This window comes from Neltuma alba, unplaced genomic scaffold (genome assembly GCF_004799145.2).
Source record: "Neltuma alba isolate B1F8T4 unplaced genomic scaffold, ASM479914v2 tig00013509_pilon, whole genome shotgun sequence".
Taxonomy (NCBI): domain Eukaryota; kingdom Viridiplantae; phylum Streptophyta; class Magnoliopsida; order Fabales; family Fabaceae; genus Neltuma; species Neltuma alba.
In genome coordinates, this window is record NW_021637732.1 from 163,819 (window position 1) to 233,631 (window position 69,813).

Here is a 69,813-nt window from a genome sequence, read left to right on the forward strand (position 1 = left end):
CAGCGACAGATAAATTGGATTGTCTTAGTCAGTTTGTGCAGCTGAAGGGTTTGTCGGTGTATGATGAATGGCTTCAAGAGGTCCATAAAGGAAAGATTGGTGATGGAACTGGGTCTAAGGACAGTGATAAGTCTGTTGAAGAATTTCTTTTGGTATTACTTCGGGCACTTGATAAGCTTCCTGTGAATCTTCAAGCCCTACAGACATGTAACATTGGTAAATCTGTGAATCATTTGCGAACTCATAAAAACTCAGAAATCCAGAAGAAAGCTAGGGGATTGGTTGACACATGGAAGAAACGTGTTGAAGCTGAGATGAATATTAATGATGCAAAAGCTGGTTCTAGTCAAACTGTCCCCTGGTCTACAAGAACACGCCTCTCTGAAGTTGGCCAGGGTGGGAATAAAAATTCAGGTGGATCATCTGATGTTGCAGTGAAGAGCTCGGTCACGCAGCTTTCTGCATCCAGAACTTCCTCCGTGAAGATTACCCAGGGAGAGAATGCTGCCAGATCTGCATCTCCTGGGTCTATGAAATCAGTGCCCTCACCAACCTCAGCAACTACAAACTCAAAAGATGGTCAGCCCCGTACTGCTGTTCTCAGTGGAGTTTCTGATCTCCCTATATCAAATGCAAGAGATGAGAAAAGTAGTAGTTCTAGTCAATCTCATAATAACAGTCAATCTTGTTCCAGTGACCATGCTAAAACTGGGGGTTTTTCAGGAAAGGAGGATGCTAGGAGCTCTACTGCTATGAGTGTGAACAAAATATCAGGCAGTTCTTCTCGGCATCGAAAGTCTGTTAATGGAATATCAGGTACAACTTCATCTGGAGGGCACAGGGAGTCTGGTCGAAATTCCTCTGCACACAAAAATTCATCTTCTGAAAAATTGTCACAATCTGGATTAACGGAAAAGGCACATGACGGGGCTTCTGTTGAGGGAAGTGCTCCCAAGCTGATTGTTAAGATTCCAAACCGAGGTCGAAGTCCTGCAGAAAGTGCTAGTGGAGGCTCTTTTGATGATCCTTCAATTATGAACAGTCGAGCTTCATCTCCTGTTTTTTCAGAGAAGAATGATCAATATGATCATAGTTCAAAGGAAAAGATTGATTATTATCGAGCTAGTACTGGTGCAGATATTAATACTGAATCCTGGCAGAGTAATGATTTTAAAGACGTACTAACAGCATCTGATGAAGGCAATGGATCGCCTGCTGCTGTTACTGATGAAGAGCGTTGCAGGACTGTTGGTGATTCTAAGAAGATGGTGGAAGCATCAAAAGCTGCTTCATCATCATCTGGGAATGAAAATAAGGCAGTAAATATTCAGGATGCTTCTTTCAGCTCCATAAATGCTTTGATAGATAGTTGTGTAAAGTATTCTGAAACTAATGCTTCTTTGTCTGCTGTTGATGATGTTGGAATGAAGCTTCTTGCCAGTGTAGCCGCTGGAGAGATTTCCAAATCTGAATTGACAACCCCTGCTGGATCACCAGAAATAAACACCAATGCTGTTGAACAGTCATGTCCAGGTAATGCGATGGAGTGTGAAGGAAAGCTGGTTCAAAGTGAATGTCATGCAAATTGTGGCAATGATGAACATAAGAAGCAGGATACTGTATCTGGTGATTCATGTGGTAATAATGATAATGATTTGGGTCTTTCGGCATCTGAAGTGAAGGTTCCTGAGGAACAAAACAGGCACATTACTTCATCTACTGTGGATTTGCAGCAAGTTACAGAAGCCTGTCCAGAAAGCAAAGAAAAATCAAGTGAAATTCCAGTTGCTGCTTCTGAAAGCACTGTGCTAGAAGCCAGAGTTAGTGAATGTAGCAAACAGCTCAAGGAAAACAAAAATGTTGGGAATGTCAAGGCAGGTGGAAATGTTGATGTTAAAGTTAATGAGGTTGCAAGAGAAGTTGAGATGGACACTAATGACAACTCGACACCCCATCCCTTTGTGGAGGTTGATGTGAAGGGTGATAATTGTACAATTGAGGAATTAAGCAGTGGACAGACAGCTCAAAAGGTTCCTGTGGTTATGCATGATTCAGTGAAAGGAACAGATGAGAATGTGCTACATCCTTCTGATGATAGTGCTGGTAAGGCTGTAGAAGACCACAGTGAAAGAGAATGCAGAAAGACTGTTGATGTGGCTGCTCGAAGTCATGCAGGTCAGTCTGAAATTCGAAGAAATGAGTGTGAAAATGATGTTGTGATAATGCCTGAGAACAGAAGTATAGCTGGTTTAGCTTCAGGCGACACTGGTCTTGCTTCTGAGCATGTGGAGGAGAATTCGGAAACAAAAGAGGCTCATGACCAGCATGCTGGACAGAGTCTGCAGAGAGCTTCACGGAGCTTGCCTTCACAAGAAATGGAGCAGCATCCAGGCTCTAAAGAATCTAAATTGACCGCCATTGAAACAGAGGAAGCTGAAGAGTGCACCTCTGCCACTGCAGATGCCTCTTCCGTGTCTGCTGCTGGCATGTCTGATGTGGTAGATGCAAAAGTTGAGTTTGATTTAAATGAAGGCTTCAGTGCAGATGATGGAAAATCTGGAGAGTTCAATAGCATTCCAGTGCCTGGGTGTGCACCTGCTGTACGAGTGATCAGTCCAGTGCCATTTCCTGCTTCAACCATGTCTAGTGGTATTACTGCTTCAATCACTGTGGCTGCTGCTGCAAAGGGGCCCTTTGTGCCCCCTGAAGACTTGTTGAAAAGTAAAGGGGAGCTTGGTTGGAAGGGATCAGCAGCCACCAGTGCATTCCGACCTGCTGAGCCCAGAAAAATTGCAGAAATGCCTCTTGGTACACCATCGGCAGCTCCTATATCTGATGCCACAGCTGGAAAGCAGAGCCGACAGCTATTAGATATTGACTTAAATGTGCCTGATGAAAGGATGCTTGATGATACAGTTTCTCAAGCGAGTTGTCGTCAGCCAACAGATGGTGTTTCCTCTGCCCGCTGTCCTGGAGGTCTTGGTCTTGACCTAAACCAAGCAGATGAAGCTTCTGATGTGGGTAATTGCTCCACAGGCAATGGCCATAAAATGGATGTACAATTTCTGCAGGTGAAACCATCATCCCATGCTCATCCAAATCATCCAAATAGAGAGGCGAGCGCCCTTAGGGACTTTGATTTGAATGATGGACCTGCAGCTGATGAAGTCATCTCAGAACCGACTTTGTTCACTCACCAAGCCAGAAGCAGTGTACCATCACAGCCCCCTGCATCTGGACCTAGAACAAGTACTACTGAACTGGGAAGTTTCTCATCATGGTTTCCTTCTGCTGGGAACACCTATTCAGCTGTCACAATATCTTCAATTATGCCTGATAGAGGGGATCAGCCCTTTTCAATTGTTGCACCTAATGGGCCGCAAAGAATGCTGGGCCCTGCTACTGGTGGTAGCCCGTTTGGACCTGATGTTTATAGGGCACCAGTGCTGTCATCTTCTGCGATGCCATATCCATCTGCGCCATATCAGTATCCTGTCTTCCCTTTTAATTCTGGCTTTCCTCTTCCATCGTCATCATTTTCAGGTGGATCAACTACTTATGTAGATTCAGCATCTGGTGGAAGGCTTTTCTTTCCTACAGTAAATTCACAGTTAATTGGACCTGCCAGTACAGTTTCATCTCATTACCCCACCAGGCCTTATGTCTTTAGCCTTCCTGATGGTAGTGGTGCTGCTGATGGTAAAAAATGGAGAGGGCAGGGTTTAGACCTTAATGCGGGGCCTGGAGGTCCTGATGTGGAGGGCAGAGATGAGAGCTCAACTCTTTTGCCAAGGCAACTTCCTGTTGCCAGTTCACAGGCCCTAGCTGAGGAGCAGGTGAGGATGTTCCAGCTGGCTGGTGGTGTTCTCAAGAGAAAGGAACCAGATGGTGGATGGGATAGCTACAAGCAATCCTCTTGGCAATAGCAATCTCTAATCATACAGTCTGATGATAAAAATGCTTGTAAGTTTTCAGTTCTGTATATTCAACTGCTGTAACCTGTAGGAACTTGAGAGGAAGAGGATATATGAAAGTATATCCGGTTGCTGTGCTGATGTAATTCAGTGGAGGAAGAGATTTTTTCATAAAGCAAAAAAATATTTAAATGATATAGGAATAAGTGTTATTGCAGTTTCTTCATGGTTTTCTTTTTCTTGTTAATTGAGAAAACCTGCTTTTTTTGGCAGCATTTTCTGTGGTTACCTTTTTACATTCTCCCTGATAGATCTTTTACCACTTTTTTCTCGTTAGGTTGTCTTGGGCTCTGCATGCTGCCTAAATTTAATATTTTGTATGCTTATGTCTTGTCTTCAGCGATTTGAGGATGGACAATGGTTAGCCCCTAGAGGTCATCGTGAATTTGGGAGGCTTGTGTGGTAAGCGAGCACCTGATTATTTTCATAGGCTTCCGCCCTGTCCCTTTACTTTTGCTGAAGGAATGTAGCTGTGAGTATAGTTCGTTGCTCCTTCACTACAGTCTAGGTGGCGGCTGCACTTGAGCTTTTCCTTTGTAGATACCTTGACTGTTGGAAAGCTCTTATTGTGTGCCGCCTAGACCTGTGATAGAGTGCCCATTCTTGTTTGGACTATTTGTGGACCAGAATCCACACCATAAATAGAAGCCCGATTTCACTGCTGAATTTCTGATTTGTTTCAGTTTGCTTTTCTGTTTACTCCTTGTTGCGCGCGCACGCACACCAGCTAATTTTAATATCTGAGGTGTTTCTTATTTATGGTAGAGCTGTTGCAGTAATTTTCCATAGTTTTCAATAGGATGAAATTGCAAGCCAAATAGTACATGTTTTTACTTGGCTTTCGTACAATCGCACATGAATTTGGAGCTGGTCATGACGGATCTCGAGCTTGTGCGAGGAGCTAACTAGCCAGTTGATCTTTTTTGTATTTGGAAGTATGTAGTTGTTTTCAGTAATATTATGTAACCCATCCGCAAGTTATGCCTCTGGAATAAATGTCAGCAACTTAATCCCATGATATATGTTGAATATTTAGCTAGTTGGCTTCTATTGTAGGGGAGCAACTTGCGTTTTTTGATGTCCATATATGATGTATCCAGGATGCGCAGGAAAATAATGGTTGAGATTTACTTATTGACGATATCAATTTTTGATGCCAAAATTCTCAATATCGTTTAATTAGGAGTCTCTTAATTACTGCGTTGAAGTGAGGTGGATATTTAGCACGTCCATGCTCGCAGCTCCGGGAGCGAAGCGTTCGAAGAGATTGATGTTATCGAGTTATTGTTCAACTCTTGACTGGTTGGAATAATCAAGAAATATATAATTTATAACTATAGCCACAAACAGGCTTTTGAATATCCTTGCTCTTGATATTGAAGCACCAATTTTTAACATGTACCCGCCATCATATCTACTGAGGAAATAGCGCCGTGTGCAATCCTTCATCTGTGACGGGTCGCGGATCGAGTCATGTTCGTTTCATGACGGAGACCAGCAACATGGCATGCATCCATTAGTGGACCTGTTCGTTTCACTTATCCATGATGGGCTTCGTGTGCGTGGACCCATCATTTTGGGCTCCTGTCTCCTTTTTGTCCTTTTTTTTGTCGGACTGGGCTACAAATCTTTGGGCCCGCATGTTATTCTCTCCCCTTTGACTCTCCTGATTGTGCATTTTCTTCAAGTCTTGGTCATTGCTGTTGAGGCCATATGTTTATGGAAAAATTTCAATAAAGGCCTTAGTAGTTAGTTAATATAAGTTAACTTTCAAATTATTTCAAAATTTTAGTCAATCCTCTTGGATTAAAATGAAATTAAAGCTTTAAAGGTAAAAATATAATAATACTGGAAGTTAGATCTTTGACCTCCCATGGTTGGTCACTGAAGCTTCGGTGGCTAGAGGAATTTTCTCCTTTTTGAAAAATAAGGTGGCCAGGGGGTTTGAACTCATGACTCCTTGACACCCCAAATTAATCATATGATGCAAAAAAAACTATATATAACAAAACAAATGCAAATATTTAAATGTAAATGAACAAGTAAAATTTAACAATTTATAACAAAAATTTGACGATTTATAGAAAACATAGGGATATTCATAACCCCAAAGATAAGCGTTTAGATATAAATGAGCAAATGAAATTCAAAGATTCACAACTCAAATTCATCTATTTACAAAAAATATAAGGGAATTTCCAACTCCAAATATAAAGAGTTTAGGTGTGAATGAACAAGTGAATTTAACGATTTATAACAAAAATTCAGTGATTTATAACCCAAATTCAGTAATTTATAAGAAACATAAAAATTACAAAATATATAAGAGAATTTACAACCTTAAATACAAATATTCATGTTTCTTGTAAATCGCAAAATTTTGGTTGTAAATTGCTGAATTTTTGTTATAAATTGTTGAATTTTGCTTGTTCATTTGCACCTAAATTCTTGCGTTTCGGGTTGTAGATTTCCTCATTTTTTTTGTAAATCGTCGAATTTTTATTGTAAATCTTCAAATTTCACTTACTCATTCACTCCTAAACACTTGCACTTGAGATTGTGAATTTCTTTATGTTTCTTGCAAATTACCAAATTTTTATTTAAATTGTTGAATTACACTTGTAAATTTTTTAATTTCACTTGTTTATTTACGTTTCGACACTTGCATTTGTTTTGTTAAGTATATTTTTGTTGTATTATATAACTAAATGAATTGGTTGGCTTGATGGTTAAATTTTTTTAGTGTGCTAATGGGTTTTGGGTTCAAACTCCCTTTGACTACCTTATTTATTATTATTTTTTTTAAAAAAATGCTCCAGCTATCAAAGTTCTGGTGACTAACCACTGGAATTCCGGTAACAATTAAAATTTATTTTTAAAAAAATAAAAAGGAAGGGTATTATTATATTTTTATCTTTAAATTTTAATTTCATTTTGTTTTAAAGGGGTTAACTGAAATTTTAAAGTATTTTAGGATATTTAATTAGCTATGGGGGGTTTAGTGAAATTCTCCCTATGTTTATTTTTTGGTTTCTAGAAAACCTTTTAGGGCTATGCTAAGAGTAGTCATATTTTGGGAACATTGTTTTGGGTTCAAAGTTTTGTTTTCTATTGGTAATCATACAAAAATTTCACCAAGAGTTAAATTTAACATAAGAGGTAATTTCTCACAACGTGATGGAAATAAGATTTAAATTTCTGTTTGAAAAGATGTTTAACAATACCTTAAATAACATTGTCTTCAATAAGAGGATAACTACACATAGTAAAAAAAAATCATACAAAAATTTAATTACTTTAGCTTTTACTCTCAATAAGTTTTAATTTGATCTGTTAACTTATAAATGTATAAATGTCACTCAAATATTTTTTTTTAAAGACTACCAATATGTATAATTACCAATTAGCCAAAACTATTTAGTCAACATTTGAGGGAGGGAAAAACACAACCAAAATCAAGGGATGAAGTCGAAGTGAAAAATGAAAATTAAACTTTAAACCAAATTAAAACAAAACAAAAGAAATACTACCTCAAGTATTTAATATAAGAGTTAATTTGATTTTTATTTTAATTTTAAATATAAAATTCTAATCTTATTTGTCTCTCATATTTAATTAATTAATTATTTTTTTAAGATAATTCTTTTAATAATGAAAACTAATTTAATTGAAACTAAGACTAACTAAATTGAAACCAAACATACGCTTTTCAGCTTTTGTTATTTCTCGGATTTTCTCCCTCGCAGAAATGGATCCGGTCTCCACCTCCTCGGGCTGCGTCCGTCATTAGTCCCTGCGCCAGCAACTGCCGTGGAAGCGTCAGTTTTCCTCTCTTCATCCCCTCTCCCTCCTGTCGTGCCGATTATGTTTGTGGAATTTGTATATATTTGGTATGTATACATCTGGTAATTCGTGTACTTGAAACGCAGTTGGCTTTTCTTGAATTTCTCACCTTAAACATCCACATATGACAGGGGAAAAAGGGACATTACTGTAGTTAATGGATTTATCTTTGTTTCCTGAAAGGGGTTAACTTGGTCTTAATGGCATTCTCCTCGTTCGCCCAGTTTTACTCATTGTCTATTCCCTTGCTCCTTCTTTGTATGTCCAGTGAAATTTTCTTTAATATATAGCCGCTTGCTTTAGACTGTTGTGCTTTATTCCGGAAGGAATGTATTAATAAAAGCTGAACTTTTATCCCGTATTCACTGTACTGCATCACAACCTAAGTATACGTAATTAGAGGTTGAAATTTTTGTTGGATTGGACGTTGCGTTTGGCGTTTGAATATTGGAGGCTTTACAACCTCTTTGAACTTTTAATTATTTTGTCCGTACGCACCAACTCGTGTCCGGACACGAATAATTCTTGTTGATTTTTCCTAATAGTAGTTTTTCAGGTCACATGCGTCAGCCCCTTTTCTTAGTTGTCTGATCCCCCCCCCCCCCCCCCCGGGAACTGTGATCTTTAATGAGATTTCTAGTTCATGTATGAAATAAATATTAAATGTACGCGTGGTTAATGCTTATGTAGTTGCTGGTGTTGGTAGCATTTCTCAGTTTGCCCAAATCCTTCTCATATCCATCACCATTATTTAGTTTGTGAGTTTGGTGCGTGGCTGGGGATTTGCCATCACTATCTTTTTTCCTTGTAGCTTAGTTTTATTTACTGTTCCATTCTGTATCTCTTTTCTTTTCTATAGTACTTAATTTCCTTAATTTCTATGAAGCAACAATTCTGTTGTAAATTCTTGATTTGATTGTCATATTAATCGTTTACCCGAGTGAGAATGTGTTGAGTAAATTGAAATCTCAGTGTCCAGTTTGTTGATTCTACAACTTCAATGTAATCTTTCACTCTTGCTGACTTTACTTCTTGTCTAGTTGGATTTTAGCATACGTGGATAGCAGGTTTGTTGTTTTTGGTATGATTTTACTTAAGAGGAAAATGATTTGGCACGCGGGTGGAGATATTTAGGCCACCAATCCATTAGGAAAGCTATGGACTTCTGAAATAATAATCACTGGCTTTTTTTTTCTTTTTAAATTTCTTATCCCTTTTAATTAAGTTTGAGTCGACAAAGCAGACAGAAATACCACTTTTGTATTGGTTTCATTTGACTTCATCTAATCCTCTCAGCTCAGTTTTCTGCATTACTGTTTGTAGATAAGAACCAAAACATATTCTTTGCAATACCAAGACATGGGGGATAGCAAGCGAAAGAGAGGACGCAAACCCAAAAATCCTGCTACAGAAATCCTAGACTTGCCTACCACTGGCACTGCCCCTAATAACAATGGTAACAATCCTTCTGCTAAGGACGATGTCTTCTCTCTTGGCAGTGTTGACCTAATTGACAACACTACCTCTCCACACTACCGTCGCCGACACAAGAAGTCTACGACTCACTCGGACAAGCTTGATAACGCACCTGCAATTTCTACTGCTAGACGGGTCTCTCGTTCTGTTGACAATGATGGAAATTTTGCTGTTCCTGGTGATCCTGGGGGTTCCATGGCAGTAGCAATGGCCATGGAAACAGATCCAGCATGGGAGAGTGTTTCGGCAAGAGTGTTGCCAGCAATGGATTCTGTTGTTAAGGTGTTTTGTGTGCACACAGAACCTAACTTTTCTCTGCCGTGGCAGAGGAAAAGGCAGTACAGCTCTAGCAGTAGTGGGTTTGTGATCAGTGGGAGGAGGGTGCTCACCAATGCCCATTCAGTGGAGCACTACACCCAAGTCAAGCTCAAGAAAAGAGGCTCTGATACCAAATACTTGGCTACAGTGCTTGCCATTGGGACCGAGTGTGACATCGGTACACACTTCTCTGTTGACATATAAATCTAACTAATTTCTTATATATTAACCAAGATAAATGGAGGAATAAAATTGCAAGACAAAAACAGTGACAATTTCAACTTTTTTATGGAGATTTGGGAGTGAACCATCCTTGAATCCATCATAAAGGAGGCTGCTGATTATAATTCTTATTAGAATCTGAATCAAAGTTTTTGATGTTGCACTTGCAGCCATGCTTACTGTTGAAGATGATGAATTCTGGCATGGAATGTCACCTGTAGAGTTTGGGGATTTGCCCACACTACAAGATTCGGTTATTGTTGTTGGTTATCCTATTGGCGGAGACACTATTTCAGTGACTAGTGGCGTTGTATCTCGCATTGAGATCCTATCATATGTCCATGGTTCTGCTGAACTTCTAGGATTACAGGTTAGGTTGAAATGACTGGCCTCTGTGCTTTGAAGCATGGACAGACATGTACATGTTTACGTGTCATCTATGTGGGGTTTCTAGTTTCTCCTGCTATCTCTTTTTTTGGGGGCTAGCCGCCTTGGACTTATGTATGATGCACATCCTAGCTGAAGTTATTTCATTTTGGCATGTTTGTACATATAACGTGTTAGGGTTGTTTTGGTAATATGTTGTAGATGTGTCAGCCACTCACATAGTTGAGAACAAGCGTGTCTTCTTCATTCACTGGTATCATCAAGTTTGCTTCGTTTGTGTTTTCCTAGTTTTTTTGAAAGTTATTTCTTTTGCAGATAGATGCTGCTATAAACTCAGGTAATTCTGGTGGGCCTGCATTTAGTGATAAAGGAAATTGTGTGGGAATTGCATTTCAGTCCCTCAAACATGAAGATGTAGAAAATATAGGTTATGTTATTCCAACACCAGTTATCATGCATTTCATCCGTGATTATGAGAAGAATGGAGCATATACAGGTACGGTGATTGCTGATTTGATGTGCTAAGATGCAAAATTTTAAATTTGACTTTTACAATCTGTATCTAACCATGGGAAATAAGTACAGAAGTTTTAATCTATTAGTTATTTCTGTCTGCATCTGCTTTCAGGATTCCCTGTCCTTGGAGTTGAGTGGCAGAAAATGGAAAATCCTGATCTGCGAATGGCAATGGGCATGAGATCCGATCAGAAGGGGGTACGTATTAGAAGAATTGATCCAACTGCTCCAGAATTTAATGTCTTGAAACCTTCAGATGTTATTCTTAGCTTTGATGGGGTTGATATTGCCAATGATGGGACAGGTAAAAGGAATCTTGCAGCCTCGTACGTATACTTTGGGGCATGCTTATTTAGACTATATTTCTCTTGATTTATTTTTTTTAAAGCTGTTAGAGAATTCATTTGTTGGATTTATCATTGCTTTTCTAAAGCAACCATTATAGACAAAATGAATGATGAAAGCATGAGCCTTCTGCCTCTTCTCATCACAAAAACAACAATAACTGATTGTCTAAAGTGACGGATTCTCCCCGCCCCTCAAATTTATGAGTGGAAAATACATTAAAAGGCTTTGTATATTGCTTTGAATCAATAAAATATTATGGGCACATCTATTTTTATGATAAAGGACCTAGACAGAGAAGAGCAATGCTTTTGATGTGTGGCCAGCGAAGAGAAAAAGAATCAGGAAAATATTAAGGCCGCACAGAAAAGAAGAGGACAAGACATACTTTATTCTCTCTTCATATTTATGCTCAATTATTTGTAGATGTTAATGCAGTTGTTTTGGCCCATGATATGAGTGCAGTTTAACAATGAAGTCACGGCTTATCTGGGTGCTTTTCCCCTTCTGACCTTTGTGATTTTAGGTTGTAGTGATGGTGGATATCTTTGTTAGTTCATCATCTCTCCTGTGGATGGCATGACAAATGTGGATTATTATGCCTCTGCCATGATCTTCCTTAATCCTTATTTCTTTACTAGATGAGTTGTGGAATTTGACGTTTTTAATTTTTGAAGTACTATTATACAAGATTAAAGTTTATCTATGAGCAATATCTGATGCTTATTTCTGATGATAAGAAGAATTTTGAGCTAGGCATTTGTCCTGACATAACATTTCAACTTCTATCTTAATCTTCCATCGCTTTGTATCCAGTTATTGTGTTTGCAATTCAAGTGTCTGCCACCTAACGCTTTAACTCCTTTGTACATTTTACAGTTCCATTTCGCCATGGAGAGCGCATTGGTTTCAGTTATCTTATATCTCAGAAATACACTGGTGATAAAGCAGTAATCAAAGTATTGCGAAATTCAGAGATCTTCAAATTTAACATTAAACTTGGTGGTCACAAAAGGCTCATTCCAGCACATAGCAAGGGCAGGCCTCCCTCGTATTATATCATCGCAGGATTTGTTTTTACAGCTGTCTCAGTTCCATATCTTCGTTCTGAGGTTTGTGGTTGATTTACCATCCTTTACTGCCATATTGAGTTTATTTCATATCTTGGTTGGCAACCTTAATTTTCTTTCTAGTATGCATGCTATCTTGTGTTCTTAGTTTGTTTTATTATCACTTGTTTCATTTTCACATTTCCTAGACTTTTGAGCTCTTGGAACTTGTGAGCTTTTCCGTCTAGGCTCGTGCAGCTCTGGACCCTCTTTATAAATTTGTTGGTATAACCTGTGTTTACAAAGCTTTTACTTGAATTCTGAGTTTTGAACCTTGAATGAACAGTATGGAAAGGATTATGAATATGAAGCTCCGGTCAAGCTTTTGGATATAAACTGCTGCATTCAATGCCACAGTCACCCGACGAGCAACTTGTTGTGGTCTCTCAGGTACACTATGCCACTATCTATTGCCCTTCGCTGCTGTTTTTCTTTAGTTTTTGACAAAGTTGGACGGTCTGTGTCCGCTCTATGCTAGGTGTTGGTAGCTGATATAAACATCGGGTATGAAGATATTGTTAATACTCAGGTAAGTAATGTTTATTTTCCATTTTCATTTCCTTGCTGCTGGTTACATTATGTTTAGTGATGAATCCACTTGGTCCTTCGTTGTCATTACTTCCATTTACATATGAAGGTACTTGCTTTTAATGGTAAACCCGTTAAAAACCTGAAGAGCTTGGCCAGCATGGTTGAGAACTGCAATGATGAATATCTAAAATTCAATCTAGAGTATGATCAGGTGCCTTCTCTATTCCTTCCTCCACTGACTGCTTGGGCGAAATATTGCATTTCCCCCCTTTTGTCTTTTATGGGGTGGAACGTGGCATTTGTCCTTTTGTTCACTAATAAGCATCGCCTAAATGCAGATAGTGGTCCTTCGGTCAGCTACGGCTAAAGCAGCTACTCTTGATATTCTTGCCACCCACTGCATTCCGTCCGCAATGTCGGATGATCTCAAGGGATGAATTGGAACGCAAGTTGATGGATTGTGCTTGGAGTCCTTTTTTAACGTTTACATCATTTACACCATCTTTTGGAGCTTCAGATATGTAGGCCTGTAGGGTAGACTTGCTAACTTTTGATCTTGAGATAGTGTTTCATTTCATCCAAATGTTAATACGTCTATAGAGAGTAGAAACTGATAGAACTGTTTTTGACGTGGGGTGGAAGATACCAAATCAGGATGCATAACTTACCATTTTGACTGTATTCTTTTACATTTTTCTGTTTGCGAAATTTCGTGGAAGATAAGCAATGCGCAGAGTCCCAGTTTCTTGTATTTGATCTTTCGCTTTTCCCACTGGGAGTGCTCCTGCCCATGATTTTAAACTCTCCTTTCCCATGGCTTCCTTTTTATTTCGTTCATTTCCCCAAAGCTATGCCCCCCCATGAAGAGTAAAATTGAAGTGCATTTTACTAAATCTCGCATTGAGGTTCCAGCAATCATTGATAATCCTTCAATAAGTGTTACGTTTTTCATCCCCCCCCCCCCAAAAAAAAAAATTCACCTCTGAATTTTACTACTATAGCCTTATACTGTGAAAGAATAGCATGGTTATATAACGGACGTTAATTTTGAAAAAGAACAACTAAAACCATGACATAAGATCTGAGATCTTGATCTGCAGAACCCAAGACCTTCAGACCCACGACTTATAACCCAAAACAATGTAGGCCCAAATGCTATGTGCTAACTCTTTAATTCGGAGCCTTGTCGGGATATAACATGTGGGCCTTTATAAATGGTCCTAAGGGATTAGTTGGATTGTGTTAGGTTGATTCGCCAGCCCGAGTACATCCACGTGTCCAGTAATGAAGAGCGTTACGTCGACATGGAAACTTTAAAGGCTCATCTCCGTTCTGTTGGGTCGGCGCGTGCCTAGCCTGCCATTGCAAAATTGCATCACGTTGGCTTCAGATTTTTCCACTCGCACTCTGGTATATTTCTCCTTCAATTCTCAGCTTCGTATGGAGAAGATGGGCGCTGATGATCGCAGTTTGGAAGAATTTTTCGAAGAGAAGAAGCGCGTCAGGAACCCTCTTGTGCCCGTTGGTATTATCTATCCTTTGCCCTCATTTTCTCCGCGCTCGCGTATTTCCTTGTTTAGTTTTTACTTGGACTTGCTGCTTCCCAAGTTAGTCCTTTTTTTTTTTTCGGCCCCCTAATTCTACTGGGTTCATGTCTTTTAAATCGATTTTTCGGTGCCATATTTTATGTATTCTGTTTGATTTCGTTGTTCCGTTGTTCTTTTCTTCTCTTTGGGGAAAAATCCTCTGAATGAATGGGAAAGGTGGAATTGCAAGTACGGAATGTTGAGAAAGATACCAGGGAATTTAGGATTGGATTAAAGGAGAAAAATTTTAGGGCTTGTGAAGCCGGATTCACCCAGGACATCTCATTGATTCACGTATGAACCCAATAATCTACTTATCTAAGTGTGAATCCATCGTTCAGACCTGCATCCCCTCAAAAGTCTGTATTCCTTTCAAGTTTTTCTACGGTCTTGACTATAGCCCTGCCCACAGGCCCACAGCTCTTCGGTTGAATATGAGGCAATCACCATAATTCATAGACTGGTGGCAAACATCTTAGTCTATGCACGTCTAATCGTTACACCTTGGCCTTATTGGCTTCTCTTTCTACACGGAGCAGTAGTAAATATAAGACCAAATTACGATACACTTGGTTTTGATACCCTTTATTGATGTCTGATTTGGGGAGGGCTGTGATCCAGGGAGAATGGTCTTCCTCGATCGAAGACTAGAGAGTTAGAGCAAAGGGAACTGGAGATGCCATTGTTGAAATTAATGTGGCGAAAAACAACATCCCATATGATTTTGATTTCTGAGATCAAATGTGTATAAAGTATCTAAAATCTGAATCTGACATTCATCTGCTTTGCTAACTGCCTGTGTTTCCATCTTGAAGTAATAATCGCACCCTTCTTTTCATGGTTCTGAATCCGATCATATCCTGAGGATGCAAAATCTTGATTCACGTATGAACCCAATAATCTACTTATCTAAGTGTGAATCCATCGTTCAGACCTGCATCCCCTCAAAAGTCTGTATTCCTTTCAAGTTTTTCTACGGTCTTGACTATAGCCCTGCCCACAGGCCCACAGCTCTTCGGTTGAATATGAGGCAATCACCATAATTCATAGACTGGTGGCAAACATCTTAGTCTATGCACGTCTAATCGTTACACCTTGGCCTTATTGGCTTCTCTTTCTACACGGAGGCAGTAAATATAAGACCAAATTACGATACACTTGGTTTTGATACCCTTTATTGATGTCTGATTTGGGGAGGGCTGTGATCCAGGGAGAATGGTCTTCCTCGATCGAAGACTAGAGAGTTAGAGCAAAGGGAACTGGAGATGCCATTGTTGAAATTAATGTGGCACGAAAAACAACATCCCATATGATTTTGATTTCTGAGATCATAAATGTGTATAAAGTATCTAAAATCTGAATCTGACATTCATCTGCTTTGCTAACTGCCTGTGTTTCCATCTTGAAGTAATAATCGCACCCTTCTTTTCATGGTTCTGAATCCGATCATATCCTGAGGATGCAAAATCTTGTGCGTGAAACTTACTTTTGACCATAGATAGAGTCAATCAGTTTACTAGGTTGCTGTCTGCCGACCATTGGACGCTAATAAATTTAGCAAATGGATCATAATTCTAGGTGGAAACGGTCTGCACTCTGTCAATCTCTGAAGATTGAGATGTGATGGGCGTATGGTGTGCTAAACGAATTCTGAATCTGATGGAGGCTTCTCTTTATAATTGATGCCATCTTCCCTCCTGCATACAAACGCGATGGAAACTGTCTTGTGTTGGGTAATTTCAACTTTAGATTGTTGTCTCCAATGAGATGGTTCTTAGTGACTGTTGTTGAATGACTATTTCAGCTCTTAATTTTATTTGTTCTTTCTACTTGGTTTCGTTTTAATTTTTGTGTGACAAAGCTAATTGTTCAGCATACAGATGTTTTAGGTGTATAGTAAAAGTTAAAAGGATGAATCATGAAGCAAACTTAAAAGGATTAAGTTGAAACAATAAAGTATCACTTATTGCTGCTGGTGTATAAATTTTAGGTGCATTTATCACTGCTGGTGTGCTTACGGCTGGCTTAATCAGTTTCAGACAAGGCAATTCTCACTTGGGTCAGAAGTTAATGAGGGCCCGTGTGGTTGTCCAAGGTGCTACAGTGGCGCTTATGGTTGGCACTGCATACTATTATGGAGATAATCCTTGGCAATCGAGTTAAATTGTGAATTTTTCCCCTGCCGTTGACTTTTTTGTCGTGTAATATAAAGTTTGGTCATTGAAGGACCAAAATCCTTGTTCACATCTTTGGAAACTTTATTGAGATTACATTCGCATACGCAGTTGAATTCTTATCAGTGTACTGTGATATATAATTCATTCAATAATACGACTTCCTTGAAATACTGGAGGGAAGCACGATTGTACTGGATCCTACATAGCTAGGAATTATCATTTTCATCGAAGTGAGTGGATTGATGTGAGTTGCTTTTGTAAATTGTAACTTCAAAGGGGAAGTTACTTGTGAGAAGTAGAAGTTTGAAAATTAAAAAGTGCCGCACCCTAATTGCCTGGATGAGATGTGGCCTCAACCCTAATTGGAAATATCCGCCTGAATTTTGGTGGCGGTTATCTGGTAGTAGTTTGGCGTGATTACTGCTATAATGTACTCTTCGTCACTTATTATAAGATCTATAAGATTTAATTTTTTAAGTGGATTTGTTTCTTTTTATAAGATCTTCTTTGAGTTTGTTTGAGTATTGAATGCAGTATTACCTATTTTACTCCTAATTTATATATATTTAATATATTTTCTTTATTATTTATCTTATTATTATTCTCCCATATTTATCCATTTATATATAGGGGTGTATTTGAAAAAAAAAAACTGTATTTATTACATATTAATTATTTTTAACTAATTTTAACTGTTTTTTTTAAATTGCATGATTTACTTAAAAGGATCTTATACTTGTTTTGGTAGCAGTTCAAACCGCTGCTCTGGGCTCTGGCGGCAACAAAGCTGCTACTGATTAATAAATTTTGTGTGATCGATTGTTTCATGTGCATATAATAACAATTAAGAAAATATTAAGGAAAAAGATTGAGGCTCATGTTTCTTAAGATGTTTGCACATTTGAAGTACCCTCCTCAATGAGAAAATTCGCCTAGTAAATTGATCATGGATCACCTAGGAAATGACCATCACTTCCATATTTGAAGTATTTTCAATAATAATTTATAAATATTATAAAAACTTGTAAAGTTAGTTATTCCCGACATATTTATATTGGTTCGTAAAATTTTTCTTCTAATTTCTTTTACGTGAGGATCAGTTTTATAAAATGCAAAAAATCATATAATTAAAGTTGAAGTAGCAGAAACTGAGAAAAAAGAAGAAGTTAACGCAACATCATTTTTGTTTTAAAAAAAAAGATTGGCTAAGAATAGCTTGAAGGAAAAGTTTTCCTTTTGATTATTAACCTTTTTAATGAAAGCTTTTTTAATATATGCAAATAATGGGATATTTTAAAATAACAAATTAGTTTCATATTTAGAGTTAAAATATACTTTTCAGATAGTGTCAACTTTAAAAATATTTAAAGACTGATTAAATCACATGTTCCTTAAGTTTCATGATATTCATATACTTGAAATTTGAAATATTCTTCCATTGCAAACATTAAGTACATCTGAATGATGGCAAATTTTTCTTAACAATTTTGGAAAAAAAATCCTAATCCACTATAAACCAAATATAATCTACCAAAAAGAATTTAGTTCTAAAAAGTACTGACATTTCTCATTATTTTTATATATTTAAATCTTATTTTTGGTTTTTGTGCTTAATTGTGTGTATTTGTGTTCAAGGGTATTTTTGAAATTCGAGTGATTAATTATGTATTTTTATTGAATTTTAATTCTTTTGAAATATGATATTACAAAGCGTTATTTCTATGTGTAGATGGCATTGGATACTTGGACGCAAGTTAATTGAGCAATTTTAAATCAAAGTGGAGTCATTTTTCCAAGATTAATTATGGGAGATCGGAGATTGATCCAATGGTTGATGTTACACAAGAGAAGGATTAAGTTGAATATCAATTTGCTTGTCGTGAGATTTTGAAGAATTTATGGCATATATTTGATAAGCTAGCAATCATAATGTTGTCACAGAAAAGAAATGCAAGATTTATTGAACACATAGAAGTCAAGAAAGCTTATTAAGTACCAACAACAAGAAGTCTTATTCTACTAGATAGGGTCAACTACATGGATCGGACGATCCCATTGTGTTTTATCAACAACTAAGTTTTTGGATATGTTATTGATCATGAGGTCTCATTAAGTACCAAGTAGTAATAATCAAATAATTAAAGCGTTGCCGTCGTGTACGTTGGTTGAATTTTAGGCTTTTGCTATCGAACATGTTGGTCACCTTCTAAGTGACTGCGATTGCTGGAGATATAGGTAATATCCAGTTACGTTTCATATGTCTCATTAATTAGCTCTACATCTTCCTTTTTTCTCACAGGTTGATGAATGGTTTTGAAGTGGAGACGATGATAAATGATAGCCCATCGATATATTTGGGGTGGAGTTTCATGGTCCAAAAGATAGTACTGTCCACATTCCATCTCTCTAACTTGGCTTGAAAATATTTTGAGTTGATAATATATGAATTGGCTCATGGCATCTGTCACAACCTCATGTTTGCAGGCCCTCACGAAGATGGAGTCTGGAAAATTCTTGTTCACGTTCCACCCGAATATCCATTCGAAGCCCACAAAATACTCTTTCTGAACAAGATATTCCACCCAAATATTGATTTCGCCTGAGCACACTATTGGCTGCGAACCTTTATCGTTTTGGACTACGGAATAACAGCTGCAAAATTGTTAATTTTTAAAAAGTTTGACTATGGCTGTCCCTGTTTTGTCTGCAGAACTGGTGCCTATATGCTTGAATGTTCTTTCCGAAGGCAGGAGTGGAATATATGGCAATTGCTAATTTTAGAATCCTTATATAAAAAAATTTCAAGTACTTTTGCCTTTGATGATTTTATGGATTTTCATCATACTCAAGTGTATAACATGCATAGATATAGTCACACAGATTTCCGGAGAACCTGATTTCCTCTACATAAATACATACATTTATATGACCATGCATCTTTTGTTTTTCATCTTTCCAGATCTTGTACATATTTTTGAAATATTTCTTCTACGACTCTTGCTTTATCCAAATCCTAGTGATCCTTAAGATTCTGAAGCGGCATCGTTGTTGTACTATGATAAAGAAGAGTTTGAACAAGAAGTTAAGAGGCGAGGAAACTTTACCTTTCCAACAGCAAAAACGTTATTTAATTCCTCTAACTAACCGAATAGCTTATAGACCTAATTACCGTGTGAAAAAGTAAATGTGAAATATCGTTTCTCTTGAGACAGAATATTGTGCTAACCATGCAAAGAAGGAAGACATTGGAAGCTGGCAGATGTTAAAAGAGGGTGGAAGTGAGGAGGATATCAGTGAAGAAGGAAGCTGATCAAGTCACGAGGAAAGTCCTGGCCATGCTGACCCTTGAAGAAGCAGTTGGTGGTCTTAGCTTTAAACCTTCAACTGTCAGTAGCAGTAGTAATGAAGTTCTGTTTCATGTCTGAATTCATTAGTGCGTGTATATTCTGCTTCACTGGAAAACGGTTGGTTTTGAAGTCACTGTGTGGTATTTTTTTCTCTTTCATCTTTTCTGTGGTAATGTCATTGAAGGACAAGTGCAAAACAAGTTTCAGTTCACAACTTTGGTAACAGGTAGCAAGAAGTAACTTCATATAAATGACTTCTTTCACCTTGTGTATAATTGATTTAGAAGATGGGAATCTCTTGGGAGAAAAGCAATGAAAGCAAAATTTCTAAACGCTACTTACAACTTGAATTCTCTCAAATTAGAATGCTTCTGAAACGAGAAAGGAATTGACATAGAAAGTGAGAATGAAAACTAATTTTCTCTCTTTTCCTTTTTACTCTTTCTATTGTCTGTCTCTTTTTTTAGTTTTACTTATAGCCCTTCATAAATTTGTAATTCGTACAATCCAAATCCGATTCTTTTGACTTCTAGCCAGTTGAGAGCTGAACGTCAAACCAGCATATGCAAAATCGCTACTAAAGCAACTTTTGGACAGACATAGTCATAGGCAACACTTGGATGCCATGCGTGCAAAGAAAAGGATTAAGGGACCCCACCATCCTGTTTTGTCTCCCATTGGAATGTCTCGTGTCACTTTCACTGAACATGTGAAAATGGACTTAAGATAGAGGCTCGTGAATATTTCACATCCTACCCACTATGAATGTCCATCTTTATATTAGGGCCTCAATAACTTCCAAGGGAAAAAAATAAAGGAGAGAGGAACATCTTTAATCTTGGCCTTCAAGAATTGTTCTTTCGCTTCAATCATGGCAGGATTGACGTGAAATGGCGTAATTAGTCAAGCATGATACCGAGTCATGATAACCTGAAATGATTTCCATTGTGAACTGTGTTTTAAAAGACAAGCCACCCTAACAAGTGGACAGGTTTGGACAATGAAATTGTTTGAAAAGGTCAATATCTCGATCATTTGATGCTTTCTGGGTTTTAGAAGTACGCCTAAAACTTTGTTAAGTGTTCAATGCTTAAATGTACGAATTTGAAGGTTTCAATCAGGGATGACATTCCAAGTATAATAATACTTTTTTGAGTTACAATGAACTGTCAATAACTAAAAAGTTTCATATACAAATCAAATAAAAACCTCCGTGTCTTGTCATGATATATGCTCAACAAAATGGTGGAGTATACAGTCCCTGTCTCCAGACTCTGTCGCAGACCCTTTTTGCAGAATGAAAGGAGATCTTGAAGTCCCGTTTGCAGGATCTGATTGCCTATTTATTAATGATTCCTCTTTATTCATTGTTTAGCATTCCTTGACAAGCATTTTCTTTAGCGTGATACATTTGTGGGTCGACACTGTGAAAACATATAAAAGAGAGGACCTTTTCATTGTGTTGTCATTATGTGCTGAACCATGAACAACATAGTGTTGGCGTCTGTGTTTTCTTTAATAAGAACTTACACAAGGAATATCACATGATTCGTTATCTCAAAAAAGTTTTTCTATATATCGCATTTTTATGAAAAAAATAATACTTCACTTAAGTCATGCTCTTGTTAAGTACTGTAGAAAAAGTAAATATTCTTTGCCTCACCACCAAAAAAAAATAAAAAGCTGAAAACTCTTTGTCTGGGGTTTCCTGATTCAAAAGTAGTTAGAAGATTCAAATAACATCCCTTCAATCGATCCCAACTTCTGTGACTTCAGTTCAGTTCTTGGACTCTGTCAAAAGGTAAGATGGGTTCTTCAATCTCTTTTTCTTCAGATATACTTGCTCTTAATTCTTCTCTTTGATGGTGCTTACGTGAGAACATCTCCCACTTGCTCACAATCTCTTTTCCAGTATTCCTCTCTCCAAAGTCAAAGATCTGATTTAAGAATATAGATATCTATGAAAATGCCCAGCGTTCGACACAAGACTCAGCACATAGGTGATAGCTTGAAGTACTCGTCCCCTGAATCGCCTTTCTCTTCATTCCAAGCTCCTTATTACGTTGCTATAAATGAAAAAGAAGAGCCTTCTCCTTCATCAACAGTAAGCAAAATCAGCCCACTTATTCTATTAGTCATAATTGTTCTAGCAGTCATCTTCTTTGTCTATGGAATCGTTCATTTGGTTCTTTGGCTTCTAATGAGAACTCCATCATCCTCCTCGCCTCTATATAATTCCAATAGATTTCCAGAATCCGCGCGCTTCGTCCTTTTCAAAGGCAGCTTCATCATCTCTTTCGCTTACATGATTCAGGATTAGAACAGTCTCTCATAGATGCTCTCCCTGTTTTTTACTACGAGGATGTCTTGGGTTTGAAAGAACCCTTTGACTGTGCTGTGTGTCTCTGTGAATTCTCGGAGCAGGACAAGCTGAGATTGTTGCCAATGTGCAGCCATGCTTTTCACATCAGTTGTCTGGACACGTGGCTTCTCTCAAACTCTACATGCTCTTTGCAGAGCGACGATCTCATCAAGTTGCGCTTTTTCCCTGGAAAATCCGTTATTCAATAATGATAATTCATGGGTTTTGAATAGATTCAAAGGAGATGAAGAGAATGTCAATGGGCGTTCAGATACTGAGAGAGTACTAGGTAATGAAGATCGAATTACCGAAAAAAGGGTTTTTTCTGTGAGGCTTGGAAAGTTCAGAAACATTAATGGCGGAGCAGTAGAGGTTGGAGAAGAAGAGGGTAGCAGTTGTAATATGGATGGAAGGAGATGCTTCTCCATGGGTTCGTATCAGTATGTGGTGAGTGGTTCAAATCTGCAAGTGGTACTTTCTGATGTTTCAGACAATGAAGATGCTGTGGAGGGGAAGATAGGAGAGAGAATGAATGAAGGTGAGAGCTTCTCTGTGTCCAAGATATGGCTTTGGTCCAACAAGAGCAAGTTTCGAAGTTCTTCTGATGATGCTGCTTTGCCTTGGTTACTGTAAGTTGGTTCAGTTCAAAGTGACGGTGAAGTTTTTCATTTACAAGTCCATGACAATAAAATGTTCTTAGTTTCGACATCATAGTATACATGGGGCTATTCATAGTTGGTTTTGCATATAGTTTGTTCTTTTTCATGTTATTTCTGAAATCAGATCCACCCACATGAATTTGGGAAAAATATAACTCCCAAATGATAAGCAGTCGTTTTGGACAAAGTAATGTCAAAATTACAATGCATAGTTCTAAAAACAACAAAAGATTACCCATGAACAATACTATTTCTCGTCAATTTTGTGCAATTTTTTTAAATGGTTCATACATCCCTCTTACTTTTCGAATATTTTTCCTGCATATTTTTTGGACAATTAACAATAGACTAATTAGTATTAGTATTAATACGTACTGCAAATTTATAATACATTATATTATTCATTAATTAAAAATAATACTGCTTATTTTTAAAATTGTATACAATATAAAATAATCCAATCAAATACAAGCCCTATTTTAAGTGGCTTGCCTGACTTTTTATATTAAAAAAAAACTGTATACTATTAAATCACCAACAAGAAGCTAACAACAATATATATTATTAGAGACCGCAGAATCTAACTACCCTCTTTTATTAACTTCCGCCTCATGTATATAAGGAGATGGTTGATCAAAGATATAAAATTTTTCTATATCATATGCGCTAGTCTAGCTAAGTAATCAACATGGGAGTTTTCCTCCCTGCTTATGTAATGAAAATCAACGTGCCAATCCCTACAAATCACCATTCTAGCATCATGAAGATATCTCTATGTTGAGACCGTTAATAGCAGTTAGACAATCAATATAAATCGCTATTTTCCTGAAGCCTCTATGCCAGCGTATGTTGAGACCATTGATAATTCCCAAGACCTCTGCAGTCACCGGTGGGACTGGAACAAGTTTACCACTGAAACCACATATCCATTGAAGTGAGCTGTCTTTGATCACTCCTCCACAGCCACTGTTTCCAGTCCCTCTAACGAACCCATCCACTTCAACTCTCACGATTTCATTGTCCACTTTGTTTTCTCTCATATCGTTGCTTTGATGCCCGTTGTGGAATATTTTCCTCTTCAGGATTTCTTGATCCCAGGATGCACGGTAGAGCATACTATTGGCATTTCTCAGTTCATTTGTTGTCTACCCACTGATTAGAGGAAAGGACTGGATACGGTGGAATCTAAACCAGGAGATTGGGGCACCTCAGACGAAGAGCGTACCGTGGTCGTTGCTGTTTGCTTACCTGACTTTACTAAAGTGGTTTATGCAGAAGTTGCAATTACTTGTATATGATTTCAGTAGTCTCATTCACAACTTGTAAAACTAATTTAACAATTTTTCTCACAATTAAAAAACTACATTGAACACCAAATAACTAAATTGTAATATTATATCCGATCATTAACATAAAATTCATTTAACTAATTTAAAAAAATCAAGCAACATAAATAAATTATTTTAAATATTTATATTTATTGTTTTTCTTTAAACTAATTTACTCGACTTATTCATATATAATCTAATAATACACATAAATATTTTAAATGGATTATATAACATGTTATAATTAAGTTATATTAGCTTTTTAATTTTTTTTAAATTAATCAACTGAGTCTTACATTCACTATCAGAGGTAACACTAAAAATAAGATTACCTCGTATGGTCTTAATAATTAGAGATTTGTAATTATAATTAGTAGCTTGATAAAATTCTTAATTATCAATTTTTCCAAAGAAACAAACTTGTCAGTAACTTTGTTGAAGAGGAGTCTATTAACACCTTTTTTTGGCTTGATACCTTAATGGAACCCTTCTTCAAAACCTTCACTGAGGAATGTCACCGGTTGAATTGTGTTGACTGTGCGTCATGTGGGGTGTATGTGTGCGCCTCGATCGTTAGATTAAAAAACACAAACCTTTTTTTGGAAGAAGAGTTCATTAGAAGTGCCTTGATGCTATATAAATTGACTTGAAGCTTGCTGTCACGTCCAATGGATGCCTGATTAACTATTGGAAGCAAGTCTAACATTCTTTCACAGCAACGCACTTTGCTAATCAACTCGGCTCAATGACTTCAAATTTCAAAGTCAAACTTAAAACCAAACAGGGATCCATGCCACAAAAGAGGAGTTCCCTCTCCATTAAAAAAAAAAACACTATAGACCCATTGAAAGTACAAACGCCGCTTATGAGTGAAAAAATCAGTTTCGGCTCCTTTCCTTCGCAGCTAACCGTTTATTGCCCTTTTTTTCTTGAATGGTCTGTTATGGATGAACCGCATAGGCCCTTGCCCTAAAGAAGAATACCACCGAAAAGAAAAGACTGTGAAGCAAATAAGCAATATATGATCATCGGCTCATCGTCCTCGCCTAACTTGTATTGTTATTTTTTTTTGGGTTAATACAAATTTTAGTCCCTCAAATTTGGACCCAATTTGATATTGGTCCTGAAATTTAAAACGTGTGGTATTGGTCCCTGAAATTATGTTCGTTTCAGACCGTTGGTCCCTGGCATCTTAGCACCGTTAAATTCTACTGACGTGGCGTTAACACCGTTAAACTGATGAGTTGGCATATGACCTGGACATGATATTGGTCCCTCAAATTTGGGGCCATTTTGGTATTGGTCCCTGAAATTTAAAACTGATGGTATTGGTCCCTCAAATTATATCTGTTTCTAGCATTTGGTCCCTGATAGCTTTAGGCCCTCCTCTTTTTATCTGTTCCTGTAGAACCCTCTACTTTGCTGTCAGCGGCTCTGGTGGCTTGCTGGTTGTGCCTGCCTTTTTGTTGGAGTTGCTAGTGAGGTTCTTGTTGCTTTTTCTCAAGCTTCTTACTCTGGTAATGGGCTTCTCTTTTTTCTTGGGAGGTTCATCATCGTCTGTACTAGAAGAAGATGGCTTCAATGGGAGTGGTTTTGTATCTGAAGCCAGCTTCTTCTTCTCATTAACTGTTAAGTCACCTTTTTGCTCAAAGGTAGCAGATGAGGTAGAAGGTTTAGCTGAGAATGCAATGCGTTTCCTCCACAATAATATAGGAGCAGAAGCTCTATGTTTTGACAAAAGTGAATCCCATATTGCATAGATTCTCTTCGACCATAGCCTTCCATTGCTCATACCACATCATCAAGTTTTAGTTGCCAAGTCAAATGCCATATCATAGGTTAACAAAGTTAGAGCCAACTCAGACAAATTGATGGCGTAAAGCTATCAAGAACCAACGACACAGAACAGATATAATTTGAGGGACTAATACCATCTATTTAAATATCACGGACCAATACCAAAATGGTCTCAAATTTGAGGGACTAATACCATGTCCAGGTCATATGCCACATATATGCCAACTCATCGGTTAACAGTGTTAACGCCACGTCAGCAAAATTTAACGGTGCCAAGATGTTAGGGACTAACAGTCTGAAATGGATATAATTTCAGGGACCAATACCTCACGTTTTAAATTTCAGTGACCAATACCAAATTGGGTCCAAATTTGAAGGATCAAATTTGTATTAACCCTTTTTTTTTTTCAATTTCTTTTAACCCGAGACGATCGGCCTCACTGCCCACTCCAGTTTCCGCTCTAGTCTTAACTCACTCAAGTGACTCAACACGTGTTGAATTCTGTTCGGGACTGGGGATTTGTCTGAACTCTGAAATTTCCAGACTTCTTCCGTTTCGTCTGAAAATCTATTCGCTTTTTAGGGCCATATCGGCTCTTCTTTTCCTTGGTTACCACAGACTTCCTCGGCGTCGGATAGTCGTTCGTGTTTGGTCACTGAACGCTTGTATGATTCTATCATAACCGTCGCCCCGTTCTCCATTGTCAATGGGTGTGCAAAACAATCCCACAGTTCGAATCTCCAACATACCCCACTCTGCTGTAGCCAAAGAGCTCTTAGAATTTCTGGAGTCCATAACCGGTCCTGGCTCAGTCTTCGCCTTGGAAATCTTTACGGAGCGCGAGAACTGGAAGTCGCGGGGCTTCGGCCGCGTCCAGTTTGCTACGCTCGACGCTAAAGCGAAGGCTCAATCACTTTCTCTTCAAGACCGCCTTGTCTTCAAGTCCCACTTCCTCAAAATCTCTGAGAGCTCGGAAGACATCGTCTTTAGACCCGCCAATGCAAGAAACCGGGTCGACAATGGGGTTTTGCATGCGGGTTTTATGGTTAAAGAGAACTGTATGAGTGTGTTGGAATCCTGGGAGGGTGTGTGTGAGAGGATGGATCATGCTCGAGAGGGAGAGGGTGAGTTTTGGGTGGTGGCAGGGGAAAGAGTGTTACAAACTGGAAATAATGTTTCAGGATATACTGGAGACAAATGGGTATTCTCTTGAGGAAGGAAAACTGAATGCACTAATCTGAAGGTATACCTTAAGACTGTTGCTGTTGTTTCATGTATGCAGATGAACGTAACTTTGTCCAGCATGTAAATGCTGAGATTTTTTTTCCATTTACTTGGAATTCATCAACATTGTGACATATTCTCACAGAAAGTGTCACTATTGGGAATACAAGGGAGGAGAAAAGATTTAACTAAATTTATGTAGATAAATTAACTAATTCATGGTTGAATTTCCTGAGATCAGAGTAAAAGTTCGTCAAGTCTTTCTTCAATAGCCAGATTATTTCCAGAGGACAAAGATTCTAAGCTTTCAGTTAGTTCGATTTTGGGTTTGTTTTGGGTACGGACAACAGATTTCTCACCCATGAAGTCAGTTGGACACTCTACCTCATTTTGCTGGGTCGTTGAAGAAGAGCCATTAGCTGCAGACATTTTTCGAAGCTTCCCACTCTACAGAGAAAATTTGAATGATATAATTCTGGAAGATGGGGAAGAATTCGGTTCTTCATCAGAAATAGTTCCACTTGTAAAGTGTGGTTCAGATTCAAAGTTGCCATATGAGATTATTTTTCAACTCAATTCTCTTGTTCATACACAGAAAATAAGCTTTGCTTCAGTAGATAATGATTTGATTGATTTGTTCAGCACCTTAAATGAAGAAACTTGTGCTGTGATTCTTCAGAAGTTGCACAACCTAAAGTCCACCTGTTATGAACCCCTAAAATATGTGAAGAGCCAATTACACGTGCTAAGGTGTGTAAAAAGAGAACTGTTCCGCCATCATCACACAAAAGGTTGATGGATAATAACGTCATGAGTTGCCATAGAGCCTTGATTACCCCATCAAAGATATATTGTCTTGGTCCTGAGCTTGAAACCTCTAATTACGTGGTAAAGCATTTTGCATCATATGCGTCAGACTTCATTAGAGTTACTTTTGTTGAAGAGGATTGGAGTAAGCTTCCAACCAATGCAGTCTCCACCAGCATTCAAAAGGGCATCTTTTCAAAGTCTTTTGAAACTGAAATATACAAGAGGATATTGACTATTCTTCAAGATGGGATTGTAATCGGGGCTAAGAGATTTGAGTTTCTGGCCTATTCAGCTAGTCAACTCAGGTCAAGTTCCGTTTGGATGTTTGCTTCTAATGACTCTGTGACGGCAGATTATATTAGAGAATGGATGGGAAGGTTCAAAGTGATACCCAGTGTCTCTAAATGTGCAGCAAGGATGGGTCAGTTGTTCAGTTCTTCCATGCAAACTCTTGAAGTTCCAACACGAGATGTGGAGTTAATTCCAGATATTGAAATCACCTCTGATGATGGTACAAATTATTGTTTCTCTGATGGTATTGGAAAAATTTCTCAATCTTTTGCCAAGCAAGTAGCAGAGAAGTGTAAATTGGACCATGTTCCATCAGCCTTCCAAATTCGCTATGGTGGATACAAGGGTGTCATTGCTGTTGATCAATATTCTTTCAAGAAGTTATCATTGCGCAAAAATATGCTTAAGTTTGAATCCAATAGCACAATGCTTAATGTCACTAAATGGAGTGAATCTATGCCTTGCTTTCTGAATCGAGAGATTATAACCCTGTTGTCCACCTTAGGAGTGGAAGATGAAGTGTTTGAGGCATTGCAACAGGATCAGCTGTCTTTACTAGCAAACATGTTGAATAACAGAGAGGCAGCTTTGAATGTTCTAGAGAGTTTAAGTGGTGCTGATTCGAAAAACATTCTAGTGAAGATGTTGCTTCAAGGTTATGAACCAAACATTGAACCTTACTTATCAATGATGCTTAGGGCTTATTATGAGCACCAGTTATCTGACTTGAAAAGTAGATGCCGAATATTTGTCCCCCAAGGTCGAGTTTTAATTGGCTGCTTGGATGAAACGGGTCTCTTAAATTATGGCCAAGTATACGTCCGCATGACCATGACCAAATCTGAGCTTGAATGTGGAGATGGAAGCTTAAGGAGAGTGGATGAGAGCACATGTGTGATAGTGGGCAAGGTGGTTGTCACAAAAAATCCTTGTCTTCACCCAGGAGACATCAGAGTCCTTGATGCCATCTATGATGTGGAATTAGAGGAGAACGGTTTGCGAGATTGCCTTATCTTCCCGCAAAAAGGGCCTAGGTAAGCATAGAAGGTTTTACATGGACTTGCTAGATGTGATCGTCATCTTCCAAAATGCCATACCATTTCTGCAGTTCTGCTGTCTGTGTTTTTATTCTCTGCTTGGATTTAGATTCATTAGTCATGTTGTTAGGTTGATTACAATCTGATGCTACCAGTTGGTCAATAGTTTTGATGGTTGGTTAGGCTTGGCATACCCTTAATTTCTGCTGTTCTCTATCTAAGTAGATATTGTGTATGTTGTCTAGTGGGAATTGACTAGTGATAGTAGATTTTTTTAGTCCTGACGTATTGCTGCCTCTGAGTAAAAACTTGTCTCTTGATCTACAGGCCACATCCAAATGAATGCTCAGGTGGTGATCTTGATGGTGATTTGTATTTCATAAGCTGGGATAGAGGCCTCATCCCAGGCAGAACAGTGGCTCCAATGGACTGCTCAAGGAGGCCTCGTGTAATGGATCACGAGGTGACACTAAAGGTAATTTTTTGGCACAGTTCAGTTTGGACTTGACTATTACCTTAATATTGATAAATTTGGAATTGTTCCTCATTTGTTCTTACTTGCATTGGCAGGAGATCCAACAATTTTTTGTTGATTACATGATCAATGATACTTTAGGTGCTATCTCTACAGCTCATCTGGTTCATGCAGACCGTGACCCTGAGAAGGCCTTGAGTAGAAAATGTCTGGCGTTGGCAGAGCTTCACTCCATGGCTGTAGACTTTGCGAAGACCGGAAATCCTGCTGAAATGCCAAGAGCCTTGAAACCAAGGGAGTTTCCTGATTTCATGGAGAGGGTAGGGAAACCAATGTATATCTCAAAGGGGGTTCTGGGAAAACTATATCGAACCATAGTTGAGTTGATCCTACAACAAAGATCCAACTCTGATTGGTCGTCTGAGAAACTAGCAGAAGCATATGATCATGAACTTGAGGTGGATGGTTTTGAGGACTTTCTGGAGGTTGCAAAACTTCATAGAGATATGTATGCTGAGAAAATGAGATCTTTAATGAACTTCTATGGTGCTGAGACTGAGGATGAGTTGCTGACTGGTAACTTGCGAAGTCGTGCTTCATACTTGCAGCGTGATAACAGGAGATACGGAGATATGAAGGATAGGATTCTGTTATCGGTGAAGAATTTACAGCATGAAGCTAAACATTGGTTTGAAAGTAGTTGCCAACCACATGAAAAGATGCAACTGGCCGGTGCTTGGTATCATGTCACGTATCACCCTCCATATAACCAGGAGAACTCTAGTTTTCTGAGTTTTCCGTGGATCTTAGGGGACATTTTATTGCATATAAAGTCTGGGAAGGGAAAAAAACTGAGGGTAAACTCTAGTTGTTAGATAGCATTTCTTCCAATGAAAATTAGATCGGTCCCAGTGTTGCTTGGAGTCTGAACTATTAATGACTTGTAAATGGTACGACTTGTTATAAATATTTTATATTTTAGCATGATCTTGCATGTTAGAATTTATTTGTTGTTTGGAACTAGCTTAGGTGTTGAAGACAAGACAAGACGCAGGTTGTGGTCAAGGTATGAATCCGCCTGAGGGAACTAAAAAGCGCTAGAACTTTTCTATAACAATTTATGATTTTTTTTTGGGTGGAATTTTTGTAATGGTTTTCTTTTTTCTACTTATGTGTCAATGGTCAAGTGATAAGTGAGGAGGAGAGGGGAGGAGCCTGGTTGAGAAGAATTACCTCTCCATGTTCCTTGTATTAGCATGCGGTGCAATAATGAGTGAGGATTTTCTCTTCATGTTGTACATGTTGATGACAATTTTGGAGTGAAAAAGATATCATGTTATGTTGACTCAAAATAAAGGTAAAAGATTTTCTTAGTCATCATTATAAGTTATTTATATTAAATTTTTAATATAAACGTATAATTTTGCACATTATTATTTTCTTAAAAGTGTACATATTAAATATAAATAAAATTAACTAGGTTTAAAATTTATTTGATAAAATGTGTTGAAAATGAGATAAATAGAAACATATAGTAAATTTTTTTGCTTGTATTCAGTCCATTTGGACTCCCCCCCCCCCCCGGGGGGTCGGTCATGTTTCTGAGGAGGCCATATTTGTCGTTAAATATTTATGGCAGGATATTGATTGGAGGCAGGACCTCATCCCTCTGTGTACGATTACGATTACATGTTGCCGGGATAAATGCAACCTGTCTGCTGGGTTTATTGAGCTAAGATAATTGCAGGATGAAGCTGAGAATAGCATTGAGCTTGAAACGTCTGTTGTCCACCCCCGCACAGAGGATTAAAAAAATAAAAAAGAGAATTATACTTCGGTCTCAAAAAAAATTTTAATTACTGAAAAATATAGAATAACAAATTTCAAAATAGAAAATAACAACAACTTCATGCTAATCATTTGTTATTGAAAGTTCTTGATAATTAAAATTTTTTTTTTTGAAGCTTCATGGTAAAAAATGACGTTAAAAGGGATACCGGAAGATAGTCAAACAGATAAATTATAGAGATAAAATAGCATTACTTTTTTCAAAATGGAAAAATGTGGGTGATAAAGATCCCCATGAATCGCATCGCATTCGCATCCCGTGGTACTAGTATTTTCTTTTCACTTTTTTATCCTATGCAAGAGGACGAGGTGGCTGTCGCACTCTTGAATGTGATTCTGAGATGTGACCCCACTTTATTCTCCTCAAATTGCCCCATCATCTGCCCAAACCTATCAGATCCCTCCAACATGGTCGATGCTTTTTTTCCACTATAACCATGAATACATATATTTAATAAATAGATTAATTTAAAAAAAAAAAAAAAAGAAGACAGATGCCCGTTTGGACCGGTTCCACAATAAATACTCCAGCATATAACAAATAAAGATATATACTCCTCCTATCTTTAATATAAGATTCATTTAACTAATTTGATTATATTAAGAAAGTTAGGTAAGTTGGTTAATTATAAAAAATGTGACACGTTTTTCCTAAAACACCATAATCATCTTTTTTAATATCCCTTTTCCCTCTTTTATTTGATTATGGTTAAAGAAATATCTATAGGGATAATTTAGAGAAAATTGATAAATATGATAAATAAGTTTTATATTAAAAATAAAACAATGACAAAACAAAAAGAGAGAATTGAGCATAACAAGCCAAATCTTGCTTTATCCCATGCGTATACTCATCTCAATATCAACACCACGCCGTCCTTTGTATTCTTTTATGTTACCAACCATAATAAGAAAATTATTATTTTTATATATACAGACACAATATCTGCTAGAAAAATACTTTATGAACAGAATAAACACCGAAAAAAAAAAGTGCAGTGGCGCGACGCGGCCAGCGAACCACCGCTAACAGCAGCGCGTAAGCCTCGCGTAATCAACGACTCTCGTGTGTTTCTGACATCTAGTCCAGCTCATGCTGGGCCTCTTCCAGCGCACCACACCACCCACCGGCGCATCTTAGCCTACACGGCGCATTCTGCCACCTTTCACGCGAGTACAGTAACGTCCTTACCCGGTGTGGCATCGACTGACCTCAACGGGACTGAACCGGGCGTGGCGGCGTAGCGGGTGGAGAAATTGTGGTATCCGTCGTAGCCGTTGTCTTCGGAATCGCCGTTCGGGCTGTTAGGGCCTTCGTCGAAGTTCAAGGCGTAGCTCATGGGGTCATATTGGTACTTGCCGTGCTTGCAGCCGCCGCCACTTCTGTTCCTGTTGAACCTCCGGATAAAGGTCTTCCACCTGGGTCCGGCGACGATCTCGGACCACTCACGGAGCTTCATGAGGGCTCTGATGCCACGAGACCACCAGCGATCGTCGGTAACAGAAGACGCATGCGTGCGGGAGTGAGACCAGGACGTGGCTCGTACGCGCTCCCACCAGACGAGACCGACGGTGGGAGAAGGGCGGGAACCGAAACAGGGGAAGCAGAAGCAGCAGCGGGTGTTGGCTAGAAGACTGTTGGATCTGTCTTCGGCGAATGATTCGGGCTCCATGTGAGACATATCAAAGACCGCGAATTTTGCAGTGAAATTGAGAAAACCAGTAGAAGAATCGATGAGAGGAAGAAGGCAGAGAGAAGCAGAGGGAGAAGGGACCGGTAGTTATAGGTATTATGTGTGAGAAGTGTTGGAGACAATGATCCCAATCATTCCGTGTTCAGTGCGAGGTCTCGCACGAAGTCCAAGTTCCGTTTATACATGTAGGGATATAATGGGGAGCCGAGGGTTAAGGGAGACAGTAGGCTGATCATAATGGCAGAGGGGAGGGTATAATAGTAATTGGAGATAGGGAATGAGAGCCGTTGAAGGGATGAGTCATGACTCATGAGCGGATCGATATCATGTGGGGCCCGGCCTAGGTGTGCGGAGCCTTCCCACGGGGAAGGTGTGGAGTGAGATTTTTGGTTTGTTTTGGTGGCCACTTAGAAAGAGAGTGATTAACTCACGGATTTAGCTGTAAAGCCGTAGTGACTGTGCAAGATGGATTGCAAATTTTGCTCATAGCATAAACATGGTGTTCAGGGAGTCTCCTCAAGATTGTAGGAACATAACTTGTTTTGGACCGAAAGTAGTATGTATTAAGAGAATTTTTCTACAACTCTATATACAGAACACCCTTATTTCTAGAGCTAACCCCTGATGCTGATATCACTCTTTTTATTGTTATGATATAAAATTGGGAAAATTACACTCAAATCCCACACAAGACAATTAATTCATAAAAAATCTCCAAAAATTTTGAAATGATTTCTAAGCTCCCAGGGACATGTGTATAATAAATTGTAATTGTGAAATTAGTTACTTATTCCCACTAATTTTATTGTAGCAATTCATTTACAACTTCAACGGTGGCTGTTGACAATCTGAGGAGAAGTGGTTGGCAATCTCGGCACTACCCTTAACAACTCACTCTGTGAGATACCAGGGACATTTCCGAGGTTGTTAACCACTTCTCTTCGAGTTGTCAACAGTCACTGTTGAGGTTGTAAATGAATTGCATTGGGTTTAAATTAATAGAGGTAAATAGATAATTTCACAATTAGAAGTTATTACACGCAGGTCCCCAGGGACTTAGGAATTATTTTGGGATTTTAAGGGACTTTTTATGAATTAATTCTCTTATGTGAGACCTGAGTGTAATTTTTTCTATAAAATTTTGTCGTCCTAACCTGAAATAGTCATGGTCTTTTTAATTAAAAAAATGAAGAAGAAGACCATGCCTACGTCATTTCCTTTTATCAAATCTTGAAGATTACAGCCAAAGGAAGGAAAGACAAATTAAAGCCACCGGATTAAATCCGAATGAGACAAGTATTAAATTAGGGAGTGATGGCGCAAGGGAATCATGGGGTGACTGATTCAAATGTTGAGCCTCCCAAGAAAATGGACACATGGGAGTGGGCGTGGTCCTCTACTGTTTTCCCAAAAAGACAACGGGCCATTTGGGTGTCAAGGGACGAAGTTGCGGTATGGCTTCGGTTTTGGAATCCCGTGTGGCGTCCCCAGGAGCCGCATATGAACTGGATAAATTGACCACATGAGTTTAATTATTTTAATGTTATATTAAAATGCTCCCCCAAAAAAAACACTAGGAAGACTATTATTAAAATTATGTAAATAGTGGAGCCCTTTTTCGCCTACCACCAAACCATGGTAAAGACCATAGTGGCACAGGTCACCCCACTCTAGTTTTTTTTTTTAATTATTATTATCCTGTCTTGCTGCCTAAACCTAAATGATTGTAATTTGTTAGGTTGGTTTGATTGTACTATTTCAAGAATTGATTATACCTTATGTTTGTGTTTGTGTAACTACTTGTGAGGAATGCGTATTCTCATTCCTAACCCATTTTTAAGTGATCGGTAGTAAAAACACATGAGATTCAACTACCAAAACTTAGTAAAGCAATATTGAAAATGGGCTCTTTTTTTTCAATATATGTGGAATTTTTATCACATGGCTAGAGGGCATTGGGTGAATAATGAATTTTATTGGGGACTCAAGTGGAAAGTTAATTTATAAAAAAGATCGGGAAAATATTTATTGATATTCTATGATGAATCTAGTGCTTTTGGTCAACTTGGATATTTCCATGAAAGTCCTTATGGGTCAATGTTGGTCATAAAGTAGAGTGGAGAATCTTTTACGGATCCGGATAGGAAGGATTTTTTCTCTCCCCCAAAGCCTTCCGAAACAAGGGGCCTTATTTCACTGACAATCAAGCCATTTTAGAATGAAGGCAGATATTTGTGATAAATAATTAGTCTTCCAATTATCAAATTATAATCAATTTCAATATATAATGTAAAAAAGAAAATGGTAAGGAATCTTTTTTTGACTGTTCAATTATTACGCAGTGACGTGATATGATGTCAAGATGTTATATCGTGAAAATAAATCATTAGGCTATTATTCTATTTTTTAAAAGATAAACATCCTTGCATTGGCCAAGACGGAGACCGTACAGTGATACAGTCAGCATGCTGTTGTCTCTGTTTACGAATAACTATTAGCATGTTATTTTAATTATTTAGATATCATTTTAATTCTCTTTTTTTTTAACTCATAACAGTTTTTAATATAAATATTTATTTTGATTAACAAAATTGAAATTGATTGCTTCCGTATGAAGATTGTTAGTTCAATGTCAATTTTTTATCTGAAAAATGTTATATTTTTGTTATATAATATAAAATAAAATATTAAATTTGAAATTACAAACTTTGTTGCCAAAAAAAATAGCAACTTACCAATCAAAGTGAAAATGAGAAACATCATTTTCTAGATTTCAAATTGAGCTTAGACATTTCCTTAAACATAATTGTACGAAAACTTGCATCCAAATTAGTTGGAGTATTATGTAGTTTTCAAAAATTATTTGATATTGTAAAATTATACTAAGATATTTTTAAAAAAATAAAACAAACTAGACCCGATCACTCGGTGACGTATTGGGCCAAGCCACTGCCAAACAAAGTATTAACATTTTATTAGTAAGATATATATATATATATGTTTATGTTTATATATATATATAATCTACTGTTTTGGAGGGGGGAAAAAAGAAAGAAAGAGGGACAATTACAAAGAAAATGTCCTCTCTCCACTTTTTCAAATGATCGTGCCTCCGAAGTAGAAAAAGGTTGTCTGGTGTAACGTAATTTTCTGAGGCAATGCCTTTTTTTTTTTTTGGTTGCTGTGGCCTTCTAGTTCTGTTATTAACTAGGACGGATACTGATCATTTATCTATCATCTATTATCAATTTATCATTGAGTATCTTTCTTTTTTGAGTGGTATTAATGGATGTAATCCTCTTGTTCTAAATATAAGATCCCTTTCGTAGAGTAATTTACATTACAAAAAGGGTTTTATATTTAGGACCGGATCTTATATTTAAGACAGAAGGAGTAACATTTTTCCATATTAATGATATTTAAATGCTTTTTCTTGGACAAAAAGTTATCATGACTGGAAATTGGTAATTGACATAAAAATCTAAGACACAATACCTGAACTTGGAAACAACATGCGCTCCATTACTGTAAAACTTTGACTGCAAACGAACCATCAAATCACGCACACAAAGGAATCATGTGTACTGTGCAAAATCTGAAAAATGAATTACATTATATCAGAACCGTAAGTTAATCCAGCATAATGCTACAATTTGGGCATATGACTAGTGAGAAACATTTCAATTTCCCTCTATATAATCGCCAAACGAAAAACTATTGTTCAGAAAAGCCATCACACTAAAATTCTCGTGAATAGCACTAAAGCAATCAAAAGTCGACAGGTACGTACTGATTCCAACTTCTCATCGCTTCATACAAAATCTCATTTGCAATACTAAGGAAATCAGTTTACTGTAGGTTTAGAATGCGTGTAATAGTTGTCATGTGGTTGCTGCATTTTCTGTAAAAAAAAAAAAGAGCCAGGTTCTGATGGTCTACCTCAATATTATAGAGCTCATCACTTAATCCAATGGGATAAAGTTCTTATTAGAACCGTTCATCATTTCGTCGTGTACTCATTTCACATTTGGCACGGTGCAAGATCTTATTTAAGTGTCGAGATCCCTTTTTTTGTCCTTTAAATCTTTAACAAAATAACTCGTGATTATCTTTATGTTATTGCTTTCTTCTGTTCTGGAGTATGGATAATGATCAGTAAAATATTGCCTTTCGCCAACATAAAGTTATTTTTCATCAATGACAATATGCTTTGTTTAAGGAATATTTGAATATGAAACTAGAGGGTCTTTCTCCACCCCCCCCCCTCCATGTATTTGAATGTGCACCTATGGGTGTTGTCATTTGTAATTTGAGGTTTCTCTCGTCCCTGTGCGCCTTTTATATGTTACATAATTAATTGTGCTCATTATCAACATTACTCTTTCAGGTCACTCAAAAAAGATTACCCTTTCAGGTATTTTTATGTTGAAAGTAGGAAGAGTAAAAATGACATACTTAAAAAGGTAGGACCTGAAAAAAGCCGGATGGATTTTGTCATTCCTTTCTTTATATTAACAAATTTAGTCGATTTAAATTAAAGGCAAAGGGGATGGGGATGAGAATGCCTGCATTATCTCCGCCTTGCATTTTGATAGGATGTTTAATTTATTCGAAAGCAATTTAACTTTGAAAGTAACCATACACTATTCGAGGTGTCTCGGAGTTGAATAAAAATGTTTTTCAAATCGTTTGATAATACTTATAACCCACTTACTATACCATTCACAAAAGTAAATAAACTACAAAATTCTAAGATCATGAAAAATAATAGACTCCAAATGAAATCTCAACATAACAGTGAACTGCATTTACTTACTACACGTTTAATTGGCCATTCCCTCATCGTCTATTCTACATATACTAACCTAGCCTTCTGGTAGCAACTGGCGATCTCCAAACAAAATGGAACATAAACCATATCATGATATTCCACAAACAAGTAACCTATCAATTAAATCAGAAGCTACCACTTTTTAGTATGGTGCTGATGCCATTGGACAAATCAGTGACCTCAAGTATTTGGAATTTGGAGCAAAATTTGTAAATTTAGAATAGATAACGTCCCATAACTTAACTCGCGCAAAGCTTTCTTCAAACCAGAAACAAGGAGGATTGTAAAGTATGGAACTGAATCATGCAATAAACTAAAAGTACTAACGGCAAAAACTGACGCAAGATCCAAGAGTACTATCAAAAGGGTAAATACATGATTTACTCCTCATCCTCATCATCTCCGTCTCCACCAGCAGCCTTCTTAGCAGCAGCCCTTTGGTTCCTTCTCTTCACTCTTCCAGGACGTCCACCTCCAAATGGACTTGTAAGTGAGAAGTCAATGTGCTTCTGGGAATCAACTCGCACCATGAATGATGGGATGTTCACCACCTGTCTACCAACCCTGGCAAGCCGAAAGGACATAGAAATTAATTATTTCCTAGTGGGAAAAAAAAATCATACAATAACATATTGCAGCAATAGATTTGCATTCACAAGAGTCACTATAAATTTAGGTTAACTGAATTTTTTGAGTGGAAAGGGAAATTTTATTCATACAAAAAACTCATACAATCATGAATACAGAAGCAACAAAATTAGAAATTTGGAGCTAGTTCCGAGGGAGCGTATGAGCTCATTAGCTTTAATACATTCATAGAGAAGTAACTAATACTGTTTGAACTAAGTCCCCTGTTCAAAATTTAAGGGCCACAATAACTTCTAGACAAATTGACTTTAATCTTTACTTGTCTATCGAAGAAGACAGCATCACAAGTGGAACAGATCGTGAGTAAACTCTGGCACTCACGCTGCACACTACCAACACGCAAACACATTATAACGCTTCCTCAGCAATAAACACAGATAAATTCATAATATCCTACAATTTAAGTTGACAAACGATAATCATACAAGATATAAGAACACATTTTTCAAATTAGTTGGCACAAATAGGAGGCCACTAAACAAGTAGTCTCATCAAGCAGGGCAGCTATTATTCAGCAGGTAAGAATCTCTAAACTTTTAGCCTTATGAAGGTATTCATATCAGGTGTTAAGATCCATACTATTCAAACCTTTTGAGTTAACTACACTACCAAAGTTGCTTGGAACTAATAGCTCGACTGGATTAAAAGAGATAAGGCAGATTTAAAACCTAATATGCCTCTGCCTGATGAGGACCCTAGCATGATGAATTGACTTGGCCATCCCTGATTTGAACACAAGTGTCTGAAGACGACGCTCAAGGAAGTTCTCAACGGTCAAAGCCAAGACGTAATCGAGTTTGTTCTGACTCTCGTCTAAAAGCCCATATCGAAACATCCGACGGAGAAGAGCTTCACCCTCGAAGATCCGACGCGGATTCTTCTCGTCAAGGGTCAAAAGCTCCCTTGCGTTATTACGGATACGACTCAGAGCATACTGAACCCTCCAAAGCTCCCTCTTGCAGCGAAGTCCATACTCTCCCACAAGCCTCAACTCAGCATCCAAACGCTCCTTCTCATATGGACGACGAGGCTTCTTGAATGTTTTCCCATCTATCAGAGAATGCAATATGTTATAGTACAAATTAATCACGAAATATTTCCGGAATGTTTTCAAAAGAATGAGCAGATTCAAAAAAATTACTTCGAAAAAATTAGTTCAATAATGGCAGGAAAACTTAAACCCCATATCATAAAACAATCGCAAATTATCACGAGAACATCAGCAATCTTCAAATTAACCAGAAGCTCACATTGTTCAAGGAAGAAACCTATTAAACATTGTTAACACAGCATCACGCATGGAGAACCAGTGATCAGTCTGAGAGAGACTTACAGTTGCGATAGAATGATACGTGAACCATGGCTCTAGTTCGTCGAAGCCGTCAGGTAAATTCTCTGGCTTCCTCGCTTCCTCCCTTGTGGCGCCCTAGGTATCCTGCTGAAAATTGCGGAGCGGGAGCCTTTTAACGGACCTCAAGACCAAAACCCTGTTATCAGACAAAGGATCTTCGGGCTTAGGGCCCACGAGTGGAGAGAAGCCCATTAACTCGTACAAATTTCTTTGGTTCCAAAGAAATATTTTTATTTTTCACCCAGCAAATTGGAAATTGTAAATTAAATATATCTCATATATTGCTCAGAGTTTAATATTTTGATTTAAAACGTTAAAAATAATTTTTATTAATATGAACTAATATTTGATCGAAGGATCAATATATTATATAAAAAATCACTTGTCAATTTAGATGAATTTTTTCCGGTCAAATTAGAACAAGTAATTTAAAATTACAAATTTCGCCAAAAATAAATTTCGCCAAAAATAAAGTACAATTATAAGACAAGTTAGCTTTAATTAAAAAGGTTAGTTATACGTAAATAATGAATAAGAAATGCATGTTTTTCTAGTTTAATTGAAAAGGGAAGCATACCTTTAGTATATAAGCAATAGCTCCCTCCCCCCCGGGGGGTTTCAATGAATAATAAATATATATTTTTCTAGTTGTCATTTTTAAGGGGCTGCTGTTTTTTCTTAAATAAATACTTCTTTCAAATTTAAAATTTAAATTTAAATATACTTGTATCTTCCTTCGAAAGCTCGTTCAGTTAAAGGCAACACGAATTGCTTCTTTAGAAAACTCGAATGCTTTATGGCCCCCAAAAAACTCGAAAATTATTTTTTAAAAAACGTAAACTAATAGGACATAGATTATCCAGTGTTATTGTTAATTTGGCACTCAAATTATCTTGTACAAATTAGTGAAAGAAATACTTTTTTTAATATAAAAACACCAAAGATTAACCAAAACTGTGCTATAAGGAAGAAGACACAAATTTAAATACCAAGAAGGCATACTTGTTGGTGGGAGGATTATAACCTCAATGCTTCAAAAATGGCTTAAGAAAACACTAAAGTATTCTTTGGTTAAAAATAGAGGTAATGAGAGAGAAAGAAAAATTTTAATAAGCTCTATTTAAAAATTAGAAATTTATATTAATAAAAATTAATTAAAAACTTTAAACCCGAACTCATTAAAATTTTCCTCCCTTCCTTTTCCATCTATTTTCCTCATGCTAAACAGAGCCTAAGATTGCACTAAAAAACACTAAAGGTTAAGGGCATCTAATGTAAACATGACCTAAACCGAATGCAATTTTTCGGGTATTGTTCTATGTAGAAGTTGAGGTTTGCCGTATTACTAATGCCTTATTAGCAGCGTGATTTGTTATCGGTTTTATGCTTTTTTATAGATAATCTAAATATTTCCATCTCCACATATGGGAAATGATTTTTATGTACATATAAATTTTGTACGCGCGCGTGTAGTTTACGCTATTTGCTGACCTTGACGCCGTACGCAGTGCAAAAAAGAGCCAAATGACATGAGCGGAGCTGGTGCGTTGAGATGAAAGAAAGGCTAGAAATAATAATACATTAACAAAAATGAGGTGCATTTTATTAAAAAAAAAAACTGAAAGAAATTGAGTAAAATAATTGAGATAAATAATATTCAATATCCTAAAATATTTTGTCAGTAACATAAGATCTACTTCGGGAAATATAATTTGTACTCCTCCAATCCTCAATATAAAACATATTTAACTAATTTAATTAAATTAATGCAGTTAAGTAAGTTAGTTAACTATAATAAATATGACATATTTTTCCTAAAATATCTTAATCATCTTCATTATATCCTCCCTCCCTCTCTTAATTGATTATTGTTAAGTAAATATCAATAGGGATGATTTTGGAAAAATTAATAGATATGTATATTTAGAGCTAAAATCAACTCCATAATTAAGTCCTGTATTAAAGACCGGAGGAGTACTACAAAGTAAATATTATATTAAAGGCAAGAGATAGTACTAAAAAAATATTGTTGAACGCTATTTATCTCAATTATTTTGCTGAACAGTTTGCAATTGTAAATTATTATCATAAAATAGATTTTTTCATGTGAACTGTTCACGTAATATTCTAGAAGTTCAGATTTATTTGTGTATGTTTTAAATAAAATTATAATATCTTTTTGTCCAAAAATAATAATCTTTTTAAAATCATTAAATCAGAACCATTGAAATTTGATTCAATGGTGATGAAGGGGGTAGAGGAGGGGAAGGCTAGTGGATGGAAGCTTTGCACAAGATAGAGGAGAGGAAGGGTAGAAGAGAGAAGCTGGCCTCCACTCATCCTAGCGCCTAACTAGGGAATTAAACGAATCAAAACTTACGTCAACTTCATTTATATACTCTGCCAAAGTGATACACGCCTCAACATTTTTAAATATTAAGTGTTATAAAAGCATGTTATTATCCATGTGGACGTCAAAGAAAAACAGCCATATTACGATCCAGAAACTCGAAATTCAAGAAGTGAAAGTGCATCAGTTTTTTTTTTGGCTAAAACATAAGTGTCCTCCTATTAAAGGCAATCTTATTTAAGACACTGTCAGGTACTAAATGTAAACACTTTTCCCAACAAAAATTCGAATCTTGATCACTATGTTGTGAGGGATTAACTCATTCTGTTAGATTTAAACCAGTGATAATTGCGTGTCAGTTTTATGCTAACATGAAAATGCACTTCTGACAAGTTTAGATCAGTTACAGCCACATCCTTCCCCATCATATGGCAGGGTAATTCGAGCAAATAAGCAAGACTTGCGAAAGAAGGCCAAGAAACGAAGTGGGGAAAAAACGCAAAAATAGCCGCGCAGCCGAATAGACGGTAGTTATAAACACATCCATCGCATGAAAGATATGGACATTGGACAATAACATCAACCCAAAATTTGAGACAAACATGTTTATGTAATCATTTTACACACTGGCGTAGGTGAATAATAGCATCACAGAAGCCACTTAGTAAATACGCACAAGTGCAAATTATCATATACATAGTCAAAACCGATCAAACTACAATAACTAGAAATTACATACATTAGTCATTAACACGTTTTTCAGTATCAACAACAAAGGGCAAGCAGCTTAGAAGTTAACTGACAGGCTCAGAATGGCAGAGAAACCCCAACCTTAGTTCCATGAACGGCCCAGAAAACGTTGCCTGCAGCATCGCAGTTTGCAGTATCAATAGCAATAGCACCAAAGATTGCACGGAATGCACCACAAACCACAGAAGGTGCAGAAGAATTGGTCTTGGGTGAAACCCGAACCACCTTCTGCAAACCCAACCCCAATGCATCTCCAGTGCATGAAGATTCAACATTGGAGATTTCCGCTATTTTATTATTCAGATCTTTCGAAGAGATGTCAATGTCTTTTGAAAGTGACTGGAAAGAGACGGCTGTTTCGATGACACTGGCACCCAGAATGCTCAAAGCTCTGTTGTTCTCTTCTGAGAAGGAAGCATGAGTCATGGCACGACGCAGAAGGCCAATGCTCTTGAAGGTATAGCTGATGATAACATAAAATTTGGTTAACTACAAATTACTAGACAGATACAAGGAATTTGCATCATTTCGGAGGCTCAATACTTAACCAACAAGAAAAAGAAAGTACAGGACAGCAATTAAAAAAAATGAAAAACGAAAGGACAAACCCTAATTGCTTCTGGAGGGTTTCAAGAGCCACTGAAAACGGCGATGATGATCTGATGTGAAGATCACTCGCGGCATATCCCTACGCAAAAAGCATTAAACATATCCTCAGGGACCGTTCGATCGCCGGAAAAAGGACAAAGGAAAAGATAACAATCTGAAGAAGCCGACTAAACAGCGCACCTGAAAGTTGGGAACGGTGGCGATGAGTAAAACGGAGAAGAGAGTGAAGTAAACGGACGGCATTTTTTTCAGCTCAGAATTGATGAAGTCGCAGCTTCGTCTTCGGCTTCCCTTCTTGCTCTCTGCCGAGTGTGACTGGAAGTCTGGGACCATATAGTTGCTTCACTCCGTCCTTGTACATTCAATTAATTTTGAAATAAGTCCATATGGTTTATAAATTTGTACAGCCCTCCCTATACCTCTGTAAAGTTTGAACTTAATTCCCACTTTTTTTATTTTGCCAAAACTCGTAATTTTCACATTTAGAAATTAATATTGATTATTTTTTTTTTCATAAATCATATATACATTTATACAATTTTTAGAGAGATAAGTTATATTATTTATGATTAATAATTACCTGCAAAATTTCATGTTGATTAAAACACTCTGAATAAAAACCCAAATACTTGAATTATTTTCCCGTGATTATCCATTTTCACCTCTTTCCAATTGGAAGAAAAATATTCCATTTACTGTTTTACATTCTATTTTAATTGATATCATCTAAAAAATTTATCTTCTTAATTAATTTCATTTAAAAATCTAAAACAAAAATGTATACAGTTATTTTAACAGGAAAATCTTAAAAAAGTGATTGTTGAATTTCAAAATAACAAATCAGAAATTGCTACAAAAATATGATGTTATTTGCTTTACAAGTGTAGTCATTTTCTTTATAAGTGTAGTAACCAATACTGATTTGTCATTTTTAAATTCAACAATTACTTTTTTAAGATTTTCCCTATTTTAATTCCATTTTTTATTTTTCTTATGCATATCATACCAATCAGCTTATTGGCTGTTGACATGGAGATTATAAGTGATTACTGTTTTTCGGATACGTAATAACATGCCCCAGATATCAAATAAGAACTCTTTTCACCAATAATAATAATAAGAAGAAGACGAAGAACTCTTGTAAGGGGGTGTTGAATACCTTAATGTATAAGCAGAATTAATTCGAACTATACAAAGGATTTCCAAAGTCCCATGAAACTAGAATTCCTCAACCCCCTCGATATATTTGATACCCTTCTTTCAAGGCTACTGCTAGATTGCAAACAGATACATTCTTTTCCCTCCCCGCCTACCAATCAAACTTCTACCACTCTAAACTCCTGTAAACAAGTTGAACTCATAACTTTCATCCGAAACTATGTCCTTTAAGTTTGCCTGTCCACCCTGTGCCACTACTTCAAAGAGGAAATCCAGCATTATTTTCTCAAGCAACCGTTTCAGAACCAGCCTCTACTCTTTCAGAATGACCTTCTTCATCACATACTGGTTTAAGCCTTGAAGCAGTGCCAAGGCTTTTAAGCAACATCATCACCTCAGCAGTGTCGTCTAGGTAGAACCTGGCTTTGCTTGGTTTCTGGCCAACTGTGCACGCAAAGATTTCTGGTGCTGAAGAGGGGCTTCCTCCGTAGACTTTGGTTGATATGCTCTCGAACATGTCCTCGTCAGACCTATCATCCCCAATGCACAGAATGAAATCCGGTGATTTCCCTTTCTGGGTCAGTCTAGACAGAACCTCTTCTACAACTAGCCCTTTAGTGATTCCCTGTTGTGTTGATTATCCAGGTTTAGAACTTTTTGTGGACAATCAGAGGTTAAGATGAAGAAAAAGAGGGACAGACATTTACCTGTGGTTTAACTTCAACAATGAACTGTCCCTTCCTAACAACCACTGGGTCATTTGAAAGGACATTTTCAAGGTGATCCAGCATTGCCTTGGCCTGCCAAGATCCAAAATCAAGATCAGCGTCACGGTGGTGCCAAACCAGGGCACTCTCCTTGATCTCCATTTGAGAGCCATCAGTTGCCTCAGTATACGATCTCATCACGGGTTCAACAATGCTTTTCCAAGCAAAATCTGTAGCTATATGATTTGTTTCCCAGCTTGACTGTCCATCCCACCTGCATTCAAGAGTGTGCAAAAAGAATTTAACTTCATATCACACGTAACCTAAGAAGCCAATGCTTTGCGTTGAGGACAAACTAACCTTGTAAAATAACCGTGCTCGGCTGCTATACCAAGGTTCTCACATTGATTTAACCACTCACCCAACGAAGCCCTTCCCCTACCACTAACTATAAACACATTGTTGTTGGGGTCACTGCAAAGGTTGTCTAGCAAAGACATGACTTCAGGACTGGGACTTTTAACAATGGAAGTCTGGGACACAATTGTACCATCATAGTCCAAAAAAATTGCTCTCTGATTTGACCTTTTATATGCAGAGACACAGTGGCCAATTGACAGCTTCCTAAAACTGGGAGAAAGGGCCAGGATTCTGAAACTCAGTCCAAAGCCAATACCCCAACAACGTTTGCAGAGGTGATCCTGACATGAACGAACTAGATCTTGTACAAAACTTCGAGCCCAATAAGCCATGTCATGAGAGCTAACATACCGATAGTGCTTCTCATGCCGTAACTGTTTCTCTATGATAGACATACTGATGGCCAAATTTATTGCATCAGCTACAGCACTAATGTCCCAGGGATTAACCCTCAATGCCCCACTAAGAGATGGCGAGCAACCTATAAACTCAGAAACAACAAGGGCACTTGTACGAGGGAACTCTGAAATAATTCCTAAGGCCTGATCCATTTGCGTATTCCCCTGCCTACAGACAATATACTCGTATGGAATTAAATTCATACCATCCCGCACAGCATTCACAATGCAACATTCTGCCAAAGAATAATAGGCTATCTTCTCATAAAAAGGAACAGGATAATCAATGATGATCACAGGTTCATAATTTAGCAAACCGAACCTTTCATTTATCCTGTTAGCAATAATCTGTATCTCCTTCTTCGCTTCCTCAACATCTTTGCCTGAACTTTTCAGGGGATTTACAATTTGGACTAATACTAATTCACCTTGCAGTTCTGGATTCTGCTCTAGGAGTAATTCTATAGCCAAGAGCTTCAAACTGACTCCTTGAAAGATGTCCATATCATCAACACCAAGAATAAGTTGCTTCCCCTTAAATTGCTCACAAAGTTCTTGAACTTTGACAATAGAAGACGGGTGATTTATGGCAGATTGAAGCCTAGCCATATGAATTCCTACTGGCAAGATCTTAATGTATATTGTGCGGCCAAAGTATTCAAGCCCAATGTAGCCCCTTTTGGATTCATACTCCAAGCCAAGCATTCGACTACAACAAGATAAAAAATGACGAGCATAATCAAATGTGTGAAACCCAATTAAATCTGCATTGAGGAGTGCTTTCAAAATTTCGTCTCTGACAGGCAGAGTCCGGTAAATTTCTGATGAAGGAAAAGGGCTGTGGAGGAAAAATCCTAGCTTGACTTTACTGTATCCTTTCCGGAGAAATGTTGGGAGAACCATCAGATGATAATCATGAACCCATACAAAATCAACTTCTGGATTCATAACCTCCATAACCCTTTTTGCAAATATCCTGTTAGCAGCAACATAAGCCTGCCAAAGCACCCTATCAAAGCGATTGCCTTGATCGGGAAACATGGGTAACATGTAATGAAATAGAGGCCACAAATGTTGCTTGCAAAATCCATTATAAAACCTATTCTGAATAAGCGGTGGAAGGAAGGCAGGCCAGCATTTGAATTCATCTAGCAACTCTTGGGAAACTTTCTCTTGCTCACTTTCATCAACATCAACCTTCAAAGATCCCACAAAAACAACATCCGTATCAACAGAAATAGCATCTTTTAGCTGCCACAAAATTGAATCTTCATCATAACTAAAGCACCACCTGCCTGAATCTTTATCCTTTTGAGCATTAAGGGGAAGAAAATTTGCTACAATAATTATCTTTTGACGATGTTCTGATGAGGAAGCATGTGAATCATCATCATCAGTACCTTTTTTCCCATCTATATCAGAAATAACTCCAGGAACAGTATTAACACGCGAAAGAGCTCTGGGTGTTTGGGGGAAATTTAAAATGTCCCCAGACACCAAGTCCAGCAAATTTGTGCAAGATGTAGCCACCATTTTTACTGCAATTTCCAATATTTGGTGTCAAGAGTGCAATATTATGTTGGATCAATAATTATAAGAACCTTTAATAAATGACACAAAGAAAAGCAAGAACCTGTGACAATAGAAAAGAATTTGTAATGAATATAGCATGAAGGACTACACAGCACTAAAGGACACAAGTATATAACTCAAGCAAACAACTGAAGGTTAATTAACCAGTACTTCAAACATTGCTTAGGTGATCACTTGCTAATTTTTAAAATGTTTAGGCCTCAAATAATTGCTACTCAATTCACCTGACACTTATTTGCTGAATGTTTTTTTACCATGTCTAACTCCATCATTGATTGTTGAAATAAGGAGAACAAGAGGCAAGATCAATATTCAATAAAAAAACACTCCTACCTGATGCATGTATGAATGAATTCCCAAATCAATTTAATTACAACCATGATAAGATATGAAGCAGCATGCTAGAGGAAAGACAAGGTGATTACCAGGTCAATTTTTTATGCAACAACTTTTAGCCAGGAAAAAAAATAGTAACCCCACAAAGTACGCTTAGTAAAAAAGAATAATTGGAAAAATGAGGTTGTCCCAAATGATATGTTCTTCGATCCGAGCAAAAGCAAATGACAGCAACAAATCAGGAAAATGATTGAAGCTTCTATCATGATTTTACTCCTGATAAATTCTTCTCAAACTAAATTATCAAAATAAAGGACATTAAAATTCCATCTTCAAAGAAAGAAAGAAATTTATCAAACAGAAAAGGAAAAGAAAGATAGGCGGAGATTACAACCAGAAGTTTTGCTGGTCCAGTTATGCTTGATCTTTGTGTCATCCAATGCTTCACAAGCACTATGCCTAACCAGAAACAAAGACTCATAGAATTAGAATGAAAGATATGAGATAGAATGGCAAATAAAGAAAACAGATGCACACATACCTAGATTGAACCGACGCTTATACAGCTAAGCTCACGATAATCAGTTCTTGTATTATTAGCCCTTCACGCGGTTCTCCTTAACTTGTCATAAAGAGCTCGTGAAGAAAAAAGCGTTATCCTTGGGAACTGCGAGTAAAGCAGAGTTAGGCGGAACAAAGAACTGACTTACATTACTTATATATCATTTTAATCCAGCAAAATCAATAAGACTAATTCACTGGATCAGCGAATCAGTAAAATAATTGAATTCCTCAAGTGAGAGAGTTCAATCATTTATTTAATTTCATGGAAATACAGTATACAGAAATATGTTATACTGAAATCCAGCCAATGTGCCAGGACAAAGAAGTACATAGGTAAAAACAGAGTAGAAACACGGAACAATATCCAAGCAATGACAGAGATAAGCTGGTGGATTCATGAATTATCTCAAGAGTTTGTTGAACTTTATCTTGTCTGTGACCATTAACAGTCAGGGGAGGTATAAATGCATTGATTGTCGGTTGCAGCTATTTAAGCATATCCAGGATGCTTTGTTTGTTTCTGTATAGGTTGTTTAATTTATATCTTACATCTCCTTTAGTAATTTTTATTTTACCTTTTCAATAATAGTTCATTTTTACAATCTCCAAGCATGGCAGGCAGCCTCAATGCCAAGTAACTACAGTTAGAATAAGGAATATTTATATGTACCATTGTCACTTTCATGTAGATGAAACAAACTGGCTGAGCAGCATGTTTCTTACCAAACAATCAGCCACTAAAGCAAATATAACAAAACCAACCCACAACACCAAACAGCCGAACAGAGAGAAAAGAGCGCACCTTTTTTTCTGAAAAGAATCAAACCGATGCAACACCAAGAATTTCCAATGGCTGTACATAAATTTCCTGCTGGAAAAGGGAACAAAATCAAACATCAACAAGGCATTTCCGTTTGAGCGCAGAGAAACAGCTCTTCCGTACCAGGTAAATGGAGTTTGAATTATGTGCTATTATTACTTTCATGTGCATGCAACAAACTGGCTTTCATTTCTCTATGAGCAGTATATTTCTTACCAAGCAAACAACTCCTAGATCAAATGTAATAGAAACAACCCACAATGCCAAACACCCAACCAGAGAGAGAAGAATGCACATTTACCTGAAATGAATCAAACTGATGAAACACCAAGAATTTCCAGTGGCTGTACATAGATCTCCTGCCGGAAAAAAAACAAACAAACAAAATCAAACATAAACAGAGCATGTCCGTTTGATCGCGAGGTAGTTGAAAGAAAACTCTTTCAACTAGCGAACCTAATTTCTAGCGAGGTAGTCAATGAAATATCAACAAGTCATTTACCCTGTCCTTCACTTTCTCAACAATCAAGAAGGTTCATTACAAGAAAGATTAGATAAAATGAGGATGCAGTGGGGGAAAGAAAAAGAGACAACAATGGATAAATTCAAAACTGAAAAGTGGGTATGAAGTATGAAGACAAGTAAGGAAGTTGGGGAAAATTTACAAGTTGAAAGATGGTTTACTTGGATATATGCGACGAGTGTGTTAGGTTGACAACCGGTGAGATTCGTGGGAGTTTCATGGATCCGAAACCGACCTCGAGAATTAGAGAGGCGAGAAGAATACGATGGGAATATTGTCTCCGAGGTTCCGTTTGGTTTGGGCGTTCGTTTTGTTCAAATTTTTGTATATTCAACAAAGGATGCTGCATTGAATTGCTGAGACAGCTTCAACGTGAAAAGTCAAAAAAGAGAAAGATGTATCCCACATTTGGATATATTGATATCTTATTAATTAATTAATTAATTATGATCTTTAAAATCCAGTTGGATGGCAACTCAGGCCGCTCTTACGTTTCAGTCCTGATCCTAATCCTAATCAAGCCTTTTTGACATAAATGCCCTCCTCATATAGCATTTTTACCCCACGGGCCTGCAATTATTCCTCTAACAAATTAATGATCTCCTGCAACACTGAATTTTCAAAACAAAAAAATTGCTTGAACTAGCTTGTTCCCATTGTGTTTTTCATTTTTTAAATGAAAATTATATTCAATATATTCAATTTGAGAAAAAAATAGTACAACTTAACTTTTCTTATCATCCACGCACTCCGAGTTAAGTGAGAATACAAAAGTTTACTTCTAACTTAACTAAATCATCTGTAATACTGTCTCCTACCCTTGATATAAGACCTCATGTGATTTTTATTTTGATCCTAAATATAAGATCCCAATCCACTTTATCTCTCATATATATTTGTTTTTTCTCAAGATTGTCTTTCTAATAGTTATAGTTTTAACCAATAAACTTGATTAGTAAGGATGTTTTAGGAAAAATAACACCTATTTATTATAAATAAATAATTTAACTTGTTTTCTTAATCTACTCAAATTAATCAACTAGCTTTTATAATTAGGACCGGAGGTAGTATGAATAACTTTTATGTGTACATGACAAAATTTAACATGTTATTCTTATGAATTAGGAGTGTGACTTCAACAATGTCAAAAAAGGATGTGTTTTTCGTTTTTCTTGTACGCAAAACTCATTTGTATTCAAGTAATAACATGACGCAAATGAATTTTGCGTGTACAAAAAATGCGACAACTTGAGAGTTTATTGAATATCGACGTCAAAAAATTATCTAAAGCTGCTTGAGGTAGTCATATTATTACGCAGGCTCTTTAAATTAAATTGGAGAGATTATTATCAATCTAATTATCCGTTGAAGTTCTCCAAAATATCTCAGATTATCATTAGATAATACTCATCCGGTCTTTAATATAAAACCCATTTAACTAATTTGATTAGATTAAGAAAGTTATGTAAGTTAGTTAATTATAAAAAATGTGACATGTTTTTCCTAAAACACCATAATCATCTTTCTTGATACTCCCTCTCTCTTTTCTACTTGATTATGGTTGAGGGAATATCCATAGGGGTAATTTAGAGAGAATTGATAAATATGAGAAATGGGTCTTATATTTAGAACTAAAACCAACTCAATAATTAGGTCCTATATTGAGAACCGAAGGAGTATGATGTTATCATGCTAATCAAGAAATGGATAAAAAATGATTATGTTTGGGAGAGCAGAGAAGGGTAAAACGGTCATTCGATGAATAGGATGATCAAATTAAAACAAAAATGGAGTTTGCAAAGACCAAAATTCTTCACAAGTCAGTCTTGTTAATCCAAATGTATGGATTAAATTTAATTTAATTAATGTGTGGAATACGGATTCTTTGCTTGGCGTTGAAATTATGCTTTGTATAATGGGAACAAGATTGACCATGTCCGGCCACCTACATATTATTCTACCAATGTGGCCATGTTTCTTTTCTCATTTTTGAGATCAATAATTATCAAATGGATTAAGGGCAGATTAATTAATTAACCAAAGTTCTCTCGTAAACAGTATCTTAAAATTAGTCTAATTCAAAAGAACCCTTTTCTAAATTATTAATGATGACGACGACGATAAGGCTACAATACAAGATTGATGCCAAGCGTGGTCGTCCCACAATACTCAACTCGGCTTCCTATTCACGGCATATTAATCGATAAACACGTTTCCTTAATTTATGACGAGGAGCTTCCAATCCCAAGCATTTTCCCCTTTAAAAATATGCCCACTTTGCATATTTATATTTCTATTTTTTTTAAAATGCAACTCGACAATATTATAAATGGTGATATAAACGTGCCAACGATGATGCCAGACCCTCCCCAAAAGACCCAAAACAAAATTATTCTTGATACGCAAGTAAAAAATTATTAAATGAATATTTTTAAAAAAATTTCTTGATAACAAGCATGGTAATATGTTTTAAATTTTTTAAACAGTATTTGAGATGGAAATAACCCAAAAAAGGGTTAAAACGTCTAACTTGATGCGATGAAAATGAATTAAAAAAAACATTTAAATGGGGGAACATATTGAACTATTTATTGTGTGAAACACACGCTTTATGATTGTAATTATGGGCAATATTAAATTAGGCTAATGAGGACGAAAAGAGCCCGACAATGGCCGCGGCAGATCGAGCATGTTACCTGGCCCACTCTTCCCGTCAGAGGATTCAGGAATGATTCATGTTTTATCCATTTATTTATTTATTTCTTTCTTTACCCTTTCTTTTAGATTTTTAAAGTAAAATTTTCAGATGTGTTTGTAACTAGAGAGCTTGCCCAGACTATAGATTTAGAAAGTATTTGGCAACCATCAAAAGTTTTTTTAAAAAAACTTTTATAGAAAATAAGATAAATTCTTCCATATATTTATTTCGTAAACAGTAAAAATACTTTTAAAATCACAGTTTATATTTCATCCAAACACGTCTTTAGTTATAGAAACATGATGATTCAAAAAACACTTGCTAAAATACTTCAAAGTCACTCGCAAAAAGTCTCCATATGGGTGCCTAATGGATTAGAATTAATTAAGGATCTAAATCCTCTGAATTTCTTTCTCTAAATTTTCCAAGAATCTGAGTTAATATGAATCATCGATTAAATCAACTTTTCACGATGCTGCCACTCCAGATCCTCTCAGATTTATGAATTCATGGAGAGAAATCCAAGTCTATAAACTGCATCCATTAATTTGGCATGTGTTTTTAATTAAGGAACATGGGATAATTTGAAAACAGGGGCCATTTGACAGAGGACCGAAAGAGATAAAGAAGTTCATGGGGAATCAATCAATGGCGCGTCTTGTGGCAATCAAGTGGCTAGGGATTATGTCTTGCGCTTAGAATTTGAATGTCAACAAATATAACTTCTTTCCCAAATGTCTCATAAAAAGGAATCAAGGGATCGGAAAACTTTTTTCCAAATGAATGCAAAATGTCAAGTGGACAATATAAAACTATAAGTTGAGTTTTAGCTGTCAAGAACATGAAAGTGGACCAATAAAACAAATCTGTGTGAGAATGAAAAAAAATATGAACAAACGATAGTCGGTCTCCTGATAAACTAATTAGATTACAAAGCGGGCAAACAAAAAATTTGAACTTTGAAGAGACTCTGAAGAATAGACATTCTCTGTCTTGATTAGTGAACTGCTTAAGGTTGTTAAAATTTTAATAAAGTAAAAACACTGGATATCAGGTTTTATTTACTATCTCATGTTCTAATTATAAAATCTTGTTTGTAGATTACAGAAGAGATTTTTTTTTATTTTTTCAAAAAAAAAAAGGACAGAAATGAGAAGGTAAAAAAGGTGGGGTGGGGGGGAGGCAAAATGGAAGTAGACACAACTGCCGGGGATCGATGTCTTCCCCCTCACTTCTTCCATTCTCCTCAGCTTGTCTTTTCATTTATAATTTATTTTATATATAATTCCTTATTGAACCTTCCATTCCAGTTGGTAATGGTCAATGCGTAGAAACCATGGAGCCTCTTACATACTGACACATCAATTAATCCCGAGTATTTCGCATTTGTCACTACGCCATTGGATCTCTCTTTTCATTAGTCAGCTTAACCCTTCCTTGTTTAAGTTATTCTTTCTGAATAGAGTCAGTCAATTTTACAAATCGAGGAAACCATAATTTAATTGAAATGCAAAAGTAGACGCGGCTTACGTAGGCGCACCCTTCCTGGGTAATTCTGCGACAACCTTCTTTATCCGCCACCATTGTCTCACATTTTTATGCACAATGGATATGGATCGGTTTAACCCCAAGCATCCTCCTTTTTTTCTTTTTCAAAAAAGAATTAATTTTCTTTTTAAATTTTTTTTTCCTGGTTGAATTATGGTCTGGAGGAGTGTGAGAAAAGAGGGGTCGCGGGGCCCGCATTATCCAGGAGAGAGGAACGCGTGTTTCGCGGAAAAGACAGAGTCAAAGTCTGAGGATAATGGCCTGTGCCCTTTTTTTTTTTTTGGACAGAACTGTGCCCTGTGGATTCCTGTGCGAGTGGGATTGTTGTCGCCCCCTCACCTCCTCTCCATCATTATCCCTTTCCTCCCTTACACGTACCCCCTTGTTTTAAACATCTCATACTTCATCATCTCTTCAATCCTAAATACTACGTCTGAGGTTTTATGATTTGACAATATATATAAATTAGTTAGAAAATTTATTTTAATTCTAAATACGAATTTATAATTTTTCTTCCACTATCAATATTAATTGTGGATATTAAATGACTTTTCATCAACATAGTTTTAGTTTGAATGCCAATAATTAAAATAAACATTTTAGGAAAACCAATTAACTAAAATAATTTATTTAATACCTGCAAATTATATCAAGTACAAGGGATAATACTTAATGCTATGATGATAATATGGTACTACCTCCTATTTTTAATATGAAAAATAGCTTGATATTTAATTTAATCTTAAATATAAGATTTCAATCTGTTTTATCTTTTATATTTATCTATTTCTTTTTAGTAATCCTCGTTATGACTGCACATGTAAACTATTTTGTCAAATAGTAGTTCTAGATAATATATATAATTATTAAAATATTTTAAAAAATAACTCATATTTATTATAAATAATTAACTTATTTTTTTTTTTTCTTCGCCAATTCATGAATTCAAATTATTCCCCCGGTTTTTGTACGAAGGATGAGAGGGAGTAAGATTTGACAGGTGTAGCATGTCAGCTTCGGGTGGGGCCCGCCCTATTACGTTGGGTTGGACGGAATAAGGGATGCTCTCTTTTACCATTTACTTCCCTTGACGTTGAACTCCTCATGCCCGCCGTGGCAGCCGTGTCCATGTTCTGTTTTCGGTCTACGCTGCCATCCGTTCAACCCACGCCTGCGCCTTCCATATCAACTATGTCATCATTTTAAGAATAGACTCCCGTTCCATGTATTAAAAAATAATAATAATAAAATTTAGGACAAAACAAAGTTTATAAATTATTTCTTCATAATTTATTTTAATTATTATTCATCCCTCCTATTCACCCAAAACAACCTTCCGCGAACGAATGTTAACTCTTTTTCAGGAGCAGGAGCTCGAGTAACATTCTAGTTCTAGCTCTTGCCATTATTCAGGTGAAGGTTTCATTAGATAAACTGACTTTAAATCCGGGGCTCAACTCCCATATAACAATTCAACATATAGGGAAGAAAAAGAAAGAATTCTTTGAAATCACCAAATTACTTTGAAGTCCACGTCATTGTAAATGAACTCAGTTAACCTCTTGATAAATGTACACTAAATTTATTTACAATTAAAGGGAATATGACTTCTGAGTAAACTGGTTTTAAGAGATTTTTTTTTTAAAAAAAAAATTGAATTGTTTGTTTGGGATATGAAACGTTTTTTTTTTTTGTTATACATTTATTCATAGGTCCAAGTTTTCTTCGACGAGGAAATCACGTGGCCCAGCCCAAGCGATCCAACAGAACCATGATCCACATAATTATTTTAGACTGAGGGCATTTAGAACCAGCTGGACCATCTTTATTACTTTTAACTTTTTTATTATTTATTATTTTTACTCAAACATTTTGCTTTTTTTTGTGTCGATGGAAACATTTTACATATTGATGCAAGATCTGACGAATTTATTTAACTTTCATATAAACAGGTGAATGGTTGGCAGTTGGCACAGGGAGTTTGTGGGCAGTTTGGGGCCAATCTAAAGTATTGAAAGAAAATGCCACATCTACAATAAGGAAAAAAAAAAAAAATTAGAAAGGGAAGCTGAAGGGAAGGCCTTCCCCGGGCGTCCAAAGCAATTATTGTTAATTAATTTCTCATAATATAAAAAAGAAAAAGCCCAGATCTAATTAATATGATGATTTGGGTTCATCTATTACTATGAGTTTTCATAAATATTAACCCACAGTATCTCGATTAAAGGAATCTAAAATACTTAATGCCTGCGTGACTGTACTACCGACCGTTTCCACCGAGCTCCCCACTTCACTGCCCTGCACCTCTGATCCTTTCAGAATTGAGAGCGATAATTGATTGGAGGTGGTCAGATAGCCACCATGCCGGGTCCTGGTCCTCATATGATGTACGCGATGGGCTCCGGCGTGGCTCTCACGGCGGTCACCCACGGCAGATTCAGCCCCCACCACACTCTCACCTACGCTCTTAACGCCTTCTTCGGTCCCGATGTTGGTTCCTTCTCCGAATGGCTCGCTTCCTTCGTTGATAATCCCGCTAACTCCTTTGCATCCCGCCTTCCCGATCTTATCCACCATCCCCTCTATTACATTCTTATCTTGGGACTTCCCCTCTCCTTTCTCTACTCTTGGATTTCCAAGCTGCTTCTTCGACATCAGCTTCTTGATTCTGTCCCTAGGGTCAGTCACTCCCTCACTTCACCAAACATAGTTGGTTCGGGAACTTATTGCAGCCTCAAATTTTCCTGAGCTACTTTGATATTTTTGTTTCCAATCATGGGTGGTATCTCAAACATATTGACTTGGCTTGGCATATTGGGGTCGGAATGGTTTCACTGGGACACCAAATACATGCTATACGGCAAAGAAACATCTTGTCTATAAATTTGATTGTCCAATCCCCTTGATTTTCTCATGAAGAAGAAACCTTGGCCATGTTTCTTTTTTGTTTGTTTCTTGAATGCTTGAAATGAATGCATCCGCTTTATATATGGTCCAGGTACCCCTTACATGGAAGCAATGCTTCTTGTTGATATCTGCTGGCTCTTTTAGTCACTTCTTCCTGGATCATTTATTCGAGGTACGTATTAGATCAGGGTCATCTGTACTATTGCTTCCTTTCATATATGTTTGTTCTATAAACTTAAACTATTATCTTGATCCATGTTAAGTGAACCAAATGAAATGGTTCTCATTTACTGATGATATAAGCGAATTGATATTTTTTGTAACCAATTTTGGCCTCGACTGGGAGTTACATGTGCAATGGTTATCATTTGAATTTGCAATCTAGCTAGGTTTCCTAAAATTACATCACACAATCGTAGTCACGGGTCATTATTTGGTGTCAGGCGCATAATTGGTGGAGCTCAGGTTCATATCAATAACTGTCACCCCTTAACTGTTGAAAATCGTAAAGTGATATTTCTTGAGTGATTAAGTTCAATGATTGTATTTACCTAAATAGACTACTGTAGTTCATGTACTTGGTATTTACCAGTATCAACTTCTGTTGTTATGGAGGTCTCTGAAATTTACATGCAACGGAACATCAACAGAAAGCTTCAATGAAGCCATTAGCAAAAACAAAAATCACAAGCTTCTCCCACTATGTTCTCATAGTCGGTCCCAATCCTAGATATAGGAGGAGGATTGTTTTAAGCCCTTGATAACCAAGATAAAACATTGTCACATTTCTCATGGAGATGAAGTCTAAAACATTCACAGCTAAAGCTTTGATGTTGGTCCTATGAGTAGTACTGTACCAGACTACTAGGATATCTGATAGAAGTCTAAAAGTTCACACACAGGCTAGCACAGTCTTATTCAAGGAAAGGTCAACCCCCACCCCAAAGTGTATTTTCATTTAAATTCGTGAACATACACTGCCTATTATTTGCTGTATTTGTGACAACTGGTTAGTAACAAAAATCCTGAATAAAGTTGGGAACTGCACCCCCTCTGCATCAGCAGCTGAAGATAATGAACACAAGCCGCTGGAAGCCATCCATAGATGCCATTTACTAATTACGGTTAGTACATCAAACACAACTAGATACCCCAATAAACCATGAGAAAGACGTCAATTACGATTTTCATGAGCTGCAGCAAACCACTTTTTCATAACGTCTTCCTCGCTCTCAGGTCCTCCAATCCATCGTCGCTCAGTAGGTATTCATATTTGTTTCTGATACGGACCAAGGTAGTGTAGAATGCCTAGATTCCACATCGGGCAGTATGGGTTTCCAATATATAAGATACTCATACAAGTAGCTCTGTCACCTCGGTATTTAGCTTTTGAAGGAAAGCTTTCTGTCCTGCTTGAGCGTCTATCAGGCCCCCTCTAATTAGTTACTATTTTTAAATTAAAAGTATACGTTCCTGATCCCTTCCATATGCAAGTATACTGTGCTATTGATTGATGGCTTTTATTTTGATGCAAACTATAACAAGAATTGGAGTTGTGCTGAGTTTTAATGCTTAGGGAGCTGTCCAGTGGGGTCCAAACTTTATTGTGATTTATCCTCAAAATTTTCTCAGTTATATTCAAAACCTTGTAGGAGAATGGCCACTCAACTGTGTATACTTGGATTTTGAGCACGGGCTGGTGGGAAAGCCGAGCACCAATTAACCCAGATGCTGTTGTTGTAGTTGCCTTTTTATGCACATGCTTATATGGTGGCTTTTTTTACATTAACAGGTGCTTGTTTCTACATTCTTCGTGTTAATTATCAAGTTATATGTTGTGGTGTTGACATTTTCTTTCCCCTCGAAGACCATGCAGAGTAAATTCATCAAAATCCTTTGTGAAGAAGTCGCATCAATCACTGCTACTCGTCCTGTTTATAGCTTGCTTATACTGTTTATGGTGTGCAATTCAGATATACTTTATCAATCCTCGTCGTCCTGCAGTTGGGGAAGAGGCTGATCTTGGTGTGATAGTTTTTTTAGCCACATTTTTCTTCCTACCCCATGGTTTGTGTATAATGTCCATGCACCCAAATGATCTTCACACAGATCAAATTCCTCTTTAATTGTATTTGCATCTTACTGATAGGATATGAAATAATGATTAATTAATATTTTAGATATTTCGGATGTTTGGCATTAGCAAGGAATATTCGGTTTTTGATTTGATTTGACTGTTACTTTTTATCATTCGTTGTTATTTGCATTTAATTTAGGATTCTAGAATGGGCCTAAGAAATGTTGGTTGGCTGATAACTTTAACCCAGACCCAGTAGTTGTTTTGTTTTGGTCAGAACCCACCGGGAATTGAAGAGTGCTTCTTTTGGATACATTTAGTATTTTTCACTTCATTTTTACCTTCTTTTTTCCATGATAAGTCATGAACACACCATCAATCAATATAAGATATGGAATCTGTAATAATTTACACTAGTTATGAGTCATGAATCATACGACTCATTCATTCATGAAACTTCATGTTATGCATAGGGACCACATTTTATTTATCTTAAAAATTGAGAGAAATTAAGAAAAAAATCATTCTCAACAAAAACGAGGGAGAAGTTGATTACGGAATAAAATAGATGAAATAACGCATTTAGGAGCTACAACTAAAAAGAAAAAAGTAGAAGGACCTGGCTAGGTAATTGTAAAAATTAAGTTTCTGTCTCAAAAAATTGTGTTGGATATTGATTAATTCGAGTTAAGCAATGAGAAATTTAAGTAAGCCTATAATAGAAAAAGATTTATTAAAATAAGTTCCTTGATTTTTAGTTTTCACCAGAAGCAGGGAGAGAGTGGTTACAGAAAATTACTCGTGTTTTCATACTTAGAAGCCTTTTTCAGTGAAGATTAAGGGGACGTGGACACCGAGAATCAACTTTGAAAGCTGAGCTTTACTTCTTTATTAAATGAAGAGATGTCCAACACATTAGTCAAAAAATGCGACGCGTTCACTTTCCCTTTTAGAAAGTTTAGTTTATTGGAAGTTACATTATTTGATGTTCTGTATATAGTACTCCTCCTATAAAAATATAAGACCCAATTTTTGAATTGGTTTTGATCCTAAATATAAGACCTATTTATCATATTTATTAATTTTCTCTAAATTACCCTTATAGATACTCCATCAGCCATAATCAAGTAGAAGAGGAAGATGAGGTATTAAGAAAGATGATTATGGTGTTTTAGGAAAAACGTGTCGCATTTTTTATAATTAATTAACTTATCTAACTTCCTTAATCTAATCAAATTAGTTAAATAGGTCTTATATTAAAGACATGAGGAGTACTACTTAACGTGACTCTCAATAATTTTCCCTCGCGCGCGCGCACACGCTGATCTGGACTTACACTGTTACACATATATCAATGGACCCTTGTTAATATATACGATTTTAAGCCTTTTTATGTGCTCTCAAATTAATCCAGAAAATAAAATAGTATATATTTTGTAAATTTATAGATAAAAATTAAAAAATCAAGTAAAAGCTCCTGCTTAAAAATTTTATTAGCTAAAATAATCTTGTATGTTTTAACACACAGAAAGTATTGTTACGATTTCATAAATTCAGATAAAATTTTTAAACATAAACTCTTTACTGATTTTTCATAAAAGATATAAAGTAAAAACGTTAGGGAGGCGAGAAAGTTAAAATGAAACAGACAAACCTTTTTTTTTCTTTTAACCACATTCAAAAAGTTTAAATATAGATCACTGCCTTTCTTCTAATTCTATGCTGCACCAATCCACCTGGTCAAGATGTTTTTTCAAGGGTGAGTGAGTAACCATATACATCTCCGAAAGAAAGGCAAACACAGAAAAGACAAATACAGTAAAAAGGGTAACCATTAATCTAACAGCAAGAAAGTTCATGATAACAAGTTTACTGTCATTTAAGTTATTTGTAAAAGTTCAATGATTAAAATTTTAAAATTATGAAAAAAATTACAGTTTAAAATGAAAAATCAATATTTTTATTAAATATACTTCAAAATAATTTGAAAAAATTACACACGCCCGCACACAATCAAGTTATTAAATTAATTGAAATTAATTTACTTAATACGGAATATTGACTTTCTTTAAGATGAAAACTACTATTGACACAATCCAAAATGTGATTTGGTAGGTTGAATTGATATTTTTGATTATAACAAATCTTAACAACCATCTCCTTGGACATTCAAAGGACTATTTCTCTTTTCTCAGTTGGCATCTTCAAAGCAAACCCTTTTCTTGTTATCTTCCTGTTTTCTTCAATTTTAGGCCAACGCAGTCGAACTTTCTTGGGAAACAAAATCAACATAACAGCTCTTATTAAAAATAAATAACCATTCCTTTCATGCTTGAAGACTCACAAGTGCTGCATAAAATGTTGCGATTTTTTAAATTTTCTTTTCATTTAAAGTACAATATACATCTAGAGTTCAGATTCAGATTCAGATATATGATATGTTGTTGGCTAGGCTCTCTGATGTCTATTTCCCCTCTGACATCTGATTCACTATTTCAAATATTTTCACTATAATCTAAACTAATTAATCCCAGTTCCCGGCAAATTAAAAACTATATGAAAACCAGATTCTTGGGTTTATGAAAGTGTGAGTGGAATATTGCTCTTCATCATCGTTTAAAGAAATTGATCTTTGAGTCGAATATATATAAACCAATTATTTCATAAACTTAAACAATCTCTGAAATGACGTGTCATTAACCTTGCCAAGTCCCTTACGACCAGCTGGAATATATTAAACTTTACTTACTTTCATAATATTAAACAGTTTTTAGGAAATGAGATTTCATATATGGTAGTACGTATGTGATTACTTTTTCCAGTACAATATACACAGTGAAAAGTCGGCAAGAAAATTGATTAATAAGTATCCCTTGTAATGATTTACTCAATGCCAATCGTTTAGATACAAGCAATGAATTTAGTGAGACAAGTAGTAGTGTTTTTGAAGGAAAACACAAACTTTGGGGGGACAGCAAAAATGCAAAATTTCTCAAAAGTCCAGACACATCGATGACATCTCACTTGACGAAGATTATTGTCGGAATTTGCATAATAATGTTGTCGGCATATTAATTACTGTTGAATACGCTTAAAATGCTGAACAAGCTTAATTGGTCTCTTTTCCCGTAATTGACATCAACATTCAACTCCACTTAAGTACTGTTCTTGGGCTTCATGCTGGCGACACTTCTCGCAAAAGATGGCAAGCAAAAGGCAGCAGAATGAACCTGAAAACGATGAATAAGTTAAAGGAGAAAGAAGACAGATCAATGAAAAAGGGATGACCTGTAATTAATACTCCTCCGGTCCTTAATATAGGGCCCAATTCTTGAGTTGGTTTTGGTCCTAAATATAAGACCCATTTCTCATATTTATCAATTTTCGCTAAATTACCCCTATAGACACTCCCTTAACCATAATCAAATAGAAGAAGGAGATGAGGTATTAAAAAAGATGATTATGGTGTTTTAGGAAAAACGTGTCACTTTTTTTATAATTAACTAACTTACCTAACTTTCTTAATCTAATCAAATTAGTTAAATGGATTTTATATTAAGGCTCGGAGGAGTAAATTGGTTCGGGGGTTTGATGATGACGTACCTCAGAGTTGTAGAACTTCAAGGGTTGCTTGGATATGCCATAGTTTTGTGGGTCTATGGGGTTTATTGGACATCTGAAGTCCACGTATGGGCCTTCTGTGGAACAAAGCAAGAACCCTATGACCCCACTGAAAGTAATTAATTAACTGCTTGGTTAGGATTCATTCATCCACAGACATTAAATGATTGAAAAGACTACCTGCTAAGGTAATAAAGAGGCTGGGAGATATAATAGATTCGATTTGTTAAATCAATTACAAGGTTCATTTGTGGTCATTCGAGAAGGATGAACAATATTAAGACATTGCTATTACTGATTTATGATTCTGCAAGTATTTTGGAACGGTTTGGCAAGACATTGTTATTATGATTAGAGATGGATGAGATGAAAATGATTTGGTGAGATGATGAGAATATATTAAAGAGACAAGCACGTGATGAGAGATGAATATTAAGAAGGTTAATTAATTTGCCTTGGATAAGCAGGAACAGTGGTCCAAGCATAATCAATGGAGCCTTTGAAGATTTGGTGGCATTTGGAGAAGAGCTTCTGAATGTCTAGTGAGCCACACCATAAGCTCTCTGCTTGAATGCAAACAACTCCTCCTCCTCGTAGAGCTCTCGATGCCACTTCAAAAAACTCTGATTCGAATAGCTCATGATCAGCCCCTGCACCATATAAGAGTTTAATTAATTACAGAAACAAACAGGTATGTGTATGTCTTTGTACATATCAGACAAACAGGTATAGCTGCATATATACTTATTGGATCGAAGGCGTCTACAATTATTGCATCGTAGCTGCCTCTTTCGACAGATTTCAGAAACAAAGTTCCTGCACAAATTATTAAAGTTTTAACACCAAACCAAAGTTAATCACAAACTTAATAATTAAACACACACAAAAATGTGTATGGGACGTACCATCTGTGACATGAAGCTTCACTCGAGAGTCCTTGTATCCAACAGCTACATTTGGGAAATATTCCCTGTACACCTTCAAATTCATGAAACTATAAATTAATTTGATGTTTTCCAATGTTGTGTGTATATTTTAGAATTTAGAATTCTAGCTAACAACGAGATGCTGCAGAATAAGAGCAAGCATGAGGATAATTGGCTTACATCAATCAGCATAGTGTCTATTTCACAAATGTCAATTTGCTCCACAGAAGAGTGGCGGGAAATTTCTCTGAGGATGCCGCCATCTCCCCCTCCTATAAGCAGTACCTGAAACATGATTCAAATTAAGGGGTATAAATATCAGAGAGAAGCTGTCTTCGACAGGCTTTTAGTACGTTATTCTGTACTAAAATTGATGATTTCCTGTTTCTGATAATTTCTTGTATATCTCTGTGTCTACTGAGTCGTCCAACCTTTTTTGGGTTAGGAATGGAGCAAAGAGGAAGGTGGGTCATCATCTCTTGGTATGAACATTCGTCTTTCTCAGTGAGTTGGAGAGCTCCATCCAACACAAAAACTTTACCGTAGGTTGCTGACTGCAATTCAAAAAGAAAAAACAAAAATCTATACTCTCAATATGCAGATTACCTGCGCACGGATTTCGTAATTAAATATGTATTGATCAAAGTATGCTATACACACACATGTACGATGCAATTGGATTGTGTCTGCTTCAAAAGCTACAATTTAGCTTGTCACGTTACGTTGATAAATACCGGAAGAAAGCTTGAATTTATGATTTTTTTTTCCCAACTCAACATAAGGGTAAATACAACCAAGTAATTTTACTTTTGAAAGCATGCATATTTTATAGAAGTTCAACCTCATTGATAGTTGATGTAATTTATTTCCAAATAATGATTGGCCTAAGGAAAAAGGACAAAAAAATACATGAGAAATTTCAAATTGACAAATAGGTGATTTTAATAGATTTTAAGTAATAAAAACCATTACAAGTATAGTCAAAATCATTATAAAAGTAATCGGCATGATCTATTTGTTTTTTTCAAAATCAATAGGTATTTTTTCTCATTTTTTCTTGAACTAATTGAAATGTGTTTAATATTTCTTTAAAGCCAGAAAATGCATATAATATGCTAAGTGAGAGCTATTAGTATCACCTGAAATACCAGCATAGATTGGTACTGGGACTTGCCTTGGAACAAAATATTTTCAACCTTCAAAAAGTGTGCTTGCCCTGCGACATATTCTATCACCTTGGTTATAACTTTATGAAAAATTTTCACCTTTGCGAAACTTTTCTTCCTGATTTTTCAATATTCCTTCTTTTCCACGGGATAAGATAGGGAAAAAAAAAGATTGAAAAATAAAGCAGCTCCTTGTGATGAACTTTTGAATAATAAGGAAGAAAGTGTCATTCTTTAACGTGTCACACGTTAAAGAAAGGAACTTGACTATTTGAGAAATAAACATGAATACGTGTGGTTGAGTACATATATCAATAAAGGGGAAAAAAGATAAGTATCAAATGGTTAAAATTAATATAGAAACATATTGACGTAAAATTCAAGAAGACATCACGAATGATGATTTATTTATTTAGATTATTAATTTGAAATTGATTATATTTTCATTCTCACTGAACACCAATTAATGATAAATTATTCACTCAATAAAAAATAATTTAAAATTCATTAAAATTGCATACACAAAAGACTGAGTTTTAAGAAACCAAACATGCAAACAAAATGTAATATGCGTCAGTCCGACTGAAAAGGCCTAGAGGAGAACACTTATTGTGGACTTAGAGCTAGGAGCGTTTCCAAAATTAGACGTTCCCATTTTCAGCCCTCCGATAGATATTTTCTTATACTCCATTGATGTAATAGTGGTGATCACTAACAATTGCACCAACTTGAAAGCTTTTAGAGAAAAGGGGAGAGGGAGAGAAAGTTATTTTATATATATATATATATATATATATAATCCCACCTGGCCAGATGGAAGAAAACTCAGAAAACCATCCATCAGGATGAACATGATGATTGGCGGAGGATTCATCATCTTCTTCTGAAGCTGTGATCCTCAGAGCAGAGAAGCCATTCTTACCATTACTCATTACACCAAGAGGATGAACCTTGAAACTCACGCTATCCATGGCGTTTTACAAGAGAAGACCCTCTCGACCGGACGGCGTTTTCAAAATGTGTATATCTTTGGATCTCTAAATCTAAAGGCTCAAATCTTAAATAGCCACGAATATACCGTAAAGTGGGAGGAGAGGGAACTGTTTGATATCCAAAAAGTGAAATTCACTTGATTATGTTCACATATTTAAAGTAAGAAGAACAACATGAGTAATCATTGGGTTGCAACTTCTCATGAAGATTTCAACAGGACATGGTTTTGCTTGGTGGTTACAGGTCTTCATTTTTTAGCCATCATGTTCATCATGCTGCTTCCGTTTCTTTCGCTCTTTTAGCATTTTTATGCCTGGGCTTGCAGGGCCTGTCCAAGGTTTCCCCCGTATTTGGGCCCTAGAATGGGCTTCATAAGCCCAAAACCTAAGGGCCGCCTGACTTGCTGGTGCAAATCGGCCCAAGTTAACTTGGGTATATATTAGGTAGAAAAGAAAATTCCAAGTGTCATATCAATGTTAATAATATTCATTTAAATATTATTAATTCCCCTTGACGCATTGCCCTAATGCTAAAGATGCTCTTCAAAATAAGGAGGAGGAAAGAGGGGCAGGGTGGGGTTCACTCAAATCAAGGATATGCTGGTTTAGCCCTCTTTGTGGTAAAAAATGTTATTAATCGCAGAATCAGATAGGAATGAGACTAGCTAAAGTTGCAAGGTGAGCATGATGTTTTTTTTTTTTTTAATTTAGTTTAGGTTTCTGATGATGATTGTGTAGTTTTGACGTTTTATACAAGGAAAGTGCAGAATATGTTGTGATGAACAGCAGAAAGAATATAAGATTATATTGTAGGGTGAAGGTGTCGGCTGCAGATTTGAGAGAGAGTGCTACGTGTTGGTGTTGGAGGAGCTAGAGAAGCAATTGATGAATATGACTTTGGAAAGAAATTAAAAAAAAAAACAGAGAGAGAGAGAGAACAAAGCAAGCATGCTGCTCGCCCTTTCATTTGTTTTTTTAGTTTGTATTCTCCGTAATTATATATCATCAAACAGCTTTCATGCTTGCATTGCTTGGTCGCCATAGATTTCAAAAGACACGCGTTTGTTTGCTATCTCATATCCTATTCCAATCATGGATGTGTATGAGTTATATATATCGTATATGTCACGTCTAATTAATTGTAGCAAATTGTTCTCAATCTTAGTAGAAAATAATTATACTTAAGGAAGAAGATTTATTTTTTCCCCGGCACGCAAGGTTTGAACGTTATACACATATCTTACGAAAGGATTTCATAGTTAGACCGCATCATATTAGCTGAAACAACAAGATATTTCTTAATTAATAATGAACGAACAATACTTTATTTACTTCAGTTGCATAACAAGCCAATCGGCTAGCATACACACACACACACACAACTGGCGACAAATAACATCTACTTTTTGCACTTGGGTTATCAAGTAATATAACTTTCCAATGAGTCCGTGCTTGCATTGAAATATCATAGCAGGTAATTAAACCAAGAACACCGCCCCCCAACCCCTCAAAAAAAAAAAATTAAACAAGAAGAAGAAGAAGCATCACTAGCGTCCACTGATATTATGGGAATAATATTTCATTTACCAATGCCACGTCATCACCGCCGGTGCCACGTCATCGTCTTCGGCCGCCACATCATCACCGTCGACCTCCACGTCATCGGTGGCCACATCATCACTGCCGACCGCCACATCATCACTAGCCACCTCCACGTCATTGCCACATCACTCCTCCTCACCACGTCATCGTCTAAATATTTTCACCTTAAATGTGTCTTCTTCCAGGTTCGAACTCGTGACCGCCTCCTTTCATGTCCAACCTTCTTACCGCTGAGCCAGATTGAATTTGTTTATTAATATTGTAAAATAAAATATATATTATTATATTATACTTTCAGCGGTGACAAAAAAAGTCGCCGCTAAAAGTCTACTTTCGGCGGCGACAAAAAAAGTCGCCGCTGAAGGTCCACTTTCGGCGGCGACACTTTTGTCGCCGCTGAAAGTCTTGGTTTTAATGGCGAACTTTCAGTGGCGACTAAAAAAGTCGTCGCTGAAGGTCGACTTTCAGTGGCGATACTTTTGTCGCCACTGAAAGTCTTGGTTTCAATGGTGAACTTTCAGCCGCGACAAAAAAAGTCGCCGCTGAAGGTCCACTTTTAGCGGTGATACTTTTGTCGCCGCTGAAAGTCTTGGTTTCAATGGCGAACTTTCAGCGGCGACTTTTTTTGTCGCCGCCGAAAGTCGTCGCCTAAAGTCTGTGGGTATTAAGGAAAAACATTCGCAACCTACGACCCAAATAAAGTACCCAGCGTTGTACGTGTGCTGGCGACACAAACAAGCAAAAGTATGCGTACCAACCTATCCTTAATAATATTGCGCTGTGATTATACCATGAAGCTTTCGTCTCTTTGTACGTTTGCTTGTCTGACCAAACCCCTTTGACTGCTAACCTTCTTCGTGAGGTTAACTAATTATACGATACGAGTTTGTGGCCGGAAAAAGCAAAGGCCCTTGCTCAGCTGTTAGAGTATTTTTGTGCCACCAACGGTGCTGTGAAATGTAGACGCCGGTGTCTTCACAGCCGAAGCGGGGATACTTGGGCAAGTCCAGGCAGAAATTAGCTAGCGAGTTGTTGGTGATGGATATTATAGGACATATAATAATTTCTGGTGTTGAAGTGAATGATTGAAATGGATGAACAGGGATCGGATCCAGAACATGGAACCATCAAGCAAGGTGATGATGCGAGGATATTATTGAGCTAGGGTAATTAAATGGCTAACACAATCACAGATCAAAGCCTAGCTATTTGATTCTAGAAATTAATTAGTTTGAGTGATTTATTATTTTAGAATTAATTAATTGTGTTGGGTGGATTCTTAATCATGGCTTAATTGTAGTAAGCTAAATTAGGAAAATGTTGTTTTCATACCAAATTAAGACTTTAATATTACTAACTGTGGGGCAAGATCCCATAATCTCCAAAGCACTAAGCCTCAGCAATACATGTCAAACCCCATATTATGGCCACAGGCGCAACAGCCAGTAAGCAACTTCATCGCTTTGACTGACTTTTTTTTTTAATTTTTATTTAATTCCAAATCCGACATACGTGCCCGGAGGCACCGACCATCACCCATTCAGTCTGCCAGTGGGGACCATCCAATCACCACAACGGATTAGTATTACTGTGTTTCATATAATGCGATTGTTACAATCTGATTACTGATTTCTTTTTTCACAGCGTATTAATAACATGGTTTGTTTTAAATGTTATATTTGACATTATTATTAAACTTTCAAGACATGGCCATGAAAGCTTGTTGATGTGGAACAAGAAGAAAGGTGAGAAAATGAGGGGGGAAAAGGAAATTAGGGAAGAATAATAAGAAAGGCGAGAAAGCTGAGAAAAAATAAGTCTACAACTTTAATCGTATAATGCAGTCATGAATTCTAGAACT

The 69,813-nt window shown here is 36.8% G+C and overlaps 9 protein-coding genes and 1 pseudogene across 15 annotated transcripts in view; 5 read left to right on the forward strand and 5 right to left on the reverse strand.

The window, feature by feature from the left end:
- Positions 1-4,951, forward strand: part of LOC114737890 (uncharacterized) — a 7,700-nt gene extending 2,749 nt beyond the window's left edge. The window contains exons 3-4 of one of the 2 annotated variants that reach the window (XM_028925881.1): positions 1-3,963; positions 4,252-4,951. The exon at positions 1-3,963 is cut by the window's left edge and continues 421 nt beyond it. In XM_028925881.1, coding sequence (XP_028781714.1) covers positions 1-3,926 — 3,926 coding nt within the window. In that variant the 3' untranslated portion in view covers positions 3,927-3,963; positions 4,252-4,951. The remainder of the gene's footprint in view (positions 3,964-4,251) is intronic. The other variant, XM_028925880.1, reaches the window with a different exon arrangement.
- Positions 4,952-7,714: 2,763 nt separating this feature from the next.
- LOC114737887 (protease Do-like 9) lies at positions 7,715-13,475 on the forward strand (annotated as a pseudogene).
- A 449-nt stretch (positions 13,476-13,924) lies between these two features.
- Positions 13,925-22,939, forward strand: LOC114737909 (RING-H2 finger protein ATL48-like). The gene is given in 7 exon segments (XM_028925911.1): positions 13,925-14,246; positions 16,298-16,465; positions 18,969-19,006; positions 21,555-21,632; positions 21,786-22,092; positions 22,095-22,338; positions 22,340-22,939. Coding segments are annotated over 7 exon segments (1,407 nt in total). The 5' UTR covers positions 13,925-14,161; the 3' UTR covers positions 22,827-22,939.
- A 3,550-nt stretch (positions 22,940-26,489) lies between these two features.
- On the forward strand, positions 26,490-30,819 carry LOC114737931 (RNA-dependent RNA polymerase 2). Its single transcript, XM_028925938.1, is given in 6 exon segments — positions 26,490-27,065; positions 27,067-27,236; positions 27,446-27,951; positions 27,954-29,337; positions 29,668-29,815; positions 29,911-30,819. Coding segments are annotated over 6 exon segments (3,369 nt in total). The 5' UTR covers positions 26,490-26,684; the 3' UTR covers positions 30,691-30,819.
- Positions 30,820-32,410: 1,591 nt separating this feature from the next.
- On the reverse strand, positions 32,411-33,678 carry LOC114737929 (uncharacterized). 2 transcript variants are annotated; one of them, XM_028925937.1, is made up of 2 exons: positions 33,382-33,678; positions 32,411-33,352 (listed from the first exon to the last, which is right to left on the reverse strand). In XM_028925937.1, the coding sequence occupies exon 2, from the start codon at positions 33,343-33,345 to the stop codon at positions 32,830-32,832; it is 516 nt and encodes a 171-aa protein (XP_028781770.1). In that variant the 5' UTR covers positions 33,346-33,352; positions 33,382-33,678; the 3' UTR covers positions 32,411-32,829. The 2 variants fall into 2 exon arrangements, with proteins under 2 accessions (XP_028781770.1, XP_028781769.1); XM_028925936.1 differs by having other exon boundaries at positions 32,411-33,355; positions 33,385-33,675.
- A 4,434-nt stretch (positions 33,679-38,112) lies between these two features.
- LOC114737927 (40S ribosomal protein S9-2) lies at positions 38,113-40,273 on the reverse strand. Its single transcript, XM_028925934.1, has 3 exons — positions 40,170-40,273; positions 39,505-39,886; positions 38,113-38,752 (listed from the first exon to the last, which is right to left on the reverse strand). Exons 1-3 carry the CDS (start codon positions 40,195-40,197, stop codon positions 38,569-38,571), a joined length of 594 nt encoding a protein of 197 aa, XP_028781767.1. The 5' UTR covers positions 40,198-40,273; the 3' UTR covers positions 38,113-38,568.
- A 2,795-nt stretch (positions 40,274-43,068) lies between these two features.
- Positions 43,069-44,216, reverse strand: LOC114737928 (protein NUCLEAR FUSION DEFECTIVE 2). Its single transcript, XM_028925935.1, has 3 exons — positions 44,077-44,216; positions 43,896-43,975; positions 43,069-43,750 (listed from the first exon to the last, which is right to left on the reverse strand). Exons 1-3 carry the CDS (start codon positions 44,137-44,139, stop codon positions 43,345-43,347), a joined length of 549 nt encoding a protein of 182 aa, XP_028781768.1. The 5' UTR covers positions 44,140-44,216; the 3' UTR covers positions 43,069-43,344.
- Positions 44,217-45,046: 830 nt separating this feature from the next.
- LOC114737926 (probable alpha,alpha-trehalose-phosphate synthase [UDP-forming] 9) lies at positions 45,047-50,663 on the reverse strand. 4 transcript variants are annotated; one of them, XM_028925931.1, is made up of 8 exons: positions 50,577-50,663; positions 50,194-50,251; positions 49,875-49,940; positions 49,050-49,175; positions 48,903-48,967; positions 46,122-48,117; positions 45,762-46,035; positions 45,047-45,679 (listed from the first exon to the last, which is right to left on the reverse strand). In XM_028925931.1, exons 6-8 carry the CDS (start codon positions 48,110-48,112, stop codon positions 45,341-45,343), a joined length of 2,604 nt encoding a protein of 867 aa, XP_028781764.1. In that variant the 5' UTR covers positions 48,113-48,117; positions 48,903-48,967; positions 49,050-49,175; positions 49,875-49,940; positions 50,194-50,251; positions 50,577-50,663; the 3' UTR covers positions 45,047-45,340. The 4 variants fall into 4 exon arrangements, with proteins under 4 accessions (XP_028781764.1, XP_028781766.1, XP_028781763.1 ...); XM_028925933.1 differs by having other exon boundaries at positions 49,875-49,943; XM_028925930.1 differs by having other exon boundaries at positions 50,395-50,660.
- Positions 50,664-56,949: 6,286 nt separating this feature from the next.
- Positions 56,950-59,758, forward strand: LOC114737899 (uncharacterized). Of its 2 annotated transcripts, none has more exons than XM_028925893.1 (4): positions 56,950-57,340; positions 57,660-57,740; positions 59,221-59,360; positions 59,436-59,758. In XM_028925893.1, exons 1-4 carry the CDS (start codon positions 57,023-57,025, stop codon positions 59,692-59,694), a joined length of 798 nt encoding a protein of 265 aa, XP_028781726.1. In that variant the 5' UTR covers positions 56,950-57,022; the 3' UTR covers positions 59,695-59,758. The 2 variants fall into 2 exon arrangements, with proteins under 2 accessions (XP_028781726.1, XP_028781727.1); XM_028925894.1 differs by having other exon boundaries at positions 59,445-59,758.
- Positions 59,759-62,756: 2,998 nt separating this feature from the next.
- LOC114737924 (spermidine synthase 1-like) lies at positions 62,757-65,405 on the reverse strand. Its single transcript, XM_028925927.1, has 7 exons — positions 65,332-65,405; positions 64,624-64,746; positions 64,373-64,477; positions 64,172-64,244; positions 63,721-63,916; positions 63,249-63,375; positions 62,757-62,875 (listed from the first exon to the last, which is right to left on the reverse strand). Exons 1-7 carry the CDS (start codon positions 65,344-65,346, stop codon positions 62,801-62,803), a joined length of 714 nt encoding a protein of 237 aa, XP_028781760.1. The 5' UTR covers positions 65,347-65,405; the 3' UTR covers positions 62,757-62,800.
- Between the last annotated feature and the right edge of the window lie 4,408 nt (positions 65,406-69,813).

Coding starts and splice junctions, on each gene's coding strand:
- LOC114737929 (XM_028925937.1), bottom strand. CDS start 33,345: ATGTCTCACATGGAGCCCGAATCATTCGCCGAAGACAGATCCAACAGT.
- LOC114737927 (XM_028925934.1), bottom strand. CDS start 40,197: ATGGTTCACGTATCATTCTATCGCAACT. Junction 39,887..40,169: donor CGTATCATTCTATCGCAACT/GTAAGTCTCTCT, acceptor ATTCTCTGATAG/ATGGGAAAACATTCAAGAAG. Junction 38,753..39,504: donor ATCAGGCAGAGGCATATTAG/GTTTTAAATCTG, acceptor TCGGCTTGCCAG/GGTTGGTAGACAGGTGGTGA.
- LOC114737928 (XM_028925935.1), bottom strand. CDS start 44,139: ATGCCGTCCGTTTACTTCACTCTCTTCTCCGTTTTACTCATCGCCACC. Junction 43,976..44,076: donor CCACCGTTCCCAACTTTCAG/GTGCGCTGTTTA, acceptor CTTTTTGCGTAG/GGATATGCCGCGAGTGATCT. Junction 43,751..43,895: donor ACCCTCCAGAAGCAATTAGG/GTTTGTCCTTTC, acceptor TGTTATCATCAG/CTATACCTTCAAGAGCATTG.
- LOC114737926 (XM_028925931.1), bottom strand. CDS start 48,112: ATGGTGGCTACATCTTGCACAAATTTGCTGGACTTGGTGTCTGGGGAC. Junction 46,036..46,121: donor GAGCACGGTTATTTTACAAG/GTTAGTTTGTCC, acceptor TCTTGAATGCAG/GTGGGATGGACAGTCAAGCT. Junction 45,680..45,761: donor TTGTTGAAGTTAAACCACAG/GTAAATGTCTGT, acceptor TCAACACAACAG/GGAATCACTAAAGGGCTAGT.
- LOC114737899 (XM_028925893.1), top strand. CDS start 57,023: ATGCCGGGTCCTGGTCCTCATATGATGTACGCGATGGGCTCCGGCGTG. Junction 57,341..57,659: donor TTCTTGATTCTGTCCCTAGG/GTCAGTCACTCC, acceptor TATATGGTCCAG/GTACCCCTTACATGGAAGCA. Junction 59,361..59,435: donor GGCTTTTTTTACATTAACAG/GTGCTTGTTTCT, acceptor TTCCCCTCGAAG/ACCATGCAGAGTAAATTCAT.
- LOC114737924 (XM_028925927.1), bottom strand. Junction 64,478..64,623: donor CCATTCCTAACCCAAAAAAG/GTTGGACGACTC, acceptor ATCATGTTTCAG/GTACTGCTTATAGGAGGGGG. Junction 63,376..63,720: donor ACTGTTCCTGCTTATCCAAG/GCAAATTAATTA, acceptor AATTACTTTCAG/TGGGGTCATAGGGTTCTTGC.